Source organism: Podarcis bocagei (assembly GCF_964188305.1).
Source record: "Podarcis bocagei genome assembly, chromosome: 15".
NCBI classification, from domain to species: domain Eukaryota; kingdom Metazoa; phylum Chordata; class Lepidosauria; order Squamata; family Lacertidae; genus Podarcis; species Podarcis bocagei.
The window spans coordinates 6,744,915-6,817,003 of NC_138141.1; the positions used below are offsets into that span (position 1 = coordinate 6,744,915).

The 72,089-nt window shown below is 44.2% G+C and overlaps 1 long non-coding RNA gene across 1 annotated transcript; it reads left to right on the top strand.

The window, feature by feature from the left end:
• The first annotated feature begins 11,146 nt into the window (after positions 1-11,146).
• LOC308574290 lies at positions 11,147-33,703 on the top strand. Its single transcript, XR_014002448.1, has 3 exons — positions 11,147-11,491; positions 31,518-31,738; positions 33,635-33,703. It is a non-coding gene; the product is annotated as an uncharacterized lncRNA (long non-coding RNA).
• Positions 33,704-72,089: the final 38,386 nt, after the last annotated feature.

Consider the following 72,089-nt stretch of genomic DNA (forward strand, 5'->3'; position numbering starts at 1 on the left):
CAATCAGCCAATAGGAAATCCAACCAGGCTGATTGGACAGAGGCAGCCAAAGGAGGAGCAAAGGGGGCTGGATTAAGGGAATATAAGTGCTGGCCATAATGGCAGGAGGCCAGGCCAGAGCTTGGTAACCATATACCACTGTGCCTCTCATTTATTTGTCTGACAAATAAATAATTATTTTAATTTCTCTATTGCTGCGTTGAATATTTCATTCCAGCTAAGCGTTAACCACAAGCAGGGTGCTACACCTCAACCTTGGCCCTCCAGATGTTTTTGGCCTACAACTCCCATGCTCCCTAGCTAGCAGGACCAGTGGTCAGGGATGATGGGAATTTTAGTCTCAAAACATCTGGAGGGCCGAGGTTGAGGAAGCCTGATCTAACCCAATCAATGCTTGTATATTAGAGGATTCCATGGGTTTGACATGAATCAACATTATTCTTATCATTATTTATTGTTATTTGTTTTACTATTATCCGAACTATTATTTCTCTGAAATTATCCTGAAAATTAGATGTGGTGATACACCTGGCGGAAAAGTATGCCGGCAAAGCCCCAAAGGTTCTTCATGTGGCTTTCATTGACCTTAAGCAGGCATTTGATCGAATCTCTAGAAAGCAGCTATGGACAAAACTGGCTGCTACAAAGATCGATCGTCGTCTCCTTCATCTGATTATCAGCCTCCATACAAACACCTTTCTGAGAATCAGGCTAGACAATAAAGGCCTAGTCTCCAACCCTGTTACCACCACTAGAGGGGTAAGACAGGGTTGTCTATTGGCCCAAGCATTGTTTAATTTTTACATTAACTCACTGGTGACTCACATGGCCAATGATGCTTTCCACCCCCCCAAACTAGCAGGCCGATCTCTGAATGTTCTTCTGTATGCGGATGATGCCGCACTTCTTGCCAGATCCCCTATTGGACTGAGGAGAATGTTGCAAGCTCTACATGAATACTGTGACCAGCATGAGCTCCAACCCAACTATGCTAAGACCAAGATCATGGTCTTCTCTGCCCGACCGAGACTCCATCGATGGTCGATGAACGGGATCCCCTTAGAGCAGGTTAACTGCTTTAAATATCTGGGACAAGTAATATGGTCAAATAGGTCTTTTCTGGCCCATAGAGACTATATAACAACTAACGCATCTAAAGCAGCCATCCAGATTAGATCCTTATATGCCAAAAATCAGGCTCAATCAGTGAAGATAGCTTTGAGACTCTTCCAAATGAAAGTCCTCCCCCTTCTTTTGGTGGGCATCTCTTTAGGCTCCCGTAGGGATTTTTTGAAATTGGATTCTATCCAAACGGGATTCCTTAGAGCCATCCTTAGGATTCCCCCCTCGGTAGCAGGTGCGGTTATGAGATTAGAGGTCGGCTGGCAAGCTCTACGGCATGTGGCCTTGAAGACGAAGCTCTGGCTATGGCTCAAGCTTTGTTTTAAACCAGTGGGTATTGCCCCCCTTGATATTGAGGGACGATTTCCAATCATCGTGGAAAAGGGAGGTCACTAACGAGGTTCAATCCTGCGGATTGTCTCACCTTTACTTTGAGTCTATGACGTACAATCAAGCTAGAGCTGTGATCTCCCGGAGACTGAGTGGCATTGCCAGACAAGAGGACATAGCCCAGGTAAAACCAGGGATGTTCCTAGGGGACCAGATTTATCGGACCATACCAGCCCCCTACCTTGCAGAAATTCACTATGTGGAATACCGTAGACTTCTTACAGCGGCTAGATTAAATGTCCTTGACTCTGCGATATTGTGGGGAAGGTACAGGGGAGTACCATACACCCAGAGAACCTGTCATTGTGCCATGGGTGTGGTTGAGTCCACCGAACACATCCTCTTGACTTGCCCTTCTTATGCAGAGCTTAGACAAAACTTTATAGACCCACTCCTATGTCAATCTAGCTTCCTATCTGGAGAAAACCAGGTTTTACACTTGCTGAATAACGGCACTAGAGCTATACCTTCCTTGGTGGCCAAATTTCTTTTTTTAGCTTTTAAGCGTCGCAAGACTATAATTGACTGTATTGACATGGGGCTATCTGTTTAGCCCATTTTAGTGTTGGCTAAGTTTTAAAATCTTCCTGGAGCTTTTAACTGTGTTTTGACAAATGTACTTTTTCTGACTGACGGTCGAATAAAAGGTTGATGATGATGATGATGAGATGTGGTGATATTCACCATCCAACAAAATGCTACCTAAATTTTAGGAGTCCTTTTTTAATCAGACCTGTAATTTTATCCAGATCTTGAACTGCTTTCTTATCTGCCAAGTTTTTCTGTCCTGTGTGAGACTGAAGGATCATCTCGACTCCTGACATTCAGCCCAGACATTGAGATCCAGCTCTGAGGGCCTCCTGGCACTTCCCTCATTGAGAGAAGTGAAATTACAGGGAACCAGGCAGAGGACACCCGCCCTTATGGAATGCCCTCATATCAGATGTCAAGGACATAAGTAACTATTTAACTTTTAGAAGACATCTGAAGTCAGCCCTATAAAGTCATACCTCATGTTACATTTGCTTCATGTTATGTTCTGTCAGGTTACGTCCCGCAGCGACTCGGAAGTACCGGAAAGGGTTACTTCCGGGTTTCGCCGCTCACACATGCGCAGAAGCGCCAAATTGTGCCATGCACCTGCGCAGATAAGGCACTTCAGGTTGTGCTCTTTTCATGTTGCAAACGGGCCTCTAGAATGGATCGCACTCGCAAACAGAGGTACCACTGTACAGGGAAGTTTTTTTAATGTTTAATGTTTTATTATGTTTTTATATATGTTGGAAGCTGCCCAGAGTGGTTGGGGCAACCCAGTCAGATGGGTGGGTACAAATAATAAAATTGTTGTTGTTGTTGCACACTTAGGGTGTTGTTGTCTGCTAAAAATGTTGCGGAGTGTTTTTAAATAAATACCGTATTTTTCGCTCTATAACACGCACCCGACCATAACACGCACGTAGTTTTTAGAGGAGGAAAATCCGTAGGCATGCTACCCGTAGGCATTCCCTCCATAACACACACAGACATTTCCCCTTACATTTTAGGAGGGAAAAAGTGAGTGTTATGGTGCAAAAAATACGGTAAATAGGAATATGCTATGGACACAAGTATAGGCTGTTAATCAAAATGTTTCCTGGACTCCCCCCCCCCATTCCCCCTCACAATAGTGCTCTATGAAGCAACAATTAGAGCATTGTTCCAGCCAGCCAATCAGGTTCTTGGAGAGGGCCCTTCATTTAAATGCCTATGGCCATATAAGAGCAATGCTCGAGGGAGGCTATTTACACTTGCAGCTGCGTGGCTGAGCTGAGTACAACATAAGCGCTGAGTACAACATAAGCGCCATGGGTGCTGTCATCAAAAAGAGCAGGAGCAACCAATGCTCCTGCCAGAGAAAGACCCAAAGAAACCAGACCAGACAAGGGAAGCCGCAGGCCAAACAAGCGAGAAAGACAAGAACTAAGGAAGTCACGAAACATGTGAAGAAACTCTCTCAGAAGAAGGGTCCTGGCAGAGACAAGGAATGCCAGTTAACCAAAAAGGCTAGAGAGGACCTGAGCTCCTATGTTGAAGGACTTTGCAAAGTAGTAACTGCTGAGGCAGATCGCTTGAGGAAGGAAAAAAGTGAATCCACCATTAGCCATGAAGTTCTGGTAGCTGCCTTGGAGCAGTCCTTGTCACAGGGCCCCATGACCCCAGGTATCAAGAAGACCAAAAAGAAGGAAGAGCCTTCTGTGGAAGTCGCCAAAAGGATGCCTAGCCCCTCTGAACAGCAGGCTACCTCAAACCAGAAGCTGCCAAAGCCACGCAAACGATCAGCTGCCCCTGCATAGAAATCATCCACCTAGGGCTGATATAAAAGAGACAACATGAAAGGAGAAAGGGGGGAAATCAGCCTAACATTTGACTTTCAGTTGTGGTCACTACAACGTAAGGTATTGCCTAAATATTAGCCCTTGATTGGAAGCCAGGTCATCACATCACTCTTGCATGGTCATATTGGGAAGAATTTCTGAAGAAGTTACTATCCTATGATGCTGACAACTCTAAATCATAAATGGATATTGGACATTGTACATTGAATGGGTGGGAGAACATCACCCATGGTAAGATGAGACCACCCTATTCGGGCCAAACAAAATAATTTATTTCCATCATACAAAATTTGACCAATGTTGAATGACAATCTACCAGAGATGTATGCCACAAAAACTACTTAATCAAAGTTTGGAAAAGATCACATCTGAAATGTTTCCCAAGGGTAATTAAAAACAGAATGAAAAAAATTCATCCTGGCCACCTAATCCAGCAAAATATTTAGTCATCTGTTTACTGAGTCTTTAACTTATTGATAACATTGGGGGAATATAGTGTGAGTAATTGGTTATAAGTATTTATATATCAATACCTTATATAGATTGAATCACTTTTTATACATTTCATCAGAAAATTAATCATCCGACACCAGCAGAAAAGTTATACTGTAGAATTGTGGGCATGTACCGTATTTTTCGCCCTATAGGACGCACTTTTTCCCCTCCAAAAATGAAGGGGAAATGTGTGTGCGTCCTATGGGGCGAATGCAGGCTTTCGCTGAAGCCTGGAGAGCGAGGGGTCAGTGCGCACCGACCCCTCTTGCTCTCCAGGCTTCGGGAAGCTCTGCGCAACCCTCAGGAGACCGGCTCCGAGGGTTGGGCAGTGCTGCCTGCAGTCCCCGGCTCAGTGCAGCTCTGCGCGGCCACCTGGAGCCAGGCGCGAAGTCCCGCACCACTCCGGATGGCCGCGCAGAGCTGCCTGCAGTCCCGGGATCAGCGCACCTCTCCCCATAGCCAGCCCCACAAGCTTGGGGGACAGTGGGGAGGCAGAGCGCGCCTTGCCGCTGTTCCCCGACCTGGTTCTTCCAGCCCCGCACCTGGGGGGGGGAATTCTTTATTTCCCCCAAAAAAAACTAGGTGCGTCCTATGGGCCGGAGCGTCCTATGGGGCGCAAAATACAGTACATGTTTGGGGCAACTTTTTAATCATTCTATTTTACCTTGGGATGGTGAACTGAGGTTTCACAAATGTTAAAGGGGGTGGGATCCAGCATATGAAAACAGGCAGCAAAGGAAACAATATATGCTCCTTTTGAGAAGAAGACAATTGCTTGCAAACTTGGACTTTGCAACCTTGGACAACTTCACAGCATTAGCTTTTAAGAAAACGTTCCATGTTGCATTGTTTTTCTGATCTAAAAGTACCATTTGTATTTAAATAAGCCCCTCTTATTCAGTACATTTTGTTGTCAGGCACAGCCACATCATACATTTAAAGAGCCTGGCTTCCCCCATTGAATCCCAGGTACTGTACTTTGTTAAGGGTGCTGGAAATTGTAGCTCTGTGGTGGATATACCACAGTCTCTAGGTTTCATTAAGGAAAACCGTGTGATTCAAAAGTATGGCGTGACCACAGTCCAGCGAAAGGCAGGAAAAGTAGACAATGAACCTGAAAATGTTACATGTTAATTTGAACTAACTGAGCATTTGAAAGGGTTAGAGGAGAGGTTAGTGTTCTGTAGAGAGGAGAGGTTAGTGTAGTAGCCCACATATTCTGCATACAGAATGCCCCAGGTTCAATTTACAGAGAAACGGTAACATAGTAGTGAGAGATGTTTTTAAATGAGACTTGGAGAGCCCCTACAAATTGGAGGATTTTTTGAAAGAACACATTCAATAGTCTGCATTTAAACTGTACATATTTTGTGTGACCATTTTGCATAAAAGACACATTTTGCATTCTTTTCAATGCATATTATGCATATCTCATACATATCTTTGGTGTAAAAGATGAATTTTGGAGGATTTTTTAATATGTGTGTGCACTGAAACGGCACAGCAAAAGACAGAGTAGTGCCGAATCTTGACTAGGAGTTGAACATCAATCTGCAAGCAAGTTCAGGAGCACCTGATTGGGTCATTCCACTGCAAAAAGCAGGCCAAATTAATTTCCCCATCCTTAGTCATGAATAAAGGGAAAGCAGAGAGGAGACCAAAGTCAGACTTTTTCCCCCTGATGAGCTATAAGCAGTCTGATTTTAAAACAGGAGATTCTCGATTACAGAGCTGGACCTACCAAGAGCCGGAGCAAGGCAGGTGCACGAAGTGACATATAAGGGCAGCAAGTGCTTAATTATTTAATATATTATTATTGCGATTTTTATTACCAAGGGATGAAGGGATATTTTCTGCTGTAGTTACCATAATGACCTGACCAGCTTTGGAAACTCTTCACCTTGACTTGGTGAGAGGCACCATTTGCTGCTCCACCTCAGGCAGCAAAATACCTTCCTCCAACCCTGATTCATTATTTCTACACGATGCAGAGTACGATGAAGAAGTCAGAAACAAAACATGAACCAATAATGGAAGTCTATTTAAACACATTTGTATCTGGGCTGGTTTAAAAAAGAGGGGAGGGGGAGCCCTGTTAAGTGAAGTATATCAAACACCATTAAAGCCTGGAGTTTACAAAGGGCTGGAAATGTAAAAAGAAGAAAGGTACTCTTCACCCCATGTGGTGGGAATGTGATAAAAGCTTTCTGGGAGAATGATTTATAATGATTTTTTTAAAAAAGGGTTAAAAGTACATTTGTTAAAAAACAAAACAAAACCAGAAGCCTTCATGTTAGGTATAATAGGTGAAGAGTTACCGAGAAAAGATAAATAATTATTTATGTATGCAACAACAGCAGCGAGAGTATTATTAGCCCAGAAATGGAAGCAAGAAGAATTACCAACAAACGAAGACTGGCAGGTGAAACTGGTGGACTATGTGGAGATGGTGAAAATGACAGGGAAGATCAGAAACCGAGAAGATCAAGTATTCGAAAAAGACTGGAGCAAATGTTTGAATTATTTAAATGACCATTGTAAACACTTAAAATTACTGGCAGGAATGTAAAGAGCTTGTAATGGGAAATGTTAATCAAAGGTTTCTCTTTTCGATTTAGTTAAGTATTGGTTTATAAGTACAATATGCAGTCAATTTGTATCACAGTAGAAACTCATGGAGGGGCAGAAGGAAGTCAGAGGGTCAAATTGAAGCAGTAAAAATGTTCTGAAAAATGGATGTTATGAAAAGTAGGGGAGGGGGAACGAGAGAGAGAGAGAGAGAGAGAGAGAGAGAGAGAGAGAGAGAGAGAATGAGAATATTTGGGGGCTAAGGTGAGTTTCAGGAGGTATTTGGGGGTTCAGACCACTGTGATTTTCATTTGCAGTACACAGGCCAAAAGTCTTCCCTCATATTCCCAATGTTCATATTCCCAATGATTAAAGTATTACCTGAGAGATAATGATTATTCTACAAATTGTAATAACTGCAAACCAAAAGCTGTCAGATGGAATATTGTCAGAAGGGGAGGGTGGTGGAATGTTGCATGGAGTTAGAATGAATGATGGGTAGAGTGTTGAGGATGACAGTTGAAGAGAGAGAGGAAGAGCTGGCCAGAAATAGAAGCAAGGAAGGTAAACGGCGTTTCTGTGCACTGCTCTGGTTCGCCAGAAGCGGCTTAGTCATGCTGGCCACATGACCCGGAAGCTGTACGCCGGCTCCCTCGGCCAATAAAGCGAGATGTGTGCCGCAACCCCAGAGTCAGCCATGTCTGGACCTAATGGTCAGGGGTCCCTTTACCTTTAAGAAGACAAAATGGGGTGGGGTGGTTGATGGGTCATACAAGCTGCATTGGCATTCTGGAGCAAGCTCACCTGATCTACAGCTTCAAAAATAATGTGCAGATTATAGTGTTGTTTGCTCAGGAATACACACTCCTACCACATACAATTAGATTGTCTGGACCTTTTCATGAAACCTGAGGAACCCATAAAAATTGTTCAGTTGAGGTTAATTGTCTCATAGATTCTTTTAAAATAGTTGACCAGTGGAAAAAAGGAATGTAGCTAGCAACTTACCAAAATGCATTCTATTAGGAAAATTTGCTTAGCAAAATTGTGTTTGTTAGGAGGAGTTTGCACTAAATTGCTGGTGAATATTCACTTTTTAAAAAACAAATAAATCACATAATAATATGGGAATGGGGAGAAGTGAACTTCAGAGTGGAAAAAAGAGAGAGACTGAAATGAACAGGTTTGCTTATCATGGCCTTGCCCATGCTGTTTGATTTAAGACCCTGAGGGCAAAGAAGCACGGGTCACCTGGTATCATTGTGATATCAGGGGGTCATTTATTTATTTATTTGGATTAATACCCTGCCCTTTGTCGCAAAGAAGCCAGAAGTGGGCCAGGGCCTCAGCCACGTGTCAAATTTGGCTCACTGGGTGAGGAGTGGGTGTAAGGATCTTTGATGGTTTGATCCCAATTCATGATATAATCTTTCTTTCTGGTCCTTCCAGGCCATATGAGCAAATGATTTCATTCCTTGCCGTGGTTGTTGTTGAAGTGGTACTTAACTGGGTTGTGGCAGGATAGGACTAGTAGCGGAGATAATAAAACACTGGGAAGAAAAACATCACTTTTAAAGATTGCATTTTAAGGGTACTGGAAACTGCACTCGCAATGTACATAATGATGCCACTTTAAAGCTGGGTGTTATTTGTGATTGCTCTTTAGTAAATAGCATGCTTCTGGGAGCCAGCTGCTTCCTACAATTGCAGCTCCTCCCAATCGATCATCTCCCCCCCCCCCAGGAAATAAATTTCCAAGTCTCCTAGGTGGTCCTTCATGTTAGCAATTTGAATAAATAATGCTCCCCAACTTACTGTTAGACGAAGAGAGAGTGACTTGAAAATTAGCACTCTGATCATGCAAAGCATCTTTGGATTCACGGTGAGCTGTCAGGAACTTGATGCTGGTAATGGAAGAAAGGCCATGTATTTGAGAGAAGAAAGTGCGAGGTGCTGAGCGAACTGGTACACCGGCCGGATGACAATTTAACGAAGGCAGATAATATTCTTGTTACGTTTTCTAATGGCAGGGGGAAGTGGAGCTGCTAGGGCTTCAATTGGTTATATTCCAAAGAAAATCCACATTCAGAGACCCCATATGCTGACATCTATAGCAGGGAACTGCTGCACTCACTGTTCTCACAGGGACATCTCAAGGACCATTTTTGGAAACGGGATGCTAGATGATATGGACCTTTAACCTGATCTATCGATATAATTCTGTGTTCTAACACCAACAAGTGCTTAGAGATACAGATAATCCCAAGTCCCTGAGGCATCTCAATCCAGCCATCAGAGTCCCATGCTTTCCTATCCATTCCATTCTTATTTTGTCTGGGCTTTTGATTTCTGTGTAGTTTCTGAGCAACTGGTAGGGGTGCTGTATATATATATAAAAAGCTTTAAACCTGGTTGCATGGGCTTGGTTGTATTTCTGCACTGCTAGCTGAAAACAAATTGGTAGGCCTCTGCTGTGTGTGTGTGTGTGTGTGTGTGTGTGAGAGAGAGAGAGAGAGAGAGAGAGAGAGAGAGAGAGAGAGAGAGAGAGAGATAAGGCTGTGAACAGCTGCCCTATCTGCCCTGTGGCCCCAATCTGGGGGTCCCCAATTGGGTTTATCCACCCTGGGCCAACATAGGGACCATCTGCCCCATTCTGGATCCAGTTCCAAGTTGGTTTGAAGGTGAGACTAATGTTGTTATTATTATTATTATTATTATTATTATTATTATTATTATTATTATTAAAAAAACAATTAAACACGTGGCTGGGTAGGGAAAGGAAATGTTGCATTTCCTTCTCACCTACTCCCAGGCAAAAACAGGGGGGGGGGATAAATTTCTGCAAGGAAACCTGCAAAGGAGAATCCTGCACCATGTACGATCAGCACCTCTGTTGCATGGAGGCATTGATCCTGCAATGTGCTTCTTTACAAGCAGCTTCTCTGCATAGAATACACTTGTAAATGAGTACCCTGCACCATGCAGGACCAGTGCCTCCACTGATGGAGCCATCAATTTTGCATCACGATGCTTCAGGGAGGAAAGAGAGTCAGGTGTTAAATGTCTACCTTCTCCTGGAAGGATGCAGCTGGCAGCCAAGGTAGGTCTTGGCCTTTCTGTGAGGTTTTCCAGCCTGATAACTGCCACATTGCCTTGTCTGGTGTCCCTCTCCCCCGCCCGACAGCCTTGGATCACTCTGGACCATGTCACTCCCCCAACCAGTAGAGATCTGTGACTTGCTGGCCGTGACTTGTCCAAAACCAGAGTTCCTTCAGATATGCCTAGTTTGGCTTGGGACTGCTAAGTTTAACTGTTTAATGTACATTGAAATGGAAATATATAATGTGCCTGTATTCCACCAGGTCAGAGGCGTCACTGAAAATTAGGGCCCGCGACCTTTAAGCTTTTATTATTCATGGCTTTAGGGTCCTCTGTGGGACATACCAGGAGAGGCAGTCCCATAAGTATGAGGGTCCTAGGCCACATAGGGCTTTAAAGGTCAAAACCAGCACCTTAAACCTGACCCCATACTCCACCCGGAGCCAGTGCAGCTGATAGAGCACTGGGTGAATATGCTCCCATGGCAAGGACCCTGTGAGGAGCCTTGCTGCAGCATTCTGCACCCACTGGAGTTTCTGGGACAGCCCCACGTAGAGAGAGTTCCAGTAGTCAAGCCTGGAGGTGACCGTCACATGGATCACTGTGGCCAGGTCAGGCCAGGTCTTCAGCCAAATCCAGTGAACCACAGCTCCCATCATTTCTGACCATTGGCTAAGCTGCCTGGGGATTATGGGAGTTGAAGTCCAGCACAATCCGTGGACTTAAGGTTGAAAAACACTGTGCTAAGGAAAATCTATACTGCTATAACTGTATGTAGACTTTACTCTTGTTTTGGAAAACTGATCATGCAGGGTTCCAGAATACGTGCAAAGCCTGTGCTTGAAGAGAAGTCTGCTGTTCTCTAACTGAAGATACAAGGACCCTTCTGCCCCATTTTTAACCCAAATGCTCTTTTCCCTACCCATCTACAAAGGCTTCAGCTTCCCTTCTTGCAAGGACACTTTGTTGTACATAGGCTTCTACTGGTTACATACAGGATATATTTCTCTCCCATTTGTGCCCCTAAAGTGTGAAGTTTCTCTCTCTCAATCTTTTCATCTCCTTGAATCTCAACTGGGAATGTGTCTAGCCAAAGTACAATACATTATTTATTAGTCAGCAAGTGGGGATGTGAGACTACTGAATTTAATGTTGACAGTAGCCAAGGATACATGCTTTGCCTAGAAAACAAGGAAGAGCCGGGAATGAACTTTTACGAGCGCAAGGATAAATAGATTACTCTTAGGCATTGTAGCAAAAGTCTCTGGGAAAGTTCCTCTTGCCTCAACATCAACTTCAGCCTTTGATATAAAGGGGAACCAGCAAATTTGAGAGCAATTTATTCAGGCAGGATACATTTCTTGAGAAAGTATTGGGGATTGTTTATATCTACAGAGTTGGCTGCTCCTGTTGAACGTTACTGGGAAGAAAACTCTTCAGCTGTAAGTACATTATGGAGAAAAAGAGGAGTAGATGTTGTGGTCGCACGTTAGAAATCTGTCAAGTAGGGTGAACGTAAAATTTACTTAATGGAAAAACCTAAAGAAGCAAAAAGAATGAGAAGAGCCCTTGCGGTATTGCAAATCCATAGGTCACTTGCAAGTCATATGAACTAGAGGTTGGGATGGGAGAGAAATGTGATTCAGTTTACGCTTAAATGGCAGAGCCATTCTGAATGCACACTGCTCTGATTTTGCAATGCAGCTATCCAGCCAAGTAATGGGTACAAAAAATGCATGTACTAAAGTGTGCCTAAAAGGCATATATTTGTGAAAGGAAAGTACAAAAATTGCCATTTGGGGGAAATTCTCAGTAAAAATGTGTCTACTAGGCAAAATGGCATTGGAAAAGTACGTGGAATCCATACTAAAATGATGAAGAATTCCCCTCACACCCAGAAAGAAGATTTAGATGTTATATTTATTTAAAAATGATGAATTAGAACCTGTGCCAATTAGCTGAATAGTGAAGTGTGGGCAGGAAGAATCAATGGTTACATAACTGGTAAGCATCCTGCACCCCCTTTGTAATGTAAGCCACTACATTATTTACTCCCCTGGAAAAGTGAGTCTTAGGTAATTAAAGCCTGACCTGCACATCCGGACCTCACTGTTCAGTGTTCACCAGGGTGTGCAGGCCAAGTCCTTTTTAGCTCCAAGCCTCCAGGGTGGCAGCAAATTAAAGTCCTACCTTTCCAAATTGGCACCAAATGCTCTACAGTGTAAAGCAGGTGAAAACATGGAGTCCCACATGTCAATGAGGGGCTTCTCCCATATTCTTACTCAGCCTCATAAAAGGCAACTTGCTAAAGTCCACGTGATAGAGAGAGAAGGCACTGCAAAGGGCAGAAAAGGAGACAGAGCAGCCTTAAATACCAAGCTAGTTCTTAGCTCTGCCCTTTGGACACTCAGCCCTACATGGTTTCATGCCCCCACCCAGAAGAAGTGGCCACCTTTTCCCCTGGGGGGGGGAACCCACCTGTGCAGAAAGTAGGAACAGCGGCATTGCAAGGGTGGGCGGGGGGGAGGCGCCCCGGGGGCATATCTGTGGCGGTGAAAAGAAGGCACCCTGTGGGGTGCTCACCCTGCCACCCCCAGGCACGGTGGCAAGAGCAGCCATCATGCCGCCGCAGCCACATGTGGAGGATCCTCCGTTCGCTGCTGCAGCTGCAAGCAGAGGATCCCGCCACCATCCGTACGGCACTCGAGTGGTGCCATTAGCAAACTGCTATGTATGGTGCATGTGTGGCATCGCTACATACACTGTGCATGTGTTGCACGTAGCAAAGCTGCACATGCACCCTACGTAGCAACGCCGTGCATGCATCGTGCGTAGCGGTGCCACGCATGCGCAGCCGGCGGTTTGCCCTGTCCCAGGTGTCAGCCTTCGTTCGCCCCTGAGTAGGAACACAATTTTCATGAATGGAAATGTGGAGAACGAAACTTTAAGCCTAAGAAAATGAGAAACCACAAGTGACGGATTTGCCCATCCCTAGTCCCTGTGTTCACTTTTAGGCAGGCCATGGCACAGTGTGGAGGCCAGCAGTAACCATGCTCCTTGTACTCCTGGCTTCTTGCCCTCATCCTTGTTCTTTCCTGGGGTCTTATGAGGCAGCAGCTCCTGCCAAGGTAACCTGAGACAAGGAAGTGAAGGAGAGCAGTTAGATCTCATTCCCTGATGGAGGCAAGATTTTCCTTGCTCAGAGGTAGTGGAGAGCTTTAGTCATGAGGACCAAAGATGGTCCTCCACTCATCTTTATCTGGCCCTTAGTACCCTCCCCAAGCAAAGCCCCCTCCCCTGGCAACACCCCTTGATCCCATGTCCCGTCCATCACCGGTCCTTCTCTATATTCTTCTTGCACAACCTTGAATATGATAGTGACTCTTGCTTGACTAGATGTGTGCAAACCTCTGTCTTTTGCATGGCTAGAAAGTAGCCTACCATACCAAGGTAAGTGTTATATTCAATGATTTGCCACTTGTGCCTCTGGTCCTGTTAACCCCTGGCATGTGGCCCTTGAAAGATTACCCATAAAGCAATGCAGCTGTCAGGCTGGGGGGGGGATCCAACCCATGTCCTATAAGCACACCTGTGAGTTTGCCTCTTGAAGATTTAATCAAGATTTGTATTGCTTCATCAGAACACACAAGATTTTTAAGAACATTATAAGTTTTCCAATTCTCTGAGGTTGCAGTTCCCTTCCTCTCTATTTTCTCTCACATTTACAGTTAATCTTCTGCAGAAAAATCTATTCATACTACAATTGAAATTCTACATTCTTCAGAGCCAAGTGCTTTTTTAAAACCTCAATTAGAGTGGCTTTAAAACCCTTATTCCCTCATAGCAAAGATCAAAATCGTTCAAGAAATGCTAGTATGTTCCTACCTATAATCACTATTATTTCCTTAATTATGTTATCAAATGAGCACATGCTTCCTCTTAGCAATTTTGTGCATAAAGAGAATTAAGATTTGACTACAATGCTGCGTTGGGTGTTAATGCTTTTCCGTGGAGTTTGCAGTCGTCTTGGATCATTTTCTGGGTCTTTCATTCCTCTCCAACCTCAAGGGAAACAATGTCATTTCTCAGATCATCTGCACAACTTTAATAAATTGCAACTTTAAATAGAACTGGGAAAACTCATGTAAACAATTCTATGCCATCTGCTTACCAAGCGCTATCGACTTAAAAAGGAAGAATCATGGTGCAAAGTGTCATGCATCATACGAGTGGAAGCTGACACACTAGCCCCATTCATGCACTTTTTTCACATGAGCAAGCCTAAATGTGTGCCGAGGGAGGAATGCATGTCCCACTCGCCAGCAGCATCTTAATCCCAGCCAAATCCACCCACTGTTTTTCCACATTGAGGATGAAGATCTGGAGACTTCTAAATTCTTTTGGCTACATGAACTTAGAAGCTTTGTAATCACAAACTTTATGTTCTCGAGGTTCCCAGTCATGTAGTGGCTTCGAAACATGTCCCACTGACATGTTACAAGCCCCCTACAAATGTCCCCATTCAATGCATGAGGTGAAGCAAGTACACCCAGTGCATGGGGGCAACCCGGGGGCAACCACAACATGTGCTTGACCAATGGAACTTCCTTTCCCTCTCTTCTCCCAGCCATCCCTGCATCTCCAAAGCAGATTTAGGTGGTTTGTGGGGGGGGGAGAGGGGGTAAGTTCCATTGCATGAGAGAAAGTTGTTCTGCTTGTGCAATGATTTTGTTGGATGTAGGGATGTTGGAGAATTCCAATGGAGACAGAGGCGGGAGGAGCAATTGCCAGAATTTGAATGTTTCCCCAAAGCCAGGAAAGGAAATCCTGCAAGAGAATTCTCGCAGTATTCACTATGATGGGATGGGGGAAGTTTAAGTCCACAAGTCAAAAGAAACAAAGATAATCAAGCTTGAGACAAAACAAAATTACCGCCTCTGTTTCTCTCTCTCTCTCTCTCTCTCTCTCTCTCTCTCTCTCTCTCTCTCTCTCTCTCTCTCTTTTATTGTTGTATTAATTTAATGTACAATCTTTGCTCCAGAAGACTTTACATCCAAAGTAAAGCAGTGTATAATAAAACCTTGAGTCTCATGTTTACATTTATACAGCTCTTCTCCGATTCCCTTATTTTGGTATTCCTTGATGTTTGTCTCCTTCTTTTAGTTCCTTATTCTTAATCTCTTAGATCTCATATACAGTGGTACCTTGGGTTACAGATGCTTCGGGTTACAGACTCTGCTAACCCAGAAATAGTACCTCAGGTTAAGAACTTTACCTCAGGATGAGAACAGAAATTGCGCAGCGGCAGTGTGAGGCTCCATTAGCTAAAGTGGTACCTCAGGTTAAGAACAGTTTCAGGTTAAGAACGGACCTCCAGAACGAATTAAGTTCTTAACCAGAGGTACCGCTGTATATCTTTAACAATTTTTCAATTAATTCCCTCAACTCCCTCCCCTAAAACCCATTGCTTCCCTCCACCCATGTGCGATCTTCTTTACATACTGTTATTTTTTTGTTGTTGTGTTAACAGCTATTTATGTTTGTTATTCGATATTTGTTACAGTATTATCCTATCTCCTTGCACCCTTTAACCTATTTAACCTACTGGTCCCTTTCCTGTTTCTCTCTCTTTTGTGGTTGGCTGCTTTAAAAGTATTTTGTTCTGAAATTGTTCTATGGGTCTCTGGACTGCAATAAATATTTTTTTATTATTAAGTCCACAAAAGTTACCTAAATAAATACATTATTTTCTGCATTGTTCTTGATGTTTCCTTTCCACTTCAAATGCACTGAAATTATTTACATAAATAAACACGTTGCTTTTGCCCATAGAAGATTGTGAGATGAATAATCGTAGAAGAGGCTGATTTTAGTGGAATGGAGCTGGCACTCATTGCAGTGACTATAGGATGGGATGGAAACCGCTGCCTCTTTACATCTTCAGCTCTGAAAGGGAAGCTCGGGGGGGGGGGGTTGGTTGCTAGAAGTCAAGCACTTCTAATGTGAACTACTTATATCTATAATTGGATACAAGTCACTAGAGAGGGGACTGACTCTCAGGCTCTCCCTCTAAACACTTTGCACCCTTAGGCATTCCTATGGATACATGAAGAGGGCTTTCTTTTTACTGCCACTCATGACCACAGATGTATTTTTGTCAGTCCTCCTGCTTATGAAAATAAATATTACAAACCCCTGGTTTTTAATCATAGTAAATGTTGCATATTGATACGGAAGGGGGGGGGGCATGTCTTCTTATTTCCATCTGCCAAGCCCTTCCTCCAGGCGATGCCAGGTGACAGACTATGCAAACATGGACCATTGTCTCCTCAGGATGTGCTTATCCTTCTTGCCTTTCTCTTGGTCCGGTTAGTGAGAGAGACCGTGGACCGCTGCTCAACCCGAAAGGGGGGGTTCTGAGCTCTATCTCTTTTCCTTAAAATCTCCAGCCAGCCGCACCAATTGGGAGCCCGAAAGTAAGACGGTGAGACCCGGCTTGGAAAGACAGCCGACTCTCCGCAACGGGCATCTCAGTTGAAAGCAAGGGGCTGGAGTTCTTCTTCCGAACTTCCCGAGCGCCCTTACGGAGGGGGCAGGAAGGGGTCTGGCTTTCTATCCCAATCCCAGCCGCACTGGTCGGTGCCACGTAACACGTGTATCGTGCGTGAGCCCGCCTCCAAAAGCAAGGGGGATTTTCAGTTCGAAATTCTATCCAGGGACCACCCGATCTGGCACCGCATGGCGCGGGCGTCCAGTAGGGCCCCTTTTCCTGAGATGTGACGATAGGTAGGAGGTTGCCAGGAGGGATAGCCCATGAGGAATTGGGCAGGACCGGCAGAGTGGAAAGAGACCCCAGGTTAAAGGAAATAAGGAAATAAGGAAATAAGGAAATAAGGAAATAAGGAAATAAGGAAATAAGGAAATAAGGAAATAAGGAAATAAGGAAATAAGGAAATAAGGAAATAGGAAATAGGAAATAAGGAAATAGGAAAGGGAACGCAAGGAACCGGATAGCTAGAGCTCTCTAAAACCCACTAAGGAAGTTGCCAGGCAACTAGAAGCCCCTTCTCTTTACTATACGTCCCTGTACTAAGCATACCAAACCCCTAGACATACCAATCCTAATCAACCCCTCTCTTTCCCCCTTCTCTATCCCAGACACACACCCCCAAAAAAAGGAAAAAGCAAAAAAAAAAAAGCAACAACAGCAACGCATGCATCTATAAAGGGGTACCCAGTCAACCAAGCGTTGTGAGCCCTACCAGTTTGATTAACTGGTGGTGTGTTTGAAGAGGCAAGGAGGCTCATAAAACCATGTGGGACCTTCCTACTAATTTCACTTAATGAAGCCAAAGGTAGTGGCCCAACTCCTTGCAATAACCAACTAAAGGATGAGAATATATATGTTTACATGTTGTCTGTTATGTGTGTTGTCTGTTCCTTCTGTCTCTGGCAGACTGCCTTTCTTAAGTGTGCATAGTTTAAACTGCAAGCTTGCTTCAAAATTTAAATCTAAGGAAGCCATGCTGGATCTTAGCAGTCCTAAATAAGAGAAGATGAGAATGAAGTGTGCAAATGTTTACCCCACCTCTTGCTTTGCCCCAACTTTTGAGATTGTGAGTCTACAGTCTTATTTTGGAAGGTGCTGATAACCTAATGTTTCTGCTGCAAAAGCCTAGTTGAGCCAACTGCTCTCTCAAGCTAAAATGCAGTGTATGTACTTCATTAAGCATATGCCTATGAAAGTATGGTGTTCCTTCTAAGAAAATTATGTGAGTCCAGTTTTAACTTTGATTTGGTTGGACAGAAGAGTTATTGTAAGGCTCCTGATATCAGTCTCTATAAGACGTCCTGGCCTCTTTTCTTAGAAAATGCCCCCCCCCCTTGTTTCATTCTGTCTCTTTCAGGTTTTTTTTCCTTCTCCTTCTTATTCTGTGCCAGGTAAATTTACTCCCGAGTAAGCTTCCTTTAAAGGAAACTGCAAAGGTGGGGGGGGGGCATAGATTAGGCTTACTATTCCTCTGCAAGTTCAGGAAAATTGTTCACTCTTGTATTCCTTTTAAATCAAATCTATGGCTGTTTAAACTATGCTTTATAAGAGATCCTCTCCCTATCTTAGGAAAAATGTTCACTTCAGTCTTTAAAGATAATTTATCTAGGAACTTTCACTCTTTAGTCTAAGGAAGTAAACTCTCACTCAAACTAGTTGGGTACTTTTATTTTCCTCTTCCTTAGTACATGATAGGCGCATGGTTTGTGATAGGCGCATGGCTTGTGATCTCTTCCCTAGTTGTGTCTGTGTACATAAGTATGTGTGTGTTTCTGGTAGTACAAATCTTGCTATGAACCCTGTATTTTAGGGTTGGACTAGATGACCCCAGGTCCCTTTCAACTTTCCCAATTTGTGGCTGATGAGTTGAAATTCAGCCCAGATTTGCTCTTTGTTTTTTTAAAAGGTGAGAGGTGAAAGCCATGATGTTTGAAGCAGAACTGGTGATATCAGGCATTTAAGTGATTACAGTGTTTATCATTTTGTCTATTATTTACAAAAATCAGACTTAAAAGTCTACTCAAAGTTTAAGCACATACAAATGGATAATCAAGTAGAATTAGCCTTGACCAATCCTGTAAATAAAGGGCAGTAAAATTTGTCTGCAAATGGTAAGGCTGAAATGACTGAGAATGTTAAAAAAAAAAAATTCCTATGAATTCTAACTCTCTGGCCATTTTTACTCATAAATAAGAGACCGGTTGATTGTTCCGCGAATGACCAGATAAAATGACCAATAATGATAGCCCTTTCCTGTACATAAAGGAAGCACTCCTTTTGCTTGGGCTGAAATTGCTAGCTTTGGTGAATACTTAAATTGCTGAGTTTCTTTTTTTTTGTTTTGTTTTAAAATCTAACCCTATTTTTAAAATCTACTCCTTACCTTTCCCTTCCTTATTCTAATTGAGCCAAAAGATGCAACATTTTCAATGGTATAAAAGGTTTGCTGAGACATGAACTCTGCACATGCACAGAGGCTAGATCAGCTTACAACAAAAGAGAGAGAGAAAGGAGGGGGGAGAGAGAAGGTTTGGAGAGAGTGAAACCTATCCAAATTGCCTTATGTAAAACTTGGAACCATTGAGGGAAATCACCCTTAATGTCTTGCTCCAGGGGCTACGTAAGACAAAAGGTTCGCCTCCCAATGGAATTTAAATTTTATACGTGGTTTTTTTTGGTGTGTGTGTGTATATGCCTATGCATTTTAGGAACAGCATTTCCTGACAGACCTCTCACATGAAATAATTTTCCCTTTTAACAGAGTGTCCTTTCTTTTCTCCCACAGCACAAATGATAATGAGGGGATACAAACAGTGATTTAAATACTCTATACAAAGTAATTGCATTTGTTTTCCTTTTGTCTTTCTTCCCTTAAAGCCAAACAGTCACTTTCTTTCTGTTCAGCAAAACAAGTCTGATTCCCTGCTATATTAGTTGATTTCCTTCTATCTCTTTGTGGCTTTGACATTTTTTAGGTTACAAATAATCTGTTTTCGTTTATTAAGTTCGTTTTATCAGTTCTTCCATTATATATATGAAATTAATCGAAGCACAACCAAACATTGTTTGTGGAATGGTATTTGTTTACCTTTTTGCCTGAGCATTTCTTATTAATTCTGTCATTTTGGCTAGTGCAAGGTACCTGCACAACTTTAAATTGCCATTCATTTTTCTTGGTATTAACTCATTTCCCAGTATTCCGCTATTAACATTACAGCTGATGTCGTCACATCATTTGGGATGTTAAAATGCCAAAACAGATTACTTCAGGTTACTTCAAGTTTCTTATTAATTGCGTGTCTTAGCATTTATTTATTTTTGGTTCCTCATAGGTCATTTTGTGTCTGTGTGTTCTACTTTGGGGACATGTTCATCACATGTTGAAAGTCAGTTTCATGAAGTTCTTTTATCAGATAGCACATGGTGAATTTTAAGTTTTTCCCCATTGTTTTCCCATTTTTTAGTCCAGTAGTAATCTGTGCGGTTTTGATAATATCTTTGTATTATTTAATAATAATTCTTTTCTAAATCTGATGTCTTTGTGTCAAGTCTGTTTTCATCTGACTGGTAATCTAATTTTTTGCTTTCTTTTTTTTTAACCACCTTTGTATTTTTTTTACAGTTGTCTTTCTATACATGTGGAGTAATTTTTATTAAGTGAAGGAAAGCAAACAAACTTAGCAGATAATAACAGTAATTATGTGGAAATGTGATAATAATATTGAAATAAATAAAATGCTTAATGTGCTAAGATTTTTTATTATCTGCAGCTTCCCTCGGAAAACTCAAGGACATCCTTTTTGCCTTTTGCCCCTTCCTTGTCTAACTGTGTGTTTAAGTCCCCAAAACCCTGCCCCCTTACAGGATATCACTTCTACAGATGTACAATGATGAAAAGCAGCAACAACCCCTCATGGCAAAGGGGAGGAGTTGAATTGCAAGGACATTTTCTCACTTTTGAACCTTAAGACTGTGCTCCAGGATTCAAAAGATACATACGTAAAAGATCACAATTGTGTCAAGATATGCAACTGATATTTAATTAGGTTTTTTTGTGTATTATGTGTTATTACGTAGGAATGTTGAAATGTGTCTGACAGTGTGTTATTTCCACAAAGGGGGGGGCGCGTATTTTTGTGTGTAATTGTTTTTATGTTTTATGTCTTATTGCTTACACACCAATGGAGAATTCTCATGCATTTTATACTTTCTAATAGCTCACACTATTGTGTAGTCCAATGTTTAGATCAATTTATAACCACATTGTTCCACCTGGCACTATGCCAACCTTCCCTACCCATTTAAAAAATTGTGCTAAAACTTGCTTTACGAAGGAGAAGCTTCTAAGAAACATGAAGGTGGATATGCTTTGGTTTAGCAGGAAGGATCCCTTATAGACTTAAATTGACTTATTTGGACAACTGCCCTTGTTAAGAATGGTTTTCTTTTAACAGATTGGTTTGAAGAGTTGAGAACCATGGGGCAAGATAAATTCAAATTGGACTCTACTGGAATTGGACACGTGTATCCAGGCTGCAACTAGCTTTTGGTCCTTTAAGAGCAAGTGGACAACTTTCCATGAGTGCGAGACCAGAGCCTGCAATAATGAAAAATCCCATAGCTAAAGGCCAAGGCGAAGACCTCTCCCTCACGAGAGGTCCAAACCTGTGCCAGCTATGGTGAATGCCAGGCGACATGGTAAATTGAAAGCCCTGAGGGGATTCAACAGACAGGATGTGTTGCTGTAGCACTATGTCAGTGTGAGACCACAGAAGAGCTAGCTTGACACCTGAGAAATACACAAAAATGGCGAAGGACAAAACACCAACTGCATTTTTCAGTCATTAGTGGACCTTCCTGCTAGGTGTAAAGCATAGAACACTATTGAGTAAATGGTCTCTCCCAAAGTGTTAGAATGCCACAAGTAATTTAGCAACAAAATACAAGAGGTGTTCTTTTATATAATACCCTATATGCAGCTACCTGCACTGCTATACTTGCAAATGACCGTAAGAGGCATGGCTTGCAAGTCCCTTTCAGGTTTGCATAAAGCCACACATCCCATTCACCGAGATTTAGGGTGCGGAGAAAAGATTTGCAAGTTCTTACAGAACTTTAATGCAAATCTATCTCCGAATGGGGGACTGATACGGAAGGGGGGGGGCATGTCTTCTTATTTCCATCTGCCAAGCCCTTCCTCCAGGCGATGCCAGGTGACAGACTATGCAAACATGGACCATTGTCTCCTCAGGATGTGCTTATCTGCGCATATCTCCAGCTCTCTGCATATTCCCCCCTCCCTCCTCCATCCAGCTCTCTGCATATTCACCCCTCCCTCCTCCATATGTTAATCTGTGTAACCCAACCTCTTAATGTATTCATGATGTAACTGGGATGTATTTTGCACTGTATTCTGGGATATGGAGGGAAATTTCAAAAGTTCATGTCACCCCTTTCTCGGGGTTCAATCTCGCCTTGAACCTGTTGCGCAATAAACTTGGATCTTCTGCAGTTTGCTCCTGCGTCCGGCTGAGCTCATTTTCTTCCGCAGGGACCCACGGACTTAGTCCGATGAGCTGGGTGGCAGAGTAACCCCGCACCCAGATTTTAGCCGTAACACATATATTCCTCATTTGTTGCTTGGCATAAAATCTCAGTCGAAACATCTGGCACACCCACACGCACAATTTAAACTGTTTTGAATGTGTTTATCCATTTCATTCCCTTATTTAAAATACAAAAAATGCTGCTTTTCAATACCGCTCAAAGCGGATTAGGCAAAAAGAAAACATAGCATAAAAATTAAAAGACTAAAATTAAATCGTACAATATAAACAATCAGGGGCGCGGACTTATAAAAAATATTGGGGGGGCCCGGGAAAGCTCATGAATAATAAATAAGCTCATGAATATGCAGATAAAGTGGCGCCGCCTCCTCGTGAGGGAATAGGGGAGAGCGTGCTGCGCCTATTAATCAGCTCCGAAGGAAATTGGGTGGAGCTTTTGCTCGGGAGGGAGGGCAGGAGGCATGCAGCCCGACCCTGTGCATTTTGGGCTGGGGGAGGGGCGGGGTTGGCGCTCTGCTGGAGGGTCGCCCGAGATTATTGGGGGGCAGAGCCCCCCAAACGAATTTTTGAGGGGGCTCGGGCCCCCTCAGGCCCCATGGAGTCGGTGCCTATGTAAACAATAGAGTAACCCCCAGGAAGTCACAGACTGGCCACGTCTTGTGTGAAAAAAGAAAGCCATTTTACCTGTCGTGATTTTCCCCTCTGTGAATTCTGGGAGCTGCAAAGAGTGCTGAGGCTTCTGTCCAAGGAGTAGGAATTTATTTCCTATCTATATTTTATATTTAGTTAAAATAAAATAAAAAATTCCTTCCTGTAGCACCTTAAAGACCAACTAAGTTAGTTCTTGGTATAAGCTTTCGTGTGCATGCACACTTCTTCAGATACACTGAAACAGAAGTTGCCAGATCCTTCTATATAGTGAGAAGGTGGGGAGGGGTATTACTCAGAAGGGTGGTGGGAATTGGAGATTGGCAGATAGCTGAGATGAGCCTGTTGACGACTCTTAACGACTGTAATAGGTCTTACAGGAAAAGGCAAGGGGTGAGAAGGTGAGAAATGGCTTAGTCATGTATAATGAGATAAGAATCCAATGTCTCTGTTCAGACCAGGTCTCTCCATTGTTTTAAGTTTGGTAATGAGTTGCAATTCAGCAGTTGCAATTATATTTAGTTTTAAAAGATGTTTTAACTTGCATTTCTTGTTTGCTACCCTGAGCTCCACTGGGAAGACGGGTGGGAGATAAATTCAGATGATGACGGTGGTGGCAGCGGCGTAGCTAGCCACTCGAGTGCCTGGTGCGGGGGCATGTCCTGCAGCCAGGGATGGGGCAAGCCTCTCCGAAGCTTGGAGCCTCTCTGCTGCCTCCCCCCACAGCTATAGGTGCCTGAGGGAGAGGCACTAGGCAGACGCAAGTCCCACACTGCCATTTCAGGCACTGCAGAATCTGCAGGTGCCTAAGCCACCACATTACTCCTAAAAAGTTTCATGAGCCCATTTTTTTTATTTAAAAGCTCATTTTGCGTGTGTGTGTCCCCCCCCCCGTACTGACACTCGGGGCAGACCACACCCCCTGCACCCCCTTCCTCCGTCACTGAATATATGAACAGCAAATATGGACAAGCGTGGCGCTGTGGTCTAAACCACTGAGCCTCTTGGGCTTGCCAATCAGAAGGTTGGCGGTTCAAATCCCCGCAATGAAGTGAGCTCCCGTTGCTCTGTCCCAGCTTCTGCCAACCTAGTAGTTCAAAAGCATATCAGAGTGAGTAGATAAATAGGTACCACTGTGGCGGGAAGGTAAATGGCGTTTCTGTGCACTCTGGCTTACGTCACTGTGTTCCGTTGTGCCAGAAGCGGTTTAGTCATGCTGGCCACATGACCCGGAAAGCTGTCTGTGGACAAATGCCGGCTCCCTAGGCCTGAAAGCGATATGAGTGCCGCGCACCCCATAGTCACCTTTGACTGGATTTAACCATCCAGGGGTTCTTACCTTTTACCTATCAACAGCAAATGGTCAAATTTTGTTCTTTTCAAAAAGATGTGTTTTTCAAGAGAGAAATGTGTTTTAGTTCATCAGTAGTGAATATTTTGCCTTCTCCTTTGTTTATCCAGTCAGGGATCAGTGAAATGAGACCAAGGTTTCTCTTTATTGATAGTACTTCAGGGATTCTTCCATGTCCATCATCTCTTAACACATGCTTCATGAAGGATTTCCAGTGCACCCAGATTCCCTCTGTGGGGAGAATATCCCTGCCCTGGTGAGGAGAAGGGGCATCAATTGTGCTTGAGGCGTCATCCTCAATGGATGTAAGAGATTTAATTTTTCAAGTTCCCATTCACAGAAGATAAGTGTGCCCCGACACACCATTTGGCAATCAATTGCTTCTTCATTCCTCATCAGGGTACCCAACATCATCTATAACTTGCTGTTGTAACAAAAGATTAGCAAGCTGTTGCAAGCTCCATTCCTACCAGGTGCTGGTATAAATTATCCTACCAGCAAGCAGACTCACAGCTTTGGCCATATGTTCATGGAAACAGCAAGGCAAGGAAGTGTGTGCAGGACTGACGCAAGGTGATGGATGTGGAATTTTTGGAATGCATTACTACAGCACCCAAAGAAGGGGGAAACCTGGTTGGAAACAGAAGTGTCTCTTGGTATTCGCTGCACATATGGGATAATAATAATAAAAAAATCCCCAAATAACACTGCTGCATCTTATGAATTATTAGATATAGTGCAGCTGTTAGAAAGATGTGATGGGTAGTCTATCTGGAGAATGCAGCATAGCAGGAAATGGACAAGAACAAAGACTGCTTCCATCATATAATGCAATATTCATGTGCATTAATGCAGTGTCTCGAATTTGCATAGGAACTTTTTTCTAAAATCAAATTTATATCCTGCCCTTCCTCCCAAAGGAGCTCAGAGTGGCAAACATATCTGTAACAAAGATTAAATAAAAATTTTAAAAACCATTCAAACCTAAGCAAAAAAACAATGAAATGCATGCAACCCATTAGGCGTCTAAATGGAAACAGAAACTGAGGTTGCCAGGGGCAAGGGTTTGATAGGTCAAAATGAAGACAAGACAGCATCTTGGGATAAAAATGGTCACCACTTTATTGGTTATGGATGTCAGTAGGCTTTGGCATAATGATTGGGTATGGATCCTGAATTGACCTGCCCACTTGCTGCTTGATTAACCCTTCAGGGTCAATCCTGGATTTAAAGATCACTCTATGACATGAATCAGTTCTGGGCAATTCCTCCAGGACACCATCGGGGGAGGTCTATGACCTTTTAGCCCCTTTCTGGGTATTTGTACAGAAACATCCCCCTGGCTCCTTTACTGGGGTACCCTGACCAGAGCGGGTGGGGGGCTGGTTTCCTACCTGCCCCCTTTTACTGAACTAAGGATCCAACCCAATGCCTTCTCCACCAACAAGTTGTGATGGTTTCTACGAGGTAGGTGAAACCTCCAAACAGGCCCAATTTTGTATTCAGGTGAATTCCTCCATTGCCCCAAATACAGCGACTGAAATGCTCCATAGCAAGGTCTTCGGTACACCCTGCCCACTCACCCCGGGCAGGGCCAGAATTATAGGGTGGGAGGGTGGGACACCCAATTTCGACTGTGCTGATGGCTTAAATGAGATTAGGGTGGAGCTGGTTGAAGCCAGGTGGCCAGCCAAGGAGATCCACCCCTGCAATTCCTGCCTCCACATTACCCTGTTAATTGGGCTAACAATGATTTGAAAGGTAATTCCCACGTAGCCTCCCACGTGGTTTCCCGGCATGCTAAACATGTCCGTTGACCGCACAGGATTAAAGCATTCACACACCCAACTCATCTATGGCTGCACTGGGACGCAGTAGCTGCTGCCTTGTTGTCAACAAGCATTTAAAATAGTACAATTATGGCCCTTTCCTAATGTCAAGAGGCAGAGTGTTCCATTGTATGAGTGCTGTCACACTAAAGTGGGTGCAGCCATCAATAGGAACATGGGAAGAGGCTTTATACTGAGTCAGACCTTTCTGCTCTGTTTCATTCAGTACAAAAGATCTCCATGATTCCAGGCAGTGGTCTCTTCCAGGCAAACCTGGAAATCCCAGGAGTTGATCCAGAGACCTTCTTTGTGCAAAGCAAATACTCTTCCATTGACCTTTGACCCCAAAATTTTTGCCTCGTACTGTAGGTTAGATACCCCTCCCCCCCATACACATGTCTATTCTCCATCCACACAGGATTGTGTCATTCTCATAATTCAAGGATATTCGTGCCAGGCAAAAGCACCCAAGGAAGGTGCAAAACAGAGAATGTGAGGGGTGTTTGATGGGAGAGAAAGGATGTAGTCAATCCCAAGGCCCAAATAATGAAGCCTAGAGGAGTCCATTCCTGAGGTTCCCCACCCCCAGCATTAACAGAAATGGGAGAAATTGATCCCACCTCTGTTAGCCATTTCTGAACATTCAGACCACTACAGACCCCCTTTTATGTTTAAATCAGGGATGGGGAGCGTAGGGCCCAGGGGCTGAATGTGGCCCTTCAAGACTCACACTGTGGGTCTCAGGACTCTCTTAGAACTATAGTCCTCACTATAAGCCTGGCTGGAATGTGTCCTTGAACTATGATCATGCATCTTGCTTGCCCAAATGGGGAACAGAGAAGGGTGTGCAAGTGTGTGTAGAAACTAGCCTACTGCAGAAAGGTAAAACTTGGCATTCCTTACTCCACCTACATTTGCTTCTGGCCCTGCCCACTTCTGGCACTTGGGCCTCTGGAAGGTTCCCTGTAAGGGCGTATGGTCTGTGGGTGCACAAAGATCCCACTTTAAATAAAGGTTATACCACTGTTTATCCAATTACCAGTGTTTTGCCTCTTCCAGGTGTGGGCACAATTATCTACTTGAAATCAAAATTTACCATGTACTAAAAGGTTAAAATCCACTTTCCCATTATTGTTCCCCACCCTTCCTTCTTGCTATTTGGAGCTTGTAAACATCATCACTGCAAACAAAGTCCCTGATTAAATGCCAAATGAATTCATGTGAAAACAAATAAATTAGGAGCAGCAGATTGCTTGAAATGATTCCTCTGCTAATGCTGCAGTTGTGGCACGGGGGCTTGCGAAGGTGGAAGGCTCAGCTTGCACACCAAGAAAATAGGCTATTCTGATTAGCAACCCGAAGCTGGTTTTCTAACAGAGCGCTGTGGGAGGGGTGGAGCTTAATTTATATGCAACTTTTCCACAGTAGATGATGCTCAAAACAACTCACAAGGACAGAAAAACCTGTCAGTGTGTCTCATTTTCCCAGTCAAATTCAGTTTGCATCATGAGTCCAACAGCATTGCAGGGGGTTAGACTGGATCATCCTCAGGGCCCTTCGAACTCTACAATGTTATGATTGAATGATACACATTTTTGCACATATTACTTGGCTGTACTGCAAAGTTTGGAAAAATCAGGGTTTGGGTTTTTGCTGTGTTTTAGGTTGTGTGTTGTTTTGGGAAGTGTAAGTAAGAGTCTGTATTAAAATGCAAACTGAACTGAATCTACCCATTATCTGCTTTCCCAAAAGACATTTGAGAGAGAAAGAGACAGAAATTGTGTGTGTGTGTCAGTGTAAAGACAATGCATTACAAAACATCACAAACCCAAATGAGGCAAATTAAACAAGTCTCATTCAATATTATCATGAAATAAGAATATACAGAAGCAGAAGCAAAATTAACAGTAATAAATAAATACCTAATAAACATTAGCCAACATGCAATAAGCGTTATCCAATAAGCATCCCAGGCACATACCAGCATTGAACGATAACATGCTTCCAATATGCAATCTAGATTCTCAGCAACTAGAAATAAAGCCAGGTTGCATTAAAAATAGAAGTCATGTCAGTTCAGCATCCAACTGATACTTAAAAGTACCCCAAATAAAATAGAATCTCACTGCCTCTTTTCATAGGTAAATGGGGTGAGCAGCATTCTAATCCCAACGTGCCTTTCCAAAATGGAACCCACAAATCCACCAGCTGCTAAAATAGGTCCAGGAAGAGCTTAATAAAAACATAGAGTCCTGCTAGTTCGGAATTCAGGTCCATCAAATCCAGTGTCTTGTTTCCAACCATGGCCAAGCAAATTGCCCAAGGTCTCAAACTCTACCACTATCATGCCCTCCAACATTTCTTCGATGAAAGTAGGGACATCCTATTCAATTATTATTATTATTATTATTATTATTATTATTATTATTATTACCCTGTCCATCTTACTGGGTTGCTCCAACCACTCTGGGCAGCTTCCAACATATATAGGTAAAGGGACCCCTGACCGTTACGTCCAGTCACGGACAACTCTGGGGTTGCGGCGCTCATCTCGCTTTACAGGCCGAGTGAGCCAGTGCACAGCTTCCGGGTCATGTGGCCAGCATGACTAAGCCGCTTCTGAACCAGAGCAGAGCAGGAAAAGCCGTTTACCTTCCCACCAGAGCGGTTCCTATTTATCTACTTTTACTTAGATGTGCTTTCGAACTGCTAGGTTGGCAGGAGCTGGGACCGAGCAATGGGAGCTCACCCTGTTGCGGGGATTCAAACCACCAGCCTTCTGATCGGCAATCAGCTTAGACCACAGCACCACCTGCATCCTTTCCAACATATATAAAAACATAATAAAACATTAAACATTAAGAAACGTCCCTATACAGGGCTGCTTTCAGATGTCTTCTAAAGTTTGTATACTTATTTATCTCCTTGGCTTGTGAGTCGCATGACCTCATACCCTCCAATGTTTCTCCAATGAAAATAGGGACACCCTAAGGAAAAGCGGGACATTCCAGGATCAAATCAGAAACTGGGACAGCTTCTGTAAATCTGGGACTGTCCCTGAAAAATAGGGACACTTGGAGGGTCTGCATGGCCTGTGGCCACAGCATGCCCTCGGGCTGTGAATGCGCTTGTCCAATGTTCGGTGGAGGTTGGTCCATTAGGGCAAAGGGGGTGCTGCCAGCCCCCACCTCCCTGCCTTCTTATTTGCAACTAGTGCAGGGGGGGGGGTTGCCCTTGTAGAACTCAGCATGGAGGAGGAGGGCGAAAACAAGAATAAGATTTCCTCTGGCTATCATTAGTCTGGCTTCACTTCCTGTGGGCCTCCCTTCCTTCTGCCCCATCAGTACCAATGAGCAACACCCACCACTGCTTGTGCCAAGGGTAGTAGGGGAGGAGCAAACAGCTGCACAGTGGCGTAGCGTGGGGGTGCAGGGGGGCCGGCCGCACCAGGCGCAACATCTGGGGGTTAGGGTTAGGGGGCGCAAATCCATGGGTTAGGGGGCACAAATCCACGGGTTAGGGAGTGCAAATTACTTGCCTTGCCCCGGGTGCTGACAACCCACGCTATGCCACTGCAGCTGCATAAGCCATGCTGGCTCATTGTCTCCAGTCACGTGCTTTAAATATATGGTGAACACGCAGCCTTAAGCTTGTGCCAAAGCTAGACCCCGAGGTGGTTATCACCTGTGGAAGCCAAGATTTCTAAAAAAAAGCCCAATATGGAGGCCTACTGGCCAAAATATTGGGAAATGATTGAAAGAGTTGGAGATAATTGGAAGCTCCAAAGCCAGGATAAATTAAAAGGTAAGGTGCGAGATTGGTTACATTATGCTCAAATTCAAGAGGTATTCAAAATGGATAAAAAAGTGGGTTTCCAGTTGGAGAAATCGAAACTGGAGACGGAGTTACTAGAACCAAGGACTAAGGTACTTTCAAGAATGTATGACTTGCTGCTTAAATGGAACACACAGGATGAGACAGTTAAATCTGCTATGATTAAATGGGCACAGGATGTAGGACACAACATTATGTCTGAGGACTGGGAAAGGTTATGGAACACCGGTATGAAATTCACGGCATGTAGTGCCTTGAAAGAGAACATTATGAAAATGGTATACCGGTGGTACATGACCCCAGTCAAGTTGGCTAAAATATATCATCTCTCTGATAATAAGTGTTGGAAATGCAAGGAGGCAGAAGGGACATTCTTTCACCTCTGGTGGACCTGCCCGAAAGTAAAGGCCTTTTGGGAAATGATACATAATGAGCTGAAAAAGGTATTTAAATATACCTTTTCTAAGAAACCAGAGGCCTTTCTCCTGGGCATGGTGGACCGGAAGGTGCCAAAGAAGGACAGAACCTTGTTTATGTATGCAACCACAGCAGCTAGGATTCTCATCGCTAAGTTCTGGAAAACACCAGATTTACCCACACTGGAGGACTGGCAGACGCAGTTGATGGACTATATGGAGTTGGCAGAAATGACTGGCAGAATCCGAGATCTGAGCGAAGAAATAATGGAGGAGGACTGGAAAAAATTTAAGGACTATTTGCAAAAACATTATAAGTTGTTTGAATGTTAAGATAGCGCACGATTAAGAAACATTATGCTTCTGCATTTTATTTTAAGCAAATGATAAAGTAAGCATTGATGGAAAAAACGAGACATATTTGAAACAAAATATTATGTTTATTAAGAGTCTTAAAATTAAATTACAAATTTTTGAAATTGGTAACATATTATATTTAAAGGTATAATAAGATGAGAAATAAGATAACAAATTGCTGAACTGGCTAGAACAATGAATGCAATGCTGAGAGGATGTGAGGAGGTCCAAAAGTTGAAGGACTGTTGAAGGACGTTAAGGAAAGTTTCTTAATATTTTTTCTTTGTCTATTTTTCTTCATATACATATATATAAAAAATGTTTCTTGTATGTTGCCATGTAAACAAATTTGTTAACCTGTGAAAAGAAACGCAATAAAAAATCTATATTAAAAAAAAAAAGCTTGTGCCAAAGCCGATTTATTTTAAGATGTGAATCTCGCTTATTACTCTGATGTTTCTGTGGGAGATATTTCCAGTGGATAGTGCCCAATATAATAGAAAGATTAAAAGCAGAGTGTGGAAGTGGGTAAAACAAATGAATTTTAACAAACAAACAGTGAAGCACATGGTACATTTCAATAACAGGGTAAATTGACTCCAGCCTTTGCAAGAGTGGAGATGTTACAGACGGTGTGAAAATAAATTGGCTAACCTGGTACCTAGGAGTAAAATTGTGCAGGAGCATTTCAATAAATCTCAGGGAAATGAGATGTATAGGCTCGCTGCAAATTGTGCAGTTTCCACTTTCTTTTAAATGGTATTGGCTATGTAAACAAGATCCTGTACATTTCAGCTTTTGGTTGCCGTTGTTATTGAATAAACAAAACATGGAATGGGGAGTAGAAGAAGATGAATTAGCAGGAGTGCTTTTGCCATTAATTGGCAAAGGTTTGCTTTCGTTTCCACGATTCCAGGTGCTATTTCAAGAGCTCGGCTTGTTAGACACTTTGCTCGGTTGCCGTGCAGAGAAGTGGATGATATATGAACACCAGGAGTGGCAAACGGGGGATGCGGAAAATGTGTTGAAGATGGATCTGGAAAGAGACAGATGGCAACTCATACGAATGCCACAAAACCTGTTCATCACAGGAAAATCTGTACATGCGGACAAAGCCAGGCATGCCACTTTGTAGAGGTAGGAACAGCAACCCAAAAATTGATTCTTATCTCAGCCTGCCAAAGCTCACCCCTGGCGTGGCTGTCACCAAATGTTTAAACTGATAGCCCCCTCTAAAGCAGCTTGGATTTTGTATGTTTAAATTTGCTCTCCCAAAATGTTGGAGGGTATGACATCAAGGTCTGTGGTTTCAATGAATAATGCCTTCCAGGCCTGTGTAAGGCGACAAAGAATCATAAAATTGTAGCATTGGAAGGGACCCTGAGGGTAATCTAGTCCAACCCCCAGCAATGCAGAAATAACACATATGCAGTGGTGGCTGGTGCCCTTTGGAACCGGTAGAAAAGAAGCCAGGGAGCCCAAACTGTCGGTTTAGGCAGAGCCAACTAATTCTCGTTTTGTCCCCATTCTCTTCCCTGCTGAATTCTGCAAGGGCAACTCATAGTAAGCAGCAGGAAGCAGAAAAGCCACGCCAACCCTGGGCTGGTTGTAAATAAGAAAATAGGCAGGTGGGGACTGCCCAGAGACATATTGAGGTTGCCCAGGGCATAATGCCCCAATTTCCCTAATGGACCAACCTCCTTTACACATAGAAACATAAAGAGGTGCCTTCTCCCAAGTCAGACCACTTGTCCATCTAGTTCAGTATTGTCTACACTGACTGGCAACGGCTCCTCGGGGTTTCAGACAGGGTACACTGGCAGCCTGTAAAGGCCAGGGGTTGCATCTTGGACCTATTTCCATGCAAAGCAGGTGTTCTACCTCTGAGCTGTGGCCTTTCCCAGGTGACATCTGCACTGGGGATGGGGAACCAAATTTGTCAGAGCACGTATTGGATTCATCTTCACCTAGTTTGTTGGAGGAGATGTCTCTATAACTGTGCCATTTGTGGGGCAGGGTGCCCCACCTCATTACTGTACTCCCTGCTTCCAAAGCAGCCAATTTAAACCAAGGGATGACCACACTCCAAAAAAAAAAAGTGGAGCAAACTCAAGTAATATGACACAACCCCATTAGCTTAGGTCGCTTGTCCTAGTTTGTTATCCAGATAAGGACTCTTGGTTTGTATTCTTGGAAGGTTTAAGAATCCCATCTGCTCATCCACACCAGCCTATTGAGTCCCATAACCAGAATTCAGTTTGGGGCATTGATAAAAAATCAAATCCAAAAAGAGATAGAGGCAAATCATATTGTCCTGCTGGTTTTATTTAAATAGCTACGTACCTGCTCTCTTCCTCTCCCACATCTTGTTAAAATGTGGGTGATACAGACTAATCCCAGAGCCAAGGTCAATTGACTTCTTTGCTAGGTGGATTATCACAATGTCTGCTGATCAGCCAGAGATTTGGGATCATTAATGCTTCATTGCCTTCATTGATTTTTGTTAAGTACACTATCAAGGAGGTACTCCAGTGATTTGAGTGTATTGAAAGAAATGTCTGATTTTCTAAAATTACCAAAATCTCTCCCCAGCCCCCCTTGCCTGCCACCCTCTTCACAGACCACTTTGCCACAGGCTCTCTTCAAATTCTGAAAAAGGTTTGGCATGGCACTAATTTTCAGGGATAGCATAACTTGTCATCTATGCTCTGGTAACCTCTAGGTTATATTATTACAAGGTGCTGTACATGGGGCTGCCTCTGAAGATGGTATGGAAACTTCAGCTGGTGCAGAATTCGGCAACCAGGTTGCTCACCAGGGCAAGACATATTACACCGATCCTGGTCTGACTGCATTGGCTGCCAATGAATTTCTGGGCTAAATCCAAAATGCTGGTTTTTTGTTTGTTTTAATAGTTAATACATCAGTTCATTTCAATTGACCATCTTTAACAATAGTTGAAAAATTACAAAACATCACTTTAAGTTCGTCAAATTTTCATATTTAACTTTTACCTCTTTATCTCTTTCTTAGCAAATCAAAAAGAAAAGGACCAAAAGAAGAGGGTGAGAAAAAAGAAAGGAGAAAGAGGAAAAGGGAAAAAAATCAAAAAGAAGGAATTAAAAGGGGGAAAAACACATTTGACTTCTGATTAGACTCATTGTATTGTTATTTCTATTATTTTTTCACACACAGTTCCAAATTACTGTATTACTTTCTTTGTTTTTATCAGATACCAAAAACATTATATTTCTTATTTTACAAGAATCATTCTAGTTCTGCCAGGAGATCTTTATTTTTACAATAGTTTTCCAGATAGTCTTTAAAGATTTTCCATTCTTTCTGTTCTTTCTGTTTTGGATAACCTCTGACTCTCCCTGTCATCATGGCCAACTGCAGATATTCTATCATTTGGACCTGACACTCGTTTATTGTAGGTGTTTTATCACTTTTCCAGTTTCTTGCAGTTAAGATCCTGGCTGCAAAGCGTGTTCTCACTAGCAGAGAGCACGTGTTGCGGTTGGGGAGCAGGCCACCATCATGATTAGGCAAATTTGGAGAACCCAAGCCGGTAAGGGGTTAAATTGGGTTGCTGGGGATTTTTCGGTGTTGCTAATTTGGAGGAGGAGACAGAGTCTATAAATTGAGGAGTTAGACTAGGGGACGTCCTCTTGGCCGTTTTGCATCGGATCACATGGAGCACTTGGACAATCTTCTCATTGTCTGGTTACATTTCTTTATTTCTTTATTTCCCCTTTCCTTTTAATCCTCTCTAGTCCCTTGAATAATTTAATTCCCCCCTTTTCCTGTTCGATTTCCCACCCCACCCCTTACCCTGCCCTGTGGGAAGATTCTCCCTGTATCTGTGGCTTGCCTTTCCCAATAGGGAGAGAGCCCCCATTAGGGGCTTTCTTTCACAAAAAGGTTTCCTCCATTTTGCTTGTTGAAATTGTGGGGCTAGTCAGGGCTGTTCCCAGCTTAGCTGGAATCACTTTCGTTTATAGTACCCCGAAGGTTGGCTTTATTTTGAGTGCGTGCAGCGCTGTTGGCCAAATTTTATTTTATTTTATTTTAATCATATTTATTAAAATTTCCAATAATGACAGAATAGAAAAAATAGAAAAGATAAAGAAAAGAAAGAAACAGAAAGACCAATTTTAAACCCTTATTTTCATAACCTTCTTTCTGGGACTCCCTCCTTCCCCTCCCGACTGTATTCCCCTTTCCCAAGTTGGTTCCACAAGTTCTCATTCCCAATTTAAACCTAATATGTTGTGCCTATTAGCCAATTTAAATTACAATCTTAACATCACTCCTCATCTTTAACAAAATAGAAAAAAATAGTTTTTCCCCCCCAAGATCTACCCCGTTTCCTTCCACAAATTTCCCCTTTTTTTCCAAAACATATTAAATCAAAATACCAAAGTTATATAGAAAGATAAAAGATAGAAGAAGATTCCAAAAGTTGGTTACATAGCCTTTGGATTCTAGAGTTCCCCCTCCCTTCCCCGGTTTAGATTCCCCATGTCCATCAGTCTGTATGTTGTCAGCCTGGAGGTCTCAAGTCCACAGCCAAATTTTCCTCAATCCGTCTTGCCGGTTTTCTTTAAATTTGCTTGTTTTGATGCTGTTTAACTTCAAAAATCCAGTCTAATAGAGGCCTTTAATTTCCTTTGGTCATAGTTGCTCCTCCCATTGTTCTTTCCGTGGCGTAGTTGGTCCTTTGCTCTTTTATTTCTTACTTTCTCAGGTTTCTATCTTGTTCAGCTGCAAAACCATTCTTATTCCAAAATCTAGTATCTCTACAGAGATTTGTTATTCAGGAACAAAAACTTACGTCCAGTTCCTACCTTGCTTCAATAGAAAAATTCTATTGTGTTGTCACCTCTGTAGACAAAACAATATTTCAGTTTAGCTGCTTTCCCAGGAGATAAGTCCTGTACCCATCCCAGAGTAGTTTTCCACATACGCCACTTGTAATGTCCCAAAGCCCCTCTAGGGGGGTTGCAGTAACTTTGTATGCTCTAATCCAAAAGTCAAGTTGTTGTTTCTTTTTCCCCCCGACATTTTGTATCCATATTTATGTCCAATTGTAGCAAAATTTACCAGCAAAATACTTATAACAAAGTCCTCTTTATGTTTTCAAGATTTGACAGCTACTTTGACAGCTGTCAAATTCTCCATCTCTCTCCGCCAGATTCTCCGAATCGCCTCGGTTCCCAGAGGGGGGTTGCCTTTTCCCTCTCACCCTCGACTTTTCTCCTCCAGCACAATTCTTGTAATATCCCATCGTGGAATTGATATTTTTTGTCAGCAATAAGCTTCTAAATCGATCTTGGTTTCTCAGTCCTTGTTTTAGCATGTTTACAATCAGGGAGGGGACTGACTTCCTTTTTAGATCCCCCCCGCTCGTGCCGAATCCGAAAAAAATTTCCTTTTTTTCTCCTTTTATACCCGGTTACCCAATTACTCACGGGTTGTTGTTAAATAGCCGAATTTTCAATGGAAGAAGCCAGCGCTCTCCGACGAATGGCATGCGGCTGCACTCGGCAGGGGAAGCGATAGACTCACAGCACCACGCCGCTCCCCGGCACCCGATCCGTAGCCTTTAAAAAGGCTCCTTCACGAGTCGGGAGGGCGCTAACGGTACCAGCCGAGTCCCCACATCCACGGGCTCCGTGCCCGTGGTTTTTAAGGGTCCCCGCGTTGCCGGCGCGGTAGGACCCAGCCCCTGCCAAGCAGACTCCCTCCGGAGCTCGGAGGGAGTCCGCCATTCGGCGATGGCGCCAACCCGGAAGTCCCTGTTGGCCAAATTTTAAGCTAGCCTTGGGTGGGAGCACTAATTTGAGTTCTTTTAATATTGCTATGAGACTAAGATTCTCAAGAGCTGAAGCAGGGAGGCCCATTCGGCCTGCACATAACTTCCAAGCCTAAGTCTGCTACCGGTAGCAGTTAATTGTTAAGTCTCTGACACGTGATTCATTCTCTCTATGTATCTGCTTCCAGGCCCAGTTGCTGCTAATGTATATCTGAGGCAGACAGAGGGCCCCAGAGGCTCCCTGTGCCTCCAAGGACTATGAGCACTCTGTATATGCTCTTGAACTATGCTGTTTCTGAACAAGTTTATTTTCTTTAAGTTTGTTTTGCTCTGATAGTGGCAACTGCCTTTTTAGAGATGAGCCATGGTGGCTTAGTGGCTAAAGTGCAGGACTAGGACCTGGGAGACAGGGTTCATATACCCCTCTTAGCCATTGTTATAACAAAACAAAACAAACTGCTCCTTTTGAGCTATTCTGTTGCTGGGTAGTTCGGCCCATTTGTGATAAAATAACTTTGGGTTTCTTGAAGGGGTGCTTCCCTCTAAAAGGACAAGCAGGGGTACCCGGACAAGCTGTGGGCTACCTCAACTTTGCTATTTCACTGGAAACATTTATGCCTGGCCTAGAAGGTGATCCTAGGGCTTTGCCCTAGAATTCGATGGCCTGGAAGCGTTTCCGGCCCGAATAGTGTCCCCATGTGGTCCATGAAGCATTGGTTTCACTGGGTCAGCGCATAGTGCCGGTAATGCCTAGGTTGCAGGATTGGTCCCTGTATGGGACAGCTGCATGCTCCCCCATTGCTCTACCTGGACACTTAGGTCCTTTTGGTGGTTACCTCACTGTGAGGGATGTAACGGGTGCCACATTTGCAATATGCAACTGGGAGAAAGCACCTTTGCGTGCCCGCATTGCAGTTTGCTCTGTGCGTTGCAGAGCACGGCGCTGCACGGGCTGCAATTGCATTGCATTGCTAGGAGATTTGCAGTTGCATTGCACGGAGGGTGTGTAGTTGCATTGCACGGAGTGTGAAGTTGCATTGCACGGAGTGTGTTGTTGCATTGCACGGAGTGTGTTGTTGCATTGCACGGAGTGCGTGTGCATTGCACGGAGTGTGTAGTTGCATTGCACGGAGTGTGTAGTTGCATTGCACAGAGTGTGTGTACATTGCATGGAGGGTGTAGTTGCATTGCACAGAGTGTGTTTTTTGCATTGCACGGAGTGTGTGTGCATTGCACGGAGTATGTAGTTGCATTGAACGGAGGGTGTGTGCAGGGCATGGAGTGTGTAGTTGCATTGCATGGAGTGTAGTTGCATTGCATGAAGGGTGTGTGCATTGCAGGGAGTGTGTTTTGCATTGAACGGAGTGTGTAGTTGCATTGCACGGAGGGTTTGTGTGTGCATTGCACGGAGTGTGTAGTTGCACTGCACAGAGCGTGTTTTTTGCATTGCACGGAGTATGTAGTTGCATTGCATGGAGAGTGTGTGCACTGCACGGAGTGTGTTTTTGCATTGCACAGAGTGTGTGTCTGAAAAGGAAGCTGGCTCGGCGGCAGATTGGTTGGGACTCCTTCAGGGGTTCTGGCCAGCATCGGCCCTGAAAATTCACATATCATGATGGCAGCACAAGATGCCCCCTGCCCAAGCGGGGGCTGGAAGCTGGCAAGCAATAGCTCAATATCTTTTGCCCATATTCCCATTTTATTTAGGGATCCAGTTGGATATCGTTGCTAAAACATGCCACTTCCCTATGGAGAAGCTGTCTGCCTTGAAGGAAGTTATTTTGTAATACTTCCTCTGTAGCAAGTGATGCTTCATCAGATCCGATCTTGCTGGGTCACTTAATTAATCATCCCACTAGGCCAGGCTGCCTGCGGCCTGAGGTCCCCTTACCTTTGTGTACGCCTACCAAGCATGGTGAAGGCAGATATCAGGTGATGGTAGCAATTCCTGACCTGAATGTATGCAATAGTAGTTCGCCATGGCAGGATACCTTGAACCTGCACAGGGATTTTCAGGTTCAGGCTGGTGCTGCTGGATCTTTGCCCTTTGGTTTTTATTTCAAGGGCTGCTGGTGAGCAAAGCTATGGCCTCAAGCCCGGTGTGGTGAGGCAATCATGTGACATAACTTTTCTTGAGTTTTCCCCATTGTAGTAGCAGTTCACATGTGGCCCGAGGAGTTCAGTGACCATCGGATCTGCTTTTGGTCTGATAACCAGGTAGTGGTGAGCGTCTTGGCAAAACAGTCCTCACGCTCTAGCACAGTCTCCGCCCCTCCGCTCATGCTTTCGAGCTGCGCCACTTAAGGTTTAATATTGTGCTTTCTACTCTTCAAATTACGGAATCCTCTAATGATGTCGCTGACACTCTATCCGATTTTCAGATGAAGCGCTTCAGATCCTGGGCTCCAGACTCAGCTATTGCCAGACTTTTCCAGACCACCTGTGGCATGTTGACAACAATTAGTAATTACAGAGAGCGGCAGCTTCCATTTCCCCTTCTGCTTTTACCTATTAGGGGAAGGCCTGGATGGATTTCTTAGCCTTAAGCTGGCAGTTCTCAGCCATTCAGAAGAATTGGCCCCCATCCTCTGAGCAGATCCTGCAGTATTTGGTCCACCTGCTGCAGATTGGGCATGCGGTTATAACTATCAGAATTCAGTCCGCTGCAATGTCTGTTACACTGAAGCTTTATTTTTCAGAGACCCTTGTATAAGGTTTGTAGTGAGCAGGCCCTTGGAAGGTTGGAATAGGCTCCAACCTCATAGGACAGTGGGCAGGAAGTCAGTCAATTTTTACCTATGCAGTATCTGCAACAAGTTAAAACTTGTTTGCTGGTTAAAGATCAAGGTGAGACTCCTTTCAGTAGTCCATTGCATTTTCGCACTGAGGGTTGGGAAAATGGTTGTTGGAGCCAGCACGGGGCTGAGAGTCCAGAGGCTTATTGCTTCAGGACTTTTCCTTACCCTTTGGAGCTTGTCATTAGAGTTGGGAATGCTAAAACAGACTTAGTGGGCAGGAGTGCCACAATCAGGCTTCCCGCCACAGGTGAGGAGGGCCCTTGCCCGGTTATAGAAGAGAATATTTGGCTTTTTATTCCCTGGGGGCTGGCCCGCTCCTAGTGCATGAAAATGGGTTCCCGTTAGCCAGACATCAATGTGCTTACGTCATGCACCAGTTATTACGGCCTGCGGCTTGCTTACCGCTGAACACGCCTCATTCCTTACGATTAGGTGCTGCTGCAAAGGCTGCACACTGGGGGCCTGTCAGTAGACAGGATTGTGAATACGGGTCATTGGAAGTCTGACGCTGACAAGGGTTATATCAGGAAGTGTCTGTGCTGATGCTTGTCTGTTATTTCCTTTTCCTCCCCCCCTTCTTTCTTTTTTTTTCCTCCTCTCTTTTCTTTTCTTTTTTCATAGGAGCAGCTGTGCACATTTGGGCCACAGCATTGTACACTAGGCTGGCAAGCATGTTGACAAGTTTGGACTGGGGCGCCATTTCAGTCTTCCTGCCCATGTGAACATATACTGGATCTCCAGATGGGGAATACTTTGGGAGGAGATCCTTCCTTTGGTCCGGTCGAGTGTGACCTGTGCAGGTCCTCCCGCAGTGCTGGTGGTACAGCTGGGCGAGAATGTTTGCTGTCTTCCTCCAGCATAAGTTTGCATTCCTGCATGCAAGAGGGCTTGGATTGAGTTGGTGGCAGCTCTCCCTGGACTCAAAATAATTTAAGGCATTGGTTCAAGGTGGTATGGAGGGGGGGTTGGAGCACCTGTCCCCTCCAATGCGCAAAGATATTCCATTAAGGGAATCCAAGGATTCGCCATGCTTTTGTCGACCCCTTTCGAGGGGTAGGGCCATGCCAGAGTCCCTGGGAGCATTTGGGGTGAGCTTGAGTCTGATCCTGGTTCATTGCTCCCCCATGCTGTTTACTGGAACTGACGATATGGTGGGGCCCAGTCGTCAGTGCTGCCCTGCTGAGGTCAGGTGCAGCTAGTCTGGAACCAATGCCTAGACAAACAACCACCGAGCAGGCCAGGAATCATTTTAATAAGGCGGTGGATAATAGAATAAAATAAATAAAGTAAATAAAATAACAAATAATAAAATAAAAATAACAAAATAGGTCCTTGCTTTAGGTGGTTCTGTAATATTGCACCCTGCTAATTTTCTTCAAGGCTGTTGCCCTCCTTAGGGCAGATGGGGTGCATCTTTCCCCTATGGGGAACGACACCTGGCGGGATGTGATTGCTTTGGGATTCATTGCTCCCCCACAATGTTTGCTGGTACTGACGATATGGTGGGGCCCAGTCATCAGTGCTGCCCTGCTGAGGTCAGGTGCAGCTAGTCGGGAACCTATGCCTAGACAAACTACCACCGAGAAGGCCGGAAAGCGTGTTAATAAGGCAGTGGAAATAAAATACAGGTCGTTGGAAATCGAATGCATTCAAAGGTTATGTTCGTTAACATTATTGGTGTCTTACAAATTTTGCTTGTTTTATCTTAGGCTTAGCAGCTGTCCGCATCTGGATGGTGGGGCACAACATCATCCACTGGGCTGGTGTAGCAGCACGACAGTCGGAAAAGGGTCCAGGTCTTGGCCTTCCTCCATATATTCAGTTGTCTTGGCTGTCCAGACGGGGAATGCGCTGGCCGGAGCTCCTGCCTCGGATCCGGAGGCAGTTGCTAAAGGAAGGACCCCCATCGGCCATTGTGGTGCAGCTAGGTGAAAACGACCTGGTTTCTACGGACTGTTTTTCCCTGCATGCTGCAATTTTGTCGGACTTGGAGGCGCTGCGGGCAATGGTGCCAAGAGCGAAAATATTTTGGTCAAGGCTGCTACAAAGGCGTGCTTGGAGGGGCAGTCGTTGCCCAGCCGCCACTGAGAGAGCCAGAAAACGCATCAACTCCGCAATGTCAAAAAAGATCTTGGAGCTGGGCGGAGATGTGATTTTTCATCCTGAGATTTCCTCTCAGAGGCCATCCTTCTTTCGAGATGATGGCGTGCACCTTTCTGCTTCGGGTAATGAGGCTTCGTTAGGTGCGGTGGTGGCCAAGCTGAGGTCTTGGCTGGGGCTGAGTGGTTTGGCGGTGAGCTGTGGGCTCCATGGCGGTTAGGCATTGGTTAAATTGGTGCTTGGAGGGGTAAGGTGCCTATCCCTCCAAATGATGCGAATGGGAATTCCGTTAAAGGAATCCAGGGGCTTGCCATTCTTTCGTCCTTGTCCGTGGTGCCGGGCTTGGGCCGTGCAAGCCCCACCGGAACATGAGGGTGAGAGGTGTTGGACTAAGTTCCCAGCCTCATTTCTCCCCAATACTTGTTTCCCACGCTGGCTTCCGGTGGTGTCCGGAAGTTTCAGCTCTGTCCTCGGGGGCAAGGACAGATAGTCATAACCAATGCCTAAGCAACCACTCACATTTTCTGTATTTGAATAAAGTTGTGGCCAAAATTATGCCAAAAACCTTAAACAAAAATGAACGTGTGCTGTGTGAATTTTTGGGGGGTGGCACTGCGGAACTCAACACGCAACTGTTGTGTACATAAAAAGTGGTCTAATATCTTTTTTGATTTCTGTTAACATTATATCTAGGAGAAAGGTTTCAGGTTTTTTATTAAATGAGAACTTAAATAACTTTTTAAATTCATTATGTTATTCCAAAATTCCTTATTGGCTGTGCATTCCCACCACATGTGCATATATGACCCTATACTATCTTTACACCTCCAGCAAGTTGGTGATCTATTTCTATACACCTTCACAAGTTTTGCTGGAGTATGGTGCCATCTGTATTGCATTTTCATAATATTTTCTCTGAGATTATAGCACACCGTAAATTTAATGTCCTCCCTCCATAATTTCTCCCATTGATCCATATAGATGTTATACCCTAGGTCTTCACCAATTCTTCTTTCACCTCCCATTCTAAAAGAAGGTTATATATTCTTGAAATGTATTTTCCTTTATATTGGATTAATTCTTTTTCAAATCTAGATGTTTCTTTTGCTGGTTTTGAGCTATAAAGTCTTAAAAGGCTCAGGGTTGCAATACTTCAATTACTGCCTCTCCCCATATGAACTAACCTGGGCCCTGCGATCATCATCTCTGTGTGCCTCCTCTACAATCAGTCCAGAGGGTGGCAACATGAGAATGGGCCTTTTTCTGCAGTGGCTCCACATTGATGAAATGCTCTCCCCAGGGATGCTCACCTGGCTCCTTCATTATACACCTTTAGGAGCCAGGCAAAAACATCCCTCTTCACTTAGGCCTTTGTCTGATTAAACAGTCTATGGCCTTTTAAAGGTGTTGGGCATATTTTTGTTTGTTTGTTTTTGGGTAGGTTATGTATTTTGTTTTTAAACTGTAATCCACCCTGTGATTGATTGATTGATTGATTGATCGATCAATCAATCAATCTAATAGATTTTGTGATATAGCAAAAACCCACTTTTGGGGGTGGGGTGGGGGGAATGACAACTTTTTTCTGATGGGCTTTCCCAGATGGAGAAATGGGTCTTTGCCATGAGTATCTAGCAAAACCATACATTAGAGGTGTCCCTCCACATATGTGGGGGTTGTTTTCTGGCCCCCCACATGCATAAGTGCAAAGTGGGGAGGACCCTCTAAAAAGCCTCTAAATGCGTATTTTTCTGTTCTCCAGTTCTCTGTCCGTACAACTAGAGTTGAAGCTCTGAGGATGGGTGGGGGAAATTTGCTGCTGCTGCGCCACCCTGTGCGTCAGCTGTTAGGCAGAGAGGCAGAGCAACCTAAAGTTCTGCTGCACCTGCAGTCTCTTCAGGGCTTCCTCCGTTCTCACTGACATCCTCTTTGGGCTCTGGGAAGGGTCTCCTTGTGAGCCTCAGGGACTTCCCAGCTCTCTCCCACCATTTTCTGGTATGATTCTATTTATTTATTTCCTGGTGTCATGTATATACGCTCACAAGTAGCACACACATATGGGGGGGGGGATCACTGTATTCTGTATGGTTTTAGTTTTCTTTAAATATATCTGCCAGGGTTTGTAGGTGGTGAAGGGGTCATGTGTGGTTTTTCGCTGCTTTTTGCTGTTGTACATTGTGTTGAAACAACTGTGTAGAAGGTGATTAATATAGAACAACAACAATAATTATGGGAGATATGATGGATTGAACTGGTACCTTCTCTGCGTACAATGCATATGCTACAAAACTAGGGTTAGTCCCTTCCTTTCTGTAGCCATAATGGATGCTTGCATGCTATAATCTGTTTTGCCTGGCATTTCTCGCACTGTCCAGCACAGAATTAGGGGAAAGATAAATGTGTAGATACATATATAGATGCCATTGTACATCCCGGTGTATATCCAAGCATGCAGTTGAAAATCAGCGCTAAACAAAGGCAATTTCAAACTTCTTATCCATCTTCCAGAGCAAATAATAATGTGCACACAATATGCAGCTTCTGCATAGTTTTTGCTTGTGACTGTTTCTATTTGGGGCAAAATTCATCACTTTTTTTAGAAAAAAAATTAAATATGCATTTTTTATTTTTTTTTAAAGAAGTCCAACAAAAAAGGAAGAGGAAATCAAATATAGAATATGAGACATGTCAGAACAAAACACACACACAAACCAAAAAAACAACAACCCCAGACAGATAAGAAATGAAAAATAAAATAAACTTTGAATATGTCACTGTTGAGTTAAATGTATTTTGTGCAGTACATTGAGCAGTATTTTTTTTTTAATAGCATCGTTTTTCCTCATTGCCAATACTGTATATCTAATTATATTATTCAGGTCTCAGTGTGGCTTTCACCAGGCCCAAATTTATTAAGCTGTATTGAAAAAATGCTATTTTCTTCTGGAAATGGTTAAATGTTGTCTGATAAGCTTAGAAAACAATTAATTTAAATCTGAAACTCCACTGATAACTTACTTTGTTTTCTGATAAAATTGAACCTATATTTTATTATTTTAAAAAATTCTAATGTAACATCTCCTGGGACTTCACCCTGCCTGATTAATAGAAAGCACAGGGTTTTGCCATAAAGCTTGTTAAATTAATCTCCAGAATCCATTGTCACAGAATCTGATTAAAATGTACTTAAGTCTTTTCATGTTTGATTACATATCTTGATTGTAATCAAAAATCTGCCTTAGTTCTAATAATGAACTAATCATTTTCTTCCAGAAATATACCAATTACCTGTCTTCTATTCACCCAAGGACATCTACTGAAACCTTGTAGTTCCTTATCTTATTATCTAGTTCTGCAATACTGTCATTTCCATATTTTGATCTGTTAACTAAACTTATGTTCCAATCATTTTCCCACCCTTCCATCATCTGTACTCCAAGGAATGTGAACATAGTTTGGGTCTAGAGATGTCATTGGACTCCAAGTCCCATCAGCTTCAGCCAGGATGGTCAGTGTCAAAGGATTATGAGAGGTGAAGTGCAACATCAGGAGATGTCCCATCCCTGCTCTAGAGTCTTCAATGAAGGCTACAGTTAGGTACAGTTCAAACTCTTCTTTCCTGTAAATAAATTTTATTGGTTTTACAATTTCAACTTCAACAATTATTTTCCATCAAGTAAAATTAAAGATACAAAATATCCAACATAAAAAATAAAAAGTGAAATAATAGTAAAGAGAAGCAAAGAAAGAGAAAGAAGAGAAGAGAAAGAAAAATAAAATAAAATAAAATATTTTCGGAGGTTCTCTTTAACCTCCTGACTTCCCTCCATTTCCGATCCTGGCTCATTGAATATCTACCTTTTCTGCATTATTTACTAAAACCTCTTATTCTTATCCTTATTGTTTTATCCTGATTGCATGACATCAAATTTTGCTATTTCATTTCAAATTTCCTCCCATAAATTTTATCTCGATTTAACTCCTTGCAATTTTTAGTCAAAGCCTGCTAGTGTTTCTACTTGTTTACAATATTTTGGTACATATACAATAAATGCTTCCCATTGTTTTTTATATTTCTCAATGTCATGGTCTCTGAGCTTTTCCGTAAGTTTTGCCATTTCTGCATAGTCCATCATTTTCAGTTGCCATTCTTCTATTGTTGGTATCTTGTCTTCCTTCCACCTTTGAGCTAGTGGGATCCAGGCTCTTCCTTCCGTCCTTAACACCATGGAAGGATATTCCACTACCTTCAAAGAAAATTAATAGACTTTGCTTTCTCCAGCAACTTCATTATATTTATGCCCTGCCTTGAGGGCTTTATTTGGAACTGCAATGCTTTCCAAATTAAGCAGATTAATACATTACTTACTTGGAAGTATATCTCATTCATATTAGTGGATGTTATTTCAGTTTAAAAGGCAGCCTAAGGACACAATCCAATAGTCCCTGGAAGACCCTCATAGGGCAAGCTGTCAGCATCTCCAGACTGGTTGCCCAGGAAGGTATAAAGACAAGGAAAAGTTTCTTACAGTCCTTTTTTATTTCAATCTTTACAGACAGAAGCTATAGAACCCAGCTTCTTGGATAATGGCGTTGTCCCAAGTGAATCTCCACCCTACCTCTCACCCCCATCTCTCCCACTTCCTCATTCGTCATTCTCATCATCTCTTCTACAGGTGCTGCTACATGCTGTCTGTCTGATAGTAAAAAAGGGTTTTTGTGTGTTTTCCTCCTCCTGGTGCTGCTATTGCTTTTTATTATTCTTGGTTACTTATTGGTTAGTTTAATGCTTGAGTTTTATACAGTGGTACCTCAAGTTATGTACTTAATTCATTCCAGAGGTCCGTTCTTAACCTGAAACTGTTCTTAACCTGAAACACCACTTTAGCTAATGGGGCCTCACACTGCTGCTGCGCCGCCAGAGCACAATTTCTGTTCTCATCCTGAAGCAAAGTTCTTAACCCGAGGTACTATTTCTGGGTTAGCGGAGTCTGTAACCTGAAGCGTATGTAACCTGAAGCGTATGTAACCCGAGGTACCACTGTACTGAAATAAAAACTGAATTGCTGCTGTTGTGGGAGTAAGAAGAGTGTGAGTGTTGATTGCTTGTGTATGTGAAGGTTGTATATTTCAATTGATTTTCTTTAGCGTGGGTGAATGATTTTGGTGATATAGTTGTGGCAGTAGTGTGTGTAATGAGATTTTAATATTATAATTATGTTACATTCTTATGCAGTGCCATTTTTCTAGAAAAACAGGTGCCAGAACTTATCATGAAAGTCTCCCTTGTTCTCTTATAATGGCAATGGCACCCACCTGAGAGGTGCCGGAACTGAGTTCTGGTGAGTTCCAGCTGAAAAAAACAACCCAGTTCCTTTATTATTATTTTTTACATTGCATAGAGATATTTATTTAATAATCTTACTGTAACAATGGAGTTCTTTTTATTCTTAGTAATATTAGTATTGTTTGATTTTGAATGTGGAATTGGTGTTGTATTTCTAATATCATTTTCATTGGGATCTGTAAACTGCTTAGAGATTTCCGTTAATCTTCTCACACACAAAACCAAGAATAAACCCCAAATACGTACACCTCCCCTCCTCAGAAAGAGGATGGGGAATCCCCAATGTAGAACTATACTACATCGCCAACCATGTGCGCCACATAATCCCATACAATCTAGAAGACGAGACAAAACGATGGGTACACCTGGAGAGAGACATAATCGAAAATATCCCCACCACAGCATACCCATTCCTCCCAAACAAGGGAAAATCCCCACAACACTAAACAGGTTCACATGGACCATGCTTAAAGCATGGAAGGAAGAGGCAGGCAAACTATTCCCACCAACCTCTCTCACCACCAAGGAAATATAGCAAGTGAATAGAAAGGGAACCCACACAAGTGATGCTGACCCAAAACCCCACACATACCCCAAGTAGGAGAACAGAAGCATTGCCACCCGACCCCACACCTCCCCCTCTTTGCCCCTCTTTTCTTCCCAACCTTATATTGCATGCAACGCTAATGGCTCAAAACAAATGAAACTAATCTGTAGAAAAAACAACTTGAAAAAAGAGTCAATGCATGTATTTTTGTAAACTAAGACATCTTTAATAAAAAATGTTATATATTAAAGGTGCAAAAAAGAAGAGAGATTCCAGATGAAAAATGAGGCAGTATATACAGTGGTACCTCGGGCTAAGTACTTAATTCGTTCTGGAGCTCCGTTCTTAACCTGAAACTGTTTTTAACCTGAAGCACCACTTTAGCTAATGGGACCTCCTGCTGCTGCCACGCCGCTGGAACATGATTTCTGTTCTTATCCTGAAGCAAAGTTCTTAACCTGAAGCACTATTTCTGGGTTAGCGGAGTCTGTAACCTGAAGCGTATGTAACCCGAGGTACCACTGTAAATGGATTGAGAGCTACAGTATATAATACAGTACAATACAGTACTGTAATACAGTATAATACAGTAGCCCTCTTCAAATACCTGGCGGGCTTTCACATGGAAGGTGGAGCAAGCTGGTCTTCTGCTGCTCCAGAGGGTAGGACCTAAACCATTGGAGTCAAATTACAAGCAAGGAGATTCCCACTAAACATTAGGAAGAACTTTCTGATAGTAAGAGCTGTTGGTAATGGAATGGACTCCCTTGGAAGGTGGAGGTATTTAACGGAGGTTAGATGACCACCTCTTGGGGATTTTTTAGCTACAATTCCGCCATCGTAGGGGGTTGGACTAGACGACCCTTTTGGCCCATTCCAACTGTACATTTCCATGATTCTGTGATACAGAAGGAATAAATAGGAAATAGGTGTTCATTCTGCAGGTATGTTAGGAGAAGATCAGGGGAGGATTTGGTTCTTCAGTATTCAAAATCATCATGTTCTCCCAACCTATCCCTCCAAGATGTGGGAAGTAGACCAGCACATGTTATCCCCTTGCCCTTTTCGCCAGTGACTCACTCCCTTATCCAGAAGACCATCAAAGGCTGGGATTTGGTATTCTACTGCCATAGATTCTCTCTTCGCCCTCTTATATATTTATTCTATTTATTTATTAAATTTATATACCACCCTATACCCAGAGATCTCAGGGCAGTTCACAGAATAAAATCCAAATATAAAACCACAAAATACATAATCAAAATAAAAACAACAACCCAATAGCACTCCCCCCCCAACCCAACCCCCACATTTTAAAAGGGCATAGGATGTCAATCAAATCAACCAAAGGCTTGGTTAAAAAGGAATGTTTTTGCCTGATGCTTAAAGGTGTATAACGAAGGTGCCAGGCAAACTTCCCTGGGGAGAGCATTCCACAAACAGGGAAACACTGCAGAGAAGTCCCATTCTCATGTTGCCCCCCTCCGAACCTCTCAAGAAGGAGGCACACCAAGAAGGGACTCAGAAGATGATCTCAGGTTCCAGGTAGGTTCATATGGAAAGAGGCGGTCCTTGAGGTATTGCAGCCCTGAGCCGTTTAAGGCTTTATACGTCAAAACTAATTGGTAGCCAGTGCAGTCGGACCAGGATCGGTGTAATATGCTCAAACCGTCTTGCAACCGTGAGCAACCTGGCCGCTGAATTCTCCACTAGCTGAAGTTTCTGAACCATCTTCAGAGGCAGCCCTATGTATAACTCAGTGCAGTAATCTAACCTTGAGGTTACCAGAGCATAGACAACAGTAGTTAGGCTATCCCTGTCCAGATAGGGCCATAACTGGGCCACCAGCCAAAGCTGATGGAAGGCACTCTGGGCCACGGAGGCCACCTGAGCCTCGAGCAACAGCACAGGATCCAGGAGGACCCCCAAGCTATGAACCTGCTCCTTCAGAGGAAGTGTAACCCCATCAAGAGCAGATGATATCCTACCCATCTGGTCTAGGGAACCACCCACTAACACTGCCTCAGACTTATCTGGATTGAATTTCAGTTTGTTGGCTCTCACCCAGTCCATTACTGAGGCAAGACGCTGGCCAAGCACTTCCACTGCCTCACCTGTAGATGAGGAAAAATAGAGCTGAGTGCCATCAGCATACTGCTAACAATGTACTCCAGACCTCCAAATAACCCCACCCAGCGGTTTCATATAGATGTTAAACAACATAGGGGATAGGATTGAGCCCTGTGGAATCCCACATTGAAGGTTCCACAGGGCTGGACTGCTCTGCTAGAATGCTTGGCTTAGAAGCTCTCCATGCCTTACACAAACTTACACTGAGGCACAAAAATGATGTTCCATTGCCTCTCACAGTTTCTCATTTGCATTTAGTCATCAGATTAAGTATAAATTTGTCACAACACAGTTCTCTCTAAGCTCGTCTCCATTTGAATATTTCCGCCCTAATTAATGTCACTTAACATAAAATATTATTCCGGGTTCCACACAGCAGTTGTAAATTATTTACTGCTAAAACATGTTGACTTTTCATGAGCTGTTTGTACAGCAAACACTGTGCCATCAAACTGTAGAGGGAGTGCAAAATCAATCACTTATAATAATACCCAATAGGAGGTTTACCACCTACATTATATCAATTTTTATGTCTGACACAAATAGCTGAAGCCATTACTTTGGGTTTTTATTTCTGAAGGGAATTAGACAGCCACTTTTTCCTTCTGTTTCTGTCCGTCTGCCTCAGAACCAACACAGTTAAACAGGTTGGAGGGAAGAACTTTTGCGTCACTAATCGCTCAGTAAGGTATTCATAAAAATCCATTGTAAAACCTTACTCATTAAGCACACTGTTTATATCTAATAAAAATGTAATTCAATTTAATTTCAGGTACCCAGCCTTAAAAAAACACACCTGTCATTAGCCTTCTTAGAAAATTCCAAAGACTCATCCTGAAACCTTTCACACTTAGTACCTTCCTTAGAGGCATATTGCCTTGCCTTGCCTTATAATTAATATTTATTAAATTGGTATCTTGACTTTTCCCACAATGGTGCCCAAGGTAGCTCATAGCATGAAATATGAAACACAATGTAAAGCAAACCTCTAAAACTGGTATGGTGAATCTGTGGCCCTTCAGATTTTGAGGGACTCCATCTCCCATAAGCATCCGCCAGCATCACCAATATGGGGGCTGATGTCAAATAGCATCTGGAGGCTCAAAGGTTCCCCATCCTGGCTATAAAATATAACACACTCAGGTAAAAAATAGATCAATAAATCAAATCAACAAGCAGCGACTCCCATCCACCAAACTGAAACAAAGAAAGATTTGGGGCAGATACTTTGGTCTAGCACCAGTTAACAGCAAAGAGTATCTGCATGAATGCAGGCCTATAACAGATGAGCTTGGATAACTAGTCTGTTGGATGCTGAATGGACATGCTCAAGTTCTCATTTAACAGTGGTGGTGGGTAATCATAACTTAATGGTAGAGCAGACTTTTGCAGTGAGAAGATCCATGTTTCAGTCCTTGCTTCCTCTGGTCCCTCAGGCTGGGACACTGTCTCACATCTTCTCTTCTGACATGCCCATCTCACTCGGGGCTCATCCACACTTCTGAGCAGCTTTCCACTTGACTAGCCCTTTCTAGGCATGGGTCCGAGCAGTTTCCCCCTTGCCCCACTCCTTTCCCTGGGAAAGCCTGCTCTTTAGCTCTAAGTCAGAATAAATGGATAACCTAAATTGCCATTTGCTCCAACTGAGCACTGCAAGAGCAGAAGAGTGGGAAGGAGAGACAAAAGGGAGAGAAAAGAGGACATGGAGTCTGAGGGAAGGAATAGACCTAGAAGGGGAAAGGGAGGAGTGGAGAGGTAAATAGAAACTCACCGTATGCATGAGTGGGGGGAGAAATGGACCGGAACAAAGAAGCAAGAAAGTCCCAAAAGCCCCATCTTTCAGTACTTACCCCAGGGTTGTTATAGGTTTCTCCAGAGCAGGCATGTCCAACCGGCCGATCACACTCTACCGGTCAATTGCTGAGGTGTTTATGGTCAACAGCTGGATTAAGGCAGGGGGGAGCTCAACAACTTTGGGCACTGCCCCCTAAAAAAAACTCAACAACTCTGGGCAATGACAATGGGTAGATCATTGCAAGTTTTTCTACAGTGGGAGTAGATCTCAGCCTCTTGGGCGTTGGAAGTGCCCGCTTTAGAGTAAATGCTGCAGCACGGTAGCTGACAGGAATGAGGACCTCTACTCAGAGATCTGCTCTGGTGGCCAAATCACTACCAGGCCAAGTTCAAGATATATTAGTATATCGAGCCCTTCACAACTTGGGCCCAGTTTACCTACCAGAACGCCTTACCTCGTATGTGCTCACTTGGCTGCTTTGATGTATGGAATTGGCACTGCTACAGGTACCATGTAATGCCTGTTCTCCATTTATAATCACTTGATTGTTTAGTGTGGCAGCATTCATTCATAGGGGTTACTTCTGAGTAAAAAAACAAAAAATCAGAATTGTTTCTATCAATTTCTGCCAGCAAACTTAAGGGAAACTTTAATAATTTTTGCATGTTTAGAAGGGTTTTTTAAATAAATAATAAAATAAATAAATAATAAAATCTGCCTGCAATTTAATTAGCAGGTTTCAAGTTGCTTATCACTTATGTGCTGTGAAATATGATTGACAGAAATCAGTAGGAATTCCTCCTCCACAGCCTAAGTATCTGCCAGTCTGACCTTAACCTCTAATTTAATTGTTGGCAATTTTAATATGAAACTGAGCAATAAGAAACAAATGCCTTTTAAAAGGCAAGATTCTTGAAGTATGAAGGCTGGGTGTTGTTGTTCTTTTCTTTGTAAGTTATGTATGAAATGTCTTGGAAAATGCTAAATAAAGATAAGAAAAAGCAAACATGTTGAACTTTCTTCCTTTTCTTCCCTTCCCTTTCTTTTATGCTCCCAATGCTTTGTTGACAGATGTAATTATGATGTCAGAATAGCTGAAACCAATTCACGTCTTTAACTGACTTTCAACAGAATGCAAATAATGAAGTCATCAGCATTTTTGGGTGTTTAGAAATGTTTTTTAAGCAAAAGCAAAAATGAAAGAGTAGTACCTGGCACAAGAAGACAAAATAGGATTGCTGCTGTTTTAGTTTTTTTAAAGGAAGCAATTCTACAGAACATTGAGTTTTAATTAAAGGAAACCTCTGGGGGCATATGAAATGTTTTCTAAATTTTCAAATGCACACACACAAAAATCATAAACTGGCTAGTATAGCAAAAGGAGTCACTGTAGTCTATCAATGGGATCTCTAAACTGGAGGGTTTGGTTGCCCAGGCATGCTCATTCTTCAGCCCTGTGAGAGCAACGAAATAACAGACACACCACAGGTGTTGGGTGAAATCAGCTTAAATCTTTATTGATTAAAATGGGAAGTGGGGTTGGCATGGCAGTGGGGCAAGGATCATTTCCTCATTCCACTCAGCCATAGGGTGTGGAAAGTGTCCAACTTCCCTCAATGGCCATCACCCAATATTGAACCCTGGTGTGCTGCAAGCCAAGCATCCAGGGTCTCACTGCTTGACCAAGGTGAGAGATTGCAGTCAGGCCAAGGCCTTAACCCAAGCGTAGGGTGGGCCTGCTAGGCTGATCCTGCCCAATGCCATTTCCGCCCAATGCCATGTACAAAGTTCTGCCAGATGTCTGGCATAGATAAGAGTCACTTCTCTGAAGGTAAGGCAGCAGGCAAGAACCCAGCCATGGGGCCAATTAAGTTGGGAGGGGGGGAATCCATTCTGGCCCTCTCAGTCAGTGACCAAAAAGCCAATTAAAGCTATAACATCAAGGGCAGGTGTGTGAGAAGCTCACAGGGCAAAATGGCGCCACATTCTTGTGGGTGAGGCCTTTTAAAAGCCTTGGCCCCACCCTCTTCTAGTGAGACCTCGTGAGATGATCTCCATACTGTGAAATTTCATGAGACCACCATGTGGGGAGACGTAACTCTGTCTCCTCCCTTTTCTGCTCTCCAGGCTGTGTGCTGCCAGCAAAGTTGGCCCACAACCTGGAATGAGGTTTCTGATGAATTGGCATCTACGATGTCATCCTCCACTATCACAATTTATGCTTCTTTTGAGAGTCATATCTGGTGCAATAAGACCTCCTATGATGCTGTTCTAGGTAAAGGTAAAGGGACCCCTGACCATTAGGTCCAGTCGTGGCCGACTCTGGGGTTGCGGCACTCATCTCGCTTTATTGGCCGAGGGAGCCGGCGTACAGCTTCCGGGTCATGTGGCCAGCATGACTAAGCCGCTTCTGGCGAACCAGAGCAGTGCACGGAAACGCCGTTTACCTACCTGCCAGAGCGGTACTTATTTATCTACTTGCATTTTGTTTTGCTTTCGAACTGCTAGGTTAGCAGGAGCAGGGACCGGGCAACGGGAGCTCACCCCGACGCGGGGATTTGAACTGCCGACCTTCTGATCAGCAAGTCCTAGGCTCTGTGGTTTAACCAACAGCGCCACCCGCGTCCCTCTGATGCTGTTCTAGTCAGGTGTTTTTTGGGTGTGGGACTGGGACTGGGATTAAATTGCTAAGGTTCAGCTGCTTGGAATGGAGCTTGTTGTATTTGCCATATTTTAAATGAGCACTGCAATGGTTAATTAATTGGTTACATCAGAGGTGGAGAACCTGTGGCCCTTCAACCTCCCAGTGACAGACTTGGATCTGGGAGACCAAAGTTTAATGTCCCAGGCTGCTGGGTGACCATGGGCCAGTCACTGTCTCTCAATCTAACCCACCTCATGGGACAGTTGTGAGGGTACGTTGGAGAGGGGGAGAAGAATATACTCCACACTGAACTCCTTGGAAGGAAGCTAGGATATATATAAAATAAAAATAAACATTCATGCTTCCTGTTTAGCCATTTGCTTATCCTCAAATTTACTATGCCCTTCCCAGCCTATTTTATCTTTAAAATGTGTTTGCATGTTCTTTTTTCCACATATTTCCAAATCTATGGAAGAGACACTCTACATTGTGACTTTTCAAAAAGTACAGAAAGAGCATATGAATAATATTGCACTCCGACTTTACGACATTTAGCATATGGTAAATTATAGGTAAATTATCCCCTTCATGGATCACTGCCTTGCCGTGGCGAAGGGGCTTGAAGAACTCAGAGAAGCTATGAACTATGCCGAGCAGGGCACCCAAGATGAACAGGTCATAGTGGAGAGTTTTGACCAAACGTGATCCACCTGGAGTAGGAACCGGCAAGCCACTCCAGTATCCCTGCCAAGAAAACTCCATGGACAAAGACAACAGACATATAAAAGTTATGACGCTGGAAGATGAGCCCCTCAGGTCGGAAGGTGTCCAACATGCTACTGGGGAAGAGCGGAGGACAAGTACAAGTAGATCCAGAGCTGATGAAGCGGCTGGGCCAAAGCCGAAAGGACGCTCAGTTGTGGATATGCATGGAAGTGAAAGGAAAGTCCAATGCTGTAAAGAAAAATATTGCATAGGAACCTGGAATGTAAGAACCATGAACCTGGGTAAGTTGGATGTGGTCAAAAATGAGATGGCAAGAATAAATATTGACATCCTGGGCATCAGTGAGCTAAAATGGACGGGAATGGGCAAATTCAGTTCGGATGACTATCATATCTACTACTGTGGGCAAGAAACCCGTAAAAGAAATGGAGTGGCCCTCATAGTCAACAAAAGAGTGGCGAAAGCTGTACTGGGATGCAGTCTCAAAAATGATAGAATGATCTCGATACGAATCCAAGGCAGACCTTTTAACATCACAGTAATCCAAGTTTATGCACCAACTACTGGTGCTGAAGAAACTGAAATTGACCAATTCTATGAAGACTTACAAGACCTTATAGAAGTGACACCAAAGAAGGATGTTCTGCTCATTATAGGGGATTGGAATGCTAAAGTAGGGAATCAAGAGATAAAAGGAACAACTGGCAAGTTTGGCCTTGGAGATCAAAACGAAGCAGGGCAAAGGCTAATAGAGTTCTGTCAAGAGAACAAGCTGGTCATCACAAACACGCTTTTCCAACAACACAAGAGACGACTCTACACATGGACATCCCCAGATGGGCAACATCGAAATCAGATTGATTATATTCTCTGCAGCCAAAGATGGAGAAGCTCTATACAGTCAGCAAAAACAAGACCTGGAGCTGACTGTGGCTCAGATCATCAGCTTCTTATAGGAAAATTCAAGCTTAAACTGAAGAAAGCAGGAAAAACCACTGGACAGGTAAGATACAATCTAAACCAAATCCCTTATGAATACACAGTGGAAGTGAGGAACAGGTTTAAGGATTTAGATTTGCTGGACAGAGTGCCTGAAGAACTATGGGTGGAGGCTCGCAACATTATACAGGAGGCAGCAACTAAAACCATCCCAATGAAAAAGAAATGCAAGAAAGCAAAGTGGCTGTCCAACGAGGCCTTACAAATAACGGGGGAGAGAAGGCAAGCAAAATGCGAGGGAGATAGTGAAAGATACAGGAAATTGAATGCAGATTTCCAAAGAATAGCAAGGAGAGACAAGAAGGCCTTCTTAAACGAGCAATGCAAAGAAATAGAGGAAAGCAACAGAATGGGAAGAACCAGAGATCTGTTCAAGAAAATCGGAAATATGAAAGGAACATTCCGTACAAAGATTACCATAATAAAGGACAAAAGTGGTAAAGACCTAACTGAAGCAGAAGACATCAAGAAGAGGTGGCAAGAATACACAGAGGAATTATACCAGAAAGATATGGATGTCTCGTACACCCCAGGTAGTGTGGTTGCTGACCTTGAGCCAGACATCCTGGAGAGTGAAGTCAAATGGGCCTTAGAAAGCACTGCAAATAACAAGGCCAGTGGAAGTGATGGTATTCCAGCTGAACTGTTTAAAATTTTAAAAGATGATGCTGTTAAAGTGCTACACTCAATATGCCAGCAAGTTTGGAAAACTCAGCAGTGGCCAGAGGATTGGAGAAGATCAGTCTACATCCCAATCCCAAAGAAAGGCAGTGCCAAAGAATGCTCCAACTACCGCACAATTTCACTCATTTCACATGCTAGCAAGGTTATGCTTAAAATTCTACAAGGAAGGCTCAAGCAGTATGTGGACCGAGAACTCCCAGAAGTGCAAGCTGGATTTAGAAGAGGCAGAGGAACCAGAGACCAAATTGCAAACATGCGCTGGATTATGGAGAAAGCTAGAGAGTTCCAGAAAGACATCTACTTCTGCTTCATTGACTATGCAAAAGCCTTTGACTGTGTTGACCACAGCAAACTATGGCAAGCTCTTAAAGAAATGGGAGTGCCTGATCACCTCATCTGTCTCCTGAGAAATCTCTATGTGGGACAAGAAGCTACAGTTAGAACTGGATATGGAACAACTGATTGGTTCCAAATTGGGAAAGGAGTACGGCAAGGCTGTATATTGTCTCCCTGCTTATTTAACTTATATGCAGAATTCATCATGCGAAAGGCTGGGCTGGATGAATCCCAAGCCGGAATTAAGATTGCCGGAAGAAATATCAACAACCTCAGATATGCAGATGACACAACCTTGATGGCAGAAAGTGAAGAGGAATTAAAGAACCTTTTAATGAGGGTGAAAGAGGAGAGCGCAAAATATGGTCTGAAGCTCAACATCAAAAAAACGAAGATCATGGCCACTGGGCCCATCACCTCCTGGCAAATAGAAGGGGAAGAAATGGAGGCAGTGAGAGATTTTACTTTCTTGGGCTCCATGATCAGTGCAGATGGTGACAGCAGTCACGAAATTAAAAGACGCCTGCTCCTTGGGAGAAAGGCGATGGCAAACCTAGACAACATCTTAAAAAGCAGAGACATCACCTTGCCAACAAAGGTCCGTATAGTAAAATAATAATAATAATAATAATAATTTATTATTTGTACCCCGCCCATCTGGCTGGGTTTCCCCAGCTACTCTGGGCGGCTTCCACAGAAACCAAAAAACACTAAAATATCATACATTAAAAGCTTCCCTGAATAGGGCCGCCTTAAGATGTTTTCTGAATGTCAGGTAGTTGTCCATCACCTTGACATCCGATGGGAGGGCATTCCACAGGGCGGGCGCCACCACCGAAAAGGCCCTCTGCCTGGTTCCCTGTAGCTTCGCTTCTCGCAATGAGGGAACCGCCAGAAGGCCCTCGGCGCTGGACCTCAGTGTCCGGGCAGAACGATGGGGGTGGAGACGCTCCTTCAGGTATACTGGGCCGAAGCCGTTTAGGGCTTTAAAGGTCAACACCAACACTTTGAATTGTGCTCGGAAACGTACTGGGAGCCAATGTAGGTCTTTCAAGACCGGTGTTATGTGGTCTCGGCGGCCGCCCCCAGTCACCAGTCTAGCTGCCGCATTCTGGATTAGTTGTAGTTTCCGAGTCACCTTCAAAGGTAGCCCCACGTAGAGCGCATTGCAGTAGTCCAAGCGGGAGATAACTAGAGCATGCACCACTCTGGCCAGACAGTCAGCGGGCAGGTAGGGTCTCAGCCTGCGTACCAGGTGGAGTTGGTAGACAGCTGCCTTGGATACAGAATTGACCTGCGCCTCCATGGACAGCTGTGAGTCCAAAATGACTCCCAGGCTACGCACCTGGTCCTTCAGGGGCACAGTTACCCCATTCAGGACCAGGGAGTTCTCCACACCAGCCCGCCCCCTGTCCCCCAAAAACAGTACTTCTGTCTTGTCAGGATTCAACTTCAATCCATTAGCCGCCATCCATCCTCCAACCGCCTCCAGGCACTCACACAGGACCTTCACCGCCTTCACTGGTTCTGATTTGAAAGAAAGGTAGAGCTGGGTATCATCTGCATATTGATGGACACCCAGTCCAAACCCCCTGATGATCTCTCCCAGCGGCTTCATATAGATGTTAAAAAGCATGGGGGAGAGGACGGAACCCTGAGGCACCCCACAAGTGAGGGCCCAAGGGTCTGAACACTCATCCCCCACCACCACTTTCTGAACACGGCCCAGGAGAAAGGAGCGAAACCACTGTATAACAGTGCCCCCAGCTCCCAACCCCTCTAGACGGTCCAGAAGGATGTTATGGTCGATTGTATCAAAGGCCGCTGAGAGATCCAGCAGAACTAGGAAACAACTCTCACCTTTGTCCCTAGCTCGCCGGAGATCATCAACCAGTGCGACCAAGGCAGTTTCAGTCCCATGATGAGGCCTGAACCCTGATTGGAAGGGATCCAAATGGTCCGCATCCTCCAGGCGTGCCTGGAGTTGTTCAGCAACCACACGCTCAATCACCTTGCCCAAGAATGGAAGATTTGAAACTGGGCGATAGTTGGCCATACTGGCCGGGTCTAAAGATGGTTTTTTAAGAAGCGGTTTAATGACCGCCTCTTTCAGCGGATCTGGGAATGTTCCCTCACAGAGGGAAGCATTCACCACCCCGCAGAGCCCATCGCCCAGCCCTTCCCGGCTAGCTTTTATAAGCCAGGATGGGCAAGGATCAAGGAGACAGGTGGTTGGTTTCACTCGTCCAAGCAGCCTGTCCACATCCTCGGGGGTAACGGATTGAAATTGATTCCATGCAACTTGACCAGACAGGGCTCTAGCACTCTCCCGCCCCAGCCCTGCTCCCACGGTGGTGTCTAGCTCCTTCCGAATATGAGTGATTTTATCTGCAAAAAACTTTGCAAAATCGTTGCAGGAGATCTTGGGGTCTTTACAAGGCCCCGATGGTAAAGGTGGTTCCGTTAAATTGCGGACCACCTGAAAGAGTCTCCTGCTACTATTTTCTGCAGATGCAATAGAGGCGGCGAAGAAAGTCTTCTTTGCCGTCGCTATCGCCACTTGGTAGGCTCGACGTTGAGCTCTAACCTGTGTCCGGTCAGATTCGGAGTGAGTTTTCTGCCACCGACGCTCTAGCCGTCTCAGCGATTGTTTCATCGCCCTTAGCTCCGAAGAAAACCACGGGGCTGTCCGGGCTCCATGCAATCGGAGAGGGCGCTTCGGAGCCAGACAGTCGATAGCCCTGGTTAACTCCGCATTCCAGCGGGCCACCAGGGAATCAGCTGAAAGGCCATCAACACGGGATAAAGCATCCCCTACCACTCTCTGGAAACCATTTGGATCCATTAAGTGGCGGGGGCGGACCATCCGAATTGGTCCCACCTCCCTGCAGAGGGGAAGGGTCGCGGAGAAGTCCAGTTGCACCAGGAAGTGATCTGACCATGGCACTTCTTTGGTTTCATTTTTACTTAGTGTCAGATCACCCACGTCGCTAGAGGTGAATACCAGGTCTAAGGCATGTCCATGACTATGAGTTGGGCCCAACTTATTCAGGGACAGCCCCATGGAGGCCATGCTTTCCACAAAGTCCCGAGCGGCCCCTTGTAAGGTCGTGTCGGCGTGGATGTTAAAATCCCCTAGGACAACCAAACTAGGTGTCTCCAGGAGAACATCCGCCACGACCTGAAGCAGCTCGGACAGGGAATCCTTGGTGCAGCGGGGAGGTCGGTACACCAAAAGGAATCCTGTACTGCCCCTATTGCCCAACTTCCAGAACATGCACTCAGAAAACTGGGTCTTCCCAGTAGGACGCCTGGTGCAGACTAATGACTTCCTAAAAATCACTGCAACCCCCCCTCCCCGCCCACATGACCTGGGTTGCTGTGCGTAAGAGAAACCTGGTGGGCAAGCGGCAGCAAGGACGGGCCCATCTGTCTCATTCAACCAGGTCTCTGTCACACAAGCCAGGTCAAATCCTCCATCCACAATCAGGTCGTGGATGGCAGTGGTTTTATTCACTATTGACCTGGCATTACACAGCAACACCTTCAGGTTATGTGGGTTTCCCCTGTTGATTCCAGTATCCATCTGGTCAAGGCCAGACCCGGAGGCAGGGATAGTCTTCAAACAACGACTAAACCTGCCTCCTCGGTAATGACATGGTCTGGTCTTAGCGTAACTCCGCCTCCTGCCCATGATCACCGAGATCGGATGTCCCAGTGCTTCCCCCCCTGTGGAACTTGTCCCAGCCATCGTGTTGGCTGGGGCCTCACTCCCAGGCAGCCCTGATCCCACCCCTTAAAAACAAAACACAAACTATACAGAACCAATAAAACAACAGAAAACAAAAACAGAACAATTATACTAAAATTAATCCCCAACCAAATATCCATTACACCCACCCACCCCCAACAAGAGAAAAAAGGAAAAAAAAAATACAAATTTAAATTGCCACCGACTGCTTGAGGACATTTTAAAACACATTGGAACAGGGAAGCAATTGCAGAACACTTCCCAGCTTCCCCAAAAGTTTGTTCCAAATAAGGGCCTGGGCCACGCCCCCTGGGCCAGTTGGAAAAGGCCCTGGAAGGGAGCAGGCCCTGCAGTCCTCACCCAGCCGATGGTCCGAGGCTTCCCTGCAGCAGGAGTCCCTTTATAGCCGGGAGAAAGGGCCTGGGCCACGCCCCCTGGGCCAGTTGGAGAAGGCCCTGGAAGGGAGCAGGCCCTGCAGTCCTCACCCAGCTGATGGTCCGAGGCTTCCCTGCAGCAGGAGTCCCTTTATAGCCGGGAGAAAGGGCCTGGGCCACGCCCCCTGGGCCAGTTGGAGAAGGCCCTGGAAGGGAGCAGGCCCTGCAGTCCTCACCCAGCCGATGGTTTTCCCAGTAGTGATGTATGGAAGTGAGAGCTGGACCATAAAGAAGGCTGATCGCCGAAGAATTGATGCTTTTGAATTATGGTGCTGGAGGAGACTCTTGAGAGTCCCATGGACTGCAAGAAGATCAAACCTCTCCATTCTGAAGGAAATCAGCCCTGAGCGCTCACTGGAAGGACAGATCGTGAAGCTGAGGCTCCAATACTTTGGCCACCTCATGAGAAGAGAAGACTCCCTGGAAAAGACCCTGATGTTGGGAAAGATGGAGGGCACAAGGAGAAGGGGACGACAGAGAATGAGATGGTTGGATGGTGTTCTTGAAGCTACCAGCATGAGTTTGATCAAACTGCGGGAGGCAGTGGAGGACAGAAGTGCCTGGCGTGCTCTGGTCCATGGGGTCACGAAGAGTCGGACACGACTAAACGACTAAACAACAACAACAACAACAACAAAATTATAGGGACGCGGGTGGCGCTGTGGGTAAAACCTCAGCGCCTAGGACTTGCCGATTGCATGGTCAGCGGTTCAAATCCCCGCGGCGGGGTGTGCTCCCGTCGTTCGGTCCCAGCGCCTGCCAACCTAGCAGTTCGAAAGCACCCCCGGGTGCAAGTAGATAAATAGGAACCGCTTAAACGGCGTTCCGTGTGCTGCGCTGGCTCGCCAGATGCAGCTTGTCACGCTGGCCACGTGACCTGGAAGTGTCTGCAGACAGCGCTGGCTCCCGGCCTATAGAGTGAGATGAGCGCACAACCCTAGAGTCTGTCAAGACTGGCCCGTATGGGCAGGGGTACCTTTACCTTTACCTAAAGCCATTATATGTTTACTGTTAAATCCACCCACATTGCATCGTTTATCATAGAATTCGGTTGCAAGGCGGGGTGCAGGATGTGGCACCTGTAGCTTGGGATGAATCACCTGTTCTTTTCACCAGTCTGTCTCAGTGAGATATGTGGGGAAGAAAAGCTATGATGTCCCAATATAACCACAGATGAGATACCAGAGCTAGAATATAAACCATGCATTCACCTGGAGCTTTTCAGTGTACCCTTGGATTCATGAAATAAATTAACCTGTTTTCACAGTCGCAAAGCAGAATAAATTTAAAATAGCCACATATCTCCGCCAAGACTTAAAGCATCATTTTATCTAATTTTGCCTGACATTTTGTTCTCATCCTGGATGGACTTAAGTGGCTAAAGTATAATTAGCATCAAACCTAGAATTTTGTATCCATTGAATAGCAGTTTAGACTTGGAGGCTTCAAAAATTAATGAGCACCATTTCTACAAAGGCACAATTCATCCATAATGGCTTCAGATGGTCATTGTCATGTTCTTATATTGTGCAATTGGACACTCATCTAAATGACATGATAAATGATTCAGTAATCGATTTTGGCTGCAATGTGTCCAGTTTCCTGTTTACTTACCAACAACACTGCAAATTCTTTGGCTTCCCTGGCTAATTTATAAAAAGAAGAAAAGTAATGTATTAACCTATGAAGTGTCAGAAGATTTTGATCTATTGTGTATATTAAGAAGTAATGACATCTTGGAGGATATTATGTCTTTGAACCATGGAAAAACTACTGTAGGGGAAAAAGTGATTTCAATTTACTGGGTTAGTAAACATTGTAGATAATGAAAGCTAGGGTACATAATCTCACTTGGAAAATAGGAAATGCTTCTTAAGTATGTACAGATACCTTCAATTTATGGTGTCTTGAAAAGTAAGCAGTGATGGTTTTACAAATGAATTCTCAGGGCTGGTGGGCTGTAGGAATAGATGGATGAGTCCATCATCAGTCTAGGATACTTTTACATGTCTTCTTTCCTAAACCCATCCTGTCCTGTTTGCATTTCTATTCAGAAGAGGCCGTTGTTGTTGTTGTTGTTGGAAAAAGCAATTAAATTTGCTTTAAAATATGTAACTTGCTATGTTAAGAACATGACGAGCTCTTCTGGTTCAAGCCAGTTTGGTGTCCTGTTGTCACAAGAAGATGCCCATAGAAAAGCCGCAAGCAAGCCACAAAAAGAGTACAATGAAGATCACACCTAGTGCATTAGTTCCATTTCGGAAACGAGAAGAGGTAAATCAAAACTCCCAAATCCAGTGCTGTTTTTCTAGAAAAAGGTGCTGGAGTTCACCATGAACCTCTCCCTTGTTCTCTTAGAATGGCAATGGAGCCCACCTGAGAGGTGCCAGAGCAGAGCTCTTGTAAGGAAAATTCTGGAAGGGACTCTACATGTCACACTCACCTCTCACATTCCTGGGAAGAGAAATGGGGTGCATGGGAACATGGGAAACTGCCTTATACCAAGTCCAGGTAGCTCAGCGTCGTCTGTTCTGAATGGCAGCCACTTGCCAGGCTTTCAGGTGTAGCAACTTCACATCACTTACTATTTCATCCATTTTTAACCTGGGGATGTCTGGGATTGAACCTAGTCCCTTCTGCATGCAAAGTATGTCTTCAGCGGAGCTTCAGACCCTCTCCAGACCTACAGCTCAGCCCAGCTGTGACAAATCAGAGATGCTGGACCATGAAAGGGGATTCCTCTTATGTGACCTAGAAGACTTCACTGAATGCAAAGGAAAGGTGTGTGATCTTGGGAAAGCTGGGGGGGGGGGGACTGAGAGTTGCTGCCACTATAGGTTTCATATCATAAATGACAGCATGAGCATGACCTCCACTTCCAGCATACTGATGAGCGTGCTATACTTTGGGGCACATTTACACTGATGGAAACTTTAATGCAGAAAAATAAATCTCAGTGAAAAGATATTGTTTTGCAGACAGATTTTTCTCTCAAAAAAATAAAAACTATCCTTGGAGATACATCTAAACAGAAATGTGTGTTTCGGACTGGCATGATGAGATAAAGCACCCTTTATTTGTTTTAAATTAAGATGCCAGTTTTTTTGTAGTTCCATTTGTTTGGCATGGAGGAAGGAGGCAGAACACTGTTCTTTTATTACGAGATGTTGATTTGATATGGCCATTTTAATTTGATTTTGATTGAGAGTGTCAACACCAGCTTGATGCTTTTATTCATCCCAATGATGGTGAGCTCTCTGTTCTTTCAGCGTTCTACTGGCACATCCTTAGTTTGAATTCCTCCTAGCTAGAAACCAAGCAGGCTGCAAACCTTTGGACTTTCTTGGTAGCAAGCCCTCTTCAACTCTGCTCTCCCAGGGGAGAGCAAATGTGAGTACAGTGACACCCGCCCTACACTTCTGACGTTTATACCTAACAAGTGAAGGAGTGCTAGAATGGCAATGTAGCATTTAGCAACGGGCAGCCAAAGGGGTCAGCCATACTGTCCCCCTTGCATAGTAGTAACCCTGTAGGGAGCGGGGGGTGGGATGACGGAACAGGGGAACAGGAGGGGCAGGTAACTTTTTTCAGACCAAGGGCCACATTCCCTTCTCAAAAACTTTCCAAGAGTCATGTGCCAGAGGTGGGCAAGGCTAGATGAAAAAGTGGGTGGTGCATTGAATGTAAATGTTATTTTTTGCACAGTAGGCTAGTTTCTGCACATCCTCTCGCACTCCTCTCCAGGTAAGCACATGTCATTGTTCAAGGACACATCCCTGCTGGGCCAAAAAGCTCAAGGAGGGTATGATGCAAGGCTGGTGAAGGGTGTGCCTAGGGGAGAGGATGTGGCTCTGGAGGAGGGGCTGTGGTTTGCAGACACCTGGAGGGCCACATGAGTCCTCAAGGCCTGAGGTTCCCCATCCTTGGGCTACAGTGTAAGGGCTAGTGGCCCTCCTCCTGGTACTGATGGGACCCTCCATGACAAATTTGTGATTCTCCCTCAGTTCCCCTTAAGTGCCATATAAAATAGCTGATGCCCACTCCATAGTAACTTGGAACAGGGTCTTTAGTGTAGCTGCCGCCCCTGTTCTGTGGAACCGCATCCCTGTTGAGATATGACAGGTTTCATATCTCTTTCCAGAAACAACTGAAGATGTATCTGTTTTGACAAGCTTTTTCAACTGGGTGAAAAGGTCTCTGGTTTAGGTGTTCTTTCTGTATTGCTCTTAAGCCTATCTGGTTTTTAAAACTTCTCTGCTGTTCTTTGGATATGCTTGTGAATTGCCTTGACACACATGTAAAAAGCAATAATAAATCATCACCTGTTATTAAAAGGAGTGTCAGCGCAGAAGGTCTTTACATGTGCCATTGGATTTAAGCAGTGCTCTTTTTTTCTTGGGGGGGGGAATGCAGGGGTACGCATACCCCTAAACATTTTGTGAATCTAAGTTTGGCCTCATTGAGGGGCAACATTTCAATATGAGTAGGAAAATGAGAGTAGCTCTAAACATTTTTTAAAGGAAAAAAAGCACTGGATTTAAGAAGATCCAGTTCTCTGGCATCAGTGCATAGCACTATCTGAAACAGACCCATTTGGATGTTCCCTCAGAAATGATTTAAAAACAAATTCATACACTATAACATTCAACCAAATATACTAATTTTATTCTGCTAGCAGCAACAAAGTAGATATCATAATGTTGATTGCAGTATATGAGATATTTCTATGTGAGGCACTGAATTCCACTCAAAATGAATCTGCCAAAATGTAGCTTTCTTAAAACTGGCATTTCACCAAAGTGGATAGCAAAAAGTAACCCTAAGCCAAACAGTAGCCTGTAATTGGTTGCATAACTATAAAAGATCAATTTATTTTCTTTCCATTTCATGACGCACCTAACCTTATTAATACAGTTTGCATGGGGAATGTGTGGGTGAAAGGAAGGAACATGGCCAAGATACTTTTCTTTTCTTTTGTAAGTGCCCTTGAATTATTTTGAATGCTCACAGGCAATAATTGTTTTGAGAAAGATGGAACAACAACAACAACCAGTTAATAATCCTTTCAGAATAACCTTCCAAGAGGACTGAGCCACACTTCTGCAGGGTTTTTGAAATGGGAAAGGATATTCCTCAAATACATAGGCAAAGAAACCTGAATCCAGTTTTAGAGGTGCAGGAAGGCTCCAAAGAATCTGAACCAAAATGTTATGTCCCCTAAAGTGGTGGTGGGAAACTTGTGGAGCTTTGAATATTGCTGGATTATAACTTCTCTCAGCCTTGACCATGGGCCATGCTAGCTGAGGTTGATGACAGTTGGAGGCCAAAAACGTTTGAAGGCCAATGCCCCCCCCACCTGAGGTGTCGAAATCAGGTTCTGCTTTGATATAGAGGTTTGGATCCTAACTAGCGTTCCATGAACAGAAGAGCTCTTTCCATAGAAAGTAGAAACTGGGATTCCATGGAAGTTCCCAGGGTGGAGTTTTGTTGTGGTTGCCCCTCCCCTGCAACCCCCTGTGCCATCTCTCAAGCCACAGCAGAAGGTTCCCCAGAGCAGATTTCCAAGGGACACTCCCATCAGCTGAAGCATAGTGAGAACCTAAGTCAGAGATATTTAGGAATCCCTTGCCCAAAGACCTCAAGTGCAGTTGTAGGGCAAGTGCTTGCTTTGGTACCTGCAGCACTCACCCAAAGCAATACAGCGTTCCCATTAGGACACCACCAATCATTGAAACCCCCAAAATAAATAATCAAATGTCCTTTCGCTTCTCTTTTTGGCATGGAGAAGAAATTTATGTTAAGTGCCACCTCTCTAGTAATTGACCTGACAAGAAAAAATATTCTGAAGGGAAGAGTTTTTCCTCTCCCTTCAAGAATTTATTTGATTAACACCAGCCAGAGTTGTATGCCTAAACAAAGCATCATTCATTTGCAATAGCCTACACCAGGCTGGTTGTTTAAGCATAACATAGGCCAGAAATGGCTGCAAAATGGATGATCAGGTTAAGATGCAGCTTCTTAAGCCTAGCAGGCTCGGCTCCTTAAGCATTTCTGTAAATCTAAAGCTTCAGGGGGAATAAGTTAGGTGGTCTCAGTTCAGCTCCTGTTGGACAGATTATATATCACACTTTAGACATTTTCAACACAGAAATTGGAAGATCGAGTACACACTGAAGATGGAAAAATGACCCTGACTCCACATAGGGCACCCATCATCATGATGAAGGAAACCTGTGAGACAGGCAGGGTGCTGAGGCTGTTTTCTAAACATGGGGCTTCCCCAGAATAAACCATTTGGGTGCTCAAGAGCGCTGAAGTCATGGGGGGTGGGAGAGTCTGGGGTCCTTCCCAGGAATATTCCAGACCCCACTGGGGCAGTCTTAGGCACACAATTCCCCTCAGAAACAACATTATTTACTACCACTGATAGGCCTGTTGGATACTTCCAGGCCTTTGGACAGTCTTCCAATAAAGGCATTGCCCAACTGTGGATTCTGGAAGGGGCAGGAAAAAAACAGCATTTTAGCTCCATTTGATAATGGGCAGCAGGCACTGTCTTTTGCTTCATGTCCATGAAAAGAAACCAATCTGCAGGTTGCGTTGCACGACATTGCATTTTCAGAAGTGTGCTGATGCACCCAAAGCAACACCATCTGCTGTGGAGATGCTGCTCCTGGAAAGTTATTGGAAAGCCAGTATGCAACAGCAGACACAACAGCAGATGACTACAGAGCAGCGAATTCCAGCCCAACCTTCTGCTACTCCAATTCATTAAATAATATCCACCATAAAGTCAGACATCACTACAGTCTTTCATAACGTATCTGATATTGATAGTATTTTCATATTAATATGAAAATATTAATAGGACTACAGTTTTTACATAAATAATGCTTTTGCTATAAAAGTCTGAGACTGATAGTTTGTGTGTGTGTGTGTGTGTGTTTGTGTGTATATTCTTATATTTCCCACCTTGTCGTGGTGAGTGGGCTTGCATGTTCCTATGACCCTTGTGAGCGAAGCCGTCGGGAATCTCATAATCTCAGCAGGGTCACCCAAGGCGGTAAGGTCAAAGGGAAGGAGCTAGACAAAGAATGATCCAAGAAGTCCTCAACGGCAGAACAGGCAGATGATAACAAGCGGTATGTTACAACAGCTGTGAAGGTGGATGGAGGCTGCAGCAGACAGGAATCTACCGGTTTGTCGTGACTACTTCATGCCATCAGAACAGAGCCCTACTGCGAAGACTGTGTGTGCACTGATCTACACACATAAAACAAATTCACGCACAGGCGTCTTCCAAAAACCCAAACCAAACCCCAAAAGTCCCATGGCAATCGGCAAATGGTAACAGGGGCAGGATCGTGAAATTTGGAAGCCCCGTGTCATGAACCGGCACATGGGCGGTGGATACAGATTCAGTCGTTCTGACTCAAAGAACGAGGCAGTTGAACAGCTCAGCAGCTGTATCCATGACTGAGCAGTCCTTTTTAGGACCAATGTCCCCAACTGTGGAAGGACATGTGGATCCAAAATTGGCCTCCACAGTCACTTATGGACTCATTGTTAAAACCATGTGTCAGGGGTTCAGAAGCAGAGACGCAGAGAAGGGAGGAGACAGAGAGCGAGGGGGAGGAATACGAAGGAAAGATGAGTGGGGATGACGAACCGAGATCGCCGAGCTTATCCAGTGAGTCCGAGGATTCCCAGAAGGGAGCGCCAGCAGTCAGAGCAAGGGGGGAAAGCAGGGGGACACCCCAGGAAGAAGGGTCCAGAGAGGAATCAGAGAGCAGCAGTTGGAGATCGGGACCCACGTACCCAGACGGGAACAGCGGGGAGAAAGGGGACCAGATATCGGGTTCCGGAGGCTTTCAGAAGGAGGGAGGGCATGAGTCAGGAGTAGTCACGCCCACCTCGGGGAGCGACGAAACGATCAAGAGGAAGGTTGAGAGTTGGGCGCGCGCGCCAAGTTCAAATGTAGCGGAAGCTGGCGCAGTAAGCAGCCCAGAGAGTGAACCAGGTCCCAAAGCCCGCCGCAAGGAGGCGGAAGGGTCAGGGGGGTCCGCGTCAGAAGAGAGTAGGAAAAAGGAGACCCCGGGGGGCAGAAGGACCCAGAGACGGAGGGAAAGGCGCAGGAGGTGGAGCAAGGCTAGGGTATTAAGCTGGTGTGCTAGAGGCGGAGACTCAGACGGGTCTTCGCCGGTCTGACCTAGAAGAAGTAGGGCTGCATATTGCAGTTTGGAAATGGAAGCTGTAATCCAATAAAGACTCTTTTAACCTGAACGCTGGCTAACGTGGTCCTATGTGAGCTGGGACTGAGTGGCAGCCCTGACACCATGTTTATGGAAGACAACCTTACTCGGCTATGAGTGATTGCCAAAGAAGAAGAAGAAGATTCTTATATTTATATCCTACCTTTCTCCTATCACAGATAAGATAAAGCCCATCAAAGCCCTTATGAGGAACGGCTAAGGGAGCTGGGCATGTTTAGCCTGGAGAAGAGGGGGTTAAGGGTGATATGATAGCCATGTTCAAATATATAAAAGGATGTCACATAGAGGAGGGAGAAAGGTTGTTTTCTGCTGCTCCAGAGAAGCGGACACGGAGCAATGGATCCAAACTACAAGAAAGAAGATTCCACCTAAACATTAGGAAGAACTTCCTGACAGTAAGAGCTGTTCAACAGTGGAATTTGCTGCCAAGGAGTGTGGTGGAGTCTCCTTCTTTGGAGGTCTTTAAGCAGAGGCTTGACAACCATATGTCAGGAGTGCTCTGATGGTGTTTCCTGCTTGGCAGGGGGTTGGACTCGGTGGCCCTTGTGGTCTCTTCCAACTCTATGATTCTATGATTCTATGAAACTAGCCCATTAGCATTGTTGGCTCAATACACTACAGGGCTCCACCACCAGTTCTTGACCCCACACATCTGCCAATGCTGGGATCTGCTGCTATCTCTGCTTGTTCACCAAGCATGCCTGACTCTATAAGTAGTGAAGGAAATGGCCCAGCAATAGTAGGCTTCACTGGGAGCTTCCAAGATAAAGCCCATCAAATTGGACATTTGAATAGGAGCTGGATGCTCCACATGCTTCCCAGCTCGCATGTGCACACGCATTTCCGTGTGTTTCCCTCTCCTCCAAAGTAGCTTTACATTCAGCTAGCCGAGTGCTTTAGAAACTCCAGATGGGCCTGCTGTCTTCTCGGCTCCTGAGAGTCAGCCAGGAAGCTCCACAGGCTGTGTGTGGGCCGCCAATCCTGAGGAAGGGATATCTTGTCCCTCTGGCTCATCAGTCACTGGCAGTGTGGTGATCTGCAAGAGGGTCCCACTCCCCTTGCTACTCATCAGAGGAGACCTCAGCTTTCAGCTCTGGTAGGGCTGAACCCAGAGAGTAATCATGGCCACATCCATAGCATACATTTAGAATACGTTGCTCCCCTCAAAGAATCCTGGAAGCTCTGATTTACCCTTCAAATAGCTGCCGGTCCCCCTTAACAGACTAAAACTTGCATTATACTTTGCTGGGGGGAAACAGGTGCTTTAAATGTAAGTTGTGGGTGTCACTTTTGTTTTCATTTTTGTCAACCCTGATCCACACCTGTCTTTCCCCATCTGTTGGCAGTGCTTAAACATACAGGGGAGAAAATTAATTCAGATTTTAACTATTCTTTTGTGTGAATTTACAAATAGCTTTTATTTTTCATGGTGAGCAAACAAATCAAGTTTCTTTCCTTCCATTTCTGCCATTCCCATAAATAAATAAATAAATAAATAAATAAATAAATAAATAAATAAATAAATAAATAAACAAACAAACAAACAAACAAACAAATAAACAATCCATCCTGGAAATGGAATGTTCGTTTGACAGGCATCAACTTCCCAGAAAACATACACACAATGGCTGTTCAGCTTTGATAACATCACACATTGATCTTAACTTGCACACGTAAATATGTATTGAGAAATGTGTGAGTCAAAATCATCCACTTCCTAAGCGCGCGTGCGCACACACACACACACACACACACACACACACCCTTCTCAGAATAGGGGAGGGAATCACTTGAAAGGGGTAGAAAATGGAGTCTAGACACTCAGGGAGGGCAAATTCATGCTTTTATCATGCTATTAACTTAAAAGATGGAGAAAACATTTTATCACTCAGTTGCAAACTTTGATCTCCATGTATTGGTTTGAAATATATCTTTCAAACAAACATGAAATGTATGTTTTCATATACACTCTGGGCAACCCTTTCCCTCCCATTTTTTCTTAGTTTTTCTTTAGTCCCCATCTAGCAATTTTGCTCCCATTTCAGACTTTGTTGTTGAGGGACCATCAGAATACCACAGTGGTATAGAATTAAGTACGGAAGTCTTCTATATCCTACTTGTTTTCATCTTCACCTGAATTCCAAATGCATTGAACTGATGACATGGGCATTTATGTGACAGATTGTCTCAAATTCCCTCAGATTTAGAAAGGCACAATGCAAATCTGTCTTCTGTGGAATGTTTCTGACCACCTTCCACTTTGCTGTTAAAAGCATCCCCATCACACTGATAGCCATTGATCATATCAAGTGGAGAGGATGATCTATAGAGAGAGAAAATATAAATATTTGTTTTGTGAAAGTGGCCATGACTCCCAAACAAATTTATAAGGTCTGTTTGCAGCATCATAAGCATAAGGTCATTTTCTTCAGCATGCAGTACAAAGCGTGTTCTCCTTCATGGAGAGCACGTGTTGTGGTGGGGTCTACTGAGCCACCCCCTTTGTTGCCAGGCAGGTTCTCCAAGTTGGCCTGGGGGCAGCGATTGGTTTGCTGGGTTGCTGGGATAAAAGTGATGTTGCAATTTTGGTGGGAGGGGTAAAATGTTTAAATACTCTGCACGCAGCTTGGGACTTTCTCTTTGCTGCGTGCAACGGATCACCCGCCCACCCGCCCTAGAGTAAGGGGTTATTGCGTTGACCTTGCTATGCCTGTCATGGGGTCGTCTGCCTTCGAGCAGGGGCCTGGTAGGAATTTTTCCATCTAGCAAATTGGCCAGCTGGGTGGTTTTTGGCTACTGCGTAGCAAATCGTCACAACTTGTAAGGTTGCGGTTAGGCATTGGTTATAAATCAGTGGAGGAGGGGTTAGGATAGGCTGGGCTTGGTTGCTGTGGAAAGGGAATTCCGTTAAAGAAATCCTGGGGCTTGCCATCTTTTCGTCCAATCCCTGGAATGGGACTAGGGCCGACAAGCCTTCGGGGAGCATGCGGGTGAGAACTGAGGGCCTGTGACTCAGCTCCAGTTCTCCCCCGACTTGTTTTCCCACACTGGCTTTCGGTGGTGCCCGGAAGTCAGTTCTGTCCCCAGGTGGGGGGGGACAGATAGT